Below are 72089 nucleotides of genomic sequence, written 5' to 3'. Positions count from 1 at the left end.
ATAGGTGTCCGTCCATTTGAATTTCTCTCCCTTTTTAAGAGTGCTAAAGAAATCCTTGCATTTGTCGGACGACCGAGATATGAATCGCCCCAATGCTGCTATACTTCCGTTCAGCTTTTGTACCTCTTTTATTGTGGCTGGTGACGGCATCTCGAGGATGGCTCTGACTTTCTCGGGATCTGGTTTTATCCCCTTTGGAGTGATGATATATCCCAAAAATTTGCCCGATGTGACCCAAAAATCGCATTTGGTCGGGTTAACTTTCATTGTATATTCTCTCATCGTTCGAAAAATTTACCGCAGGTCTCGGATGTGATTCTTGGCTAGGAGAATTTTTACTAGCATATCGTCGACATAGACCTCAATGGTGTTGTGTATCTGGTCCTCAAACATATCGCCCACCAACCTCTGATATGTGGCGCATGCATTCTTCAGCCCAAACGGCATCTTGGTGTAGCAGTATAGGCCTCTTGGTGTGAAGAAGGAGGTGTGTTCTTGATCCTCGGGAGCCAGCGAGATCTGGTTATACCCCGCTTATCCGTCCATCAACGTTAGTGCCTCGTACTCCACTATAGATTCCACCAGTTGATCGATACTTGGGAGAGGGAAACTGTCCTTCGAACAAGCTTTGTTCAGGTCGCTGAAGTCGATACAGATTCTGACTCCTCCGTTTCTCTTTGGTACCACGACCATGTTAGATATCCACTGTGGGTAGTGCGATTTTCTAATTATTCCCGATTCTTGTAACTTCTTTAGCTCATTCTCGACGGCCGCCTATAATTCTGGTGCGATTCGCCTCATCTTTTGTCGGACTGGCTTGAAGCTTGGGTCGATCCTTAGATGGTGACAGCATACCTATGGATCTATACCCTCTATATCGTGCATGTTCCATACGAATGCGTCCATGTTTTCCTTTAGCACCGCCACGAGCTGGTTTACCTGTTCATCCGATAGTAAGGACCCGATCCTTACCACCCTTGCTTCCTCTTCAGTTCCCAAATTAATCTCTCGAGTAGATTCCACGGCCGAGAAGTTTGATCTTGATTCCTTCACCGGCGTCGTCTCTTTTAATTGCTATGAAGGATTGCTTCCTTGTTCTTCGTAAGCCATGACCGCTTGCGAAATAAGCTTTTCCAGTTCTTCTGCGACTTTGGATTCTTTAGCCTTTTTCTTCTCTCCCCTTTGTCGTGCTCGCCACTCCTCATTTATCTGGGCGTCGGCCTGCATGCACTGTCGGGATGCTTGTGGATCTCCTACGACTTCTGCTATCCCCTTGTACGTTGGGAACCGTAATATTTGATGATAGGCCTATGCCACTCCTTTGATTCCTGCGATCCATGGTCTTCCGATAATAGCTTCATAGGGCGAGGCGACATCAATCACACATAATATGGTTAAAGTATCCAGGTAGACACCTTCATCTGATACCCTTAGAGTTACTTCTCCCTTCGGGATGGTTATCGTCCCATTAAAACCGTATATACGATATGTTGACGGGACGAGTATATCATCCGACAACTCCATTCTTTTGAACGTATCGTAGAAGAGTACTTCGACGGAGCTCCCACTATCTACTAGTATCCTTCTTACCCCCCATTCCTCAATTAGCAGGGTAATAACCAAAGGATCACTGTGAGCTTGGTCGTTCATCTGGACATCCTGGGCCGAGAAAAAGATAGGTCGCACCATCCATGGTTCCATAGGCAAAGCTTTTGCTACACTGAAAATTTCCTTCCCACTATGATCTCTCTTTTGGATTCTAGACACTATTCCGGGATTCAGATTGTACGCTTGACTGGCGGAATGCGAAATCGTGTTGACAAACTGCGTGGATCTGTCAATCCGAACCTGATGGACTGATGCATTGGGCGGTGCGGTCGTCTAGGATGGATGTCGGACGAACTGTCTCAGATAACCATCTCTGATAAGGTGTTGCACTATGTCTTTCACTTCTCTACAGTTGTTTGTAGAGTGGCCTCGATAATGATGATAATGGCAATATTCCGGGTGATCCTTGGTCTCTTCGAACTGTATCCCTCTTGAAGCTGGGTATATGATGTCACTCCTTTTTTCAACTTATTTGAAGATTTCTTCCAGTGGAGCATTCAAAGGGGTGTATGTTCTCGCCTCGTGCCTTGGCCTCTTCCCTTTATCTATCCATTCCTTCTTCCCATTTCCTCGCACGGGCGGACTCGGTCTCTTCTCGGGCCGTCTTTGAGTATCATCCGACGTTGACTCGGGCGATGTACTAGCTTCTTGAACTCCTCTATCTCTTGACTCTTCTTGGATTTCTTCTAGGGCGATGAAATGCTCTTGCATTTTCCTCATTTCTTTCAACGTTTGTGGTTTCTTAGTGAACATGGATACCAGATAGGATCCGATCTCCCAAGTGCGTTTTCAAACCCGAATATCTGCTGGTATACGGGTACTTTCCCAATCTCTGTACACAAATTTCTCCATCTATTGGTCAATGATATGAGAGGTTCTCTGAACCGTCGGGCCAAGGTGAATAACTTGTTGACCCTGGGTCGAGGTCTGCTGTTGTGCATGTATGTCTCAAGGAAGGCTTCGACTAGAGTCTCATAACTGTTGATTGTTCCTGGTGCGAGGTTGTAGAACCATTTCCTTGCCTCGCCTTCCAAGCTTGTAGCGAAGAATTTGCACATTACCACCTCATGGTTTTTCCATTGTGTACATCTTCAAATGCTCAATTGCGTCTCCCATGCCGTCGAACATCGATGGGAAGGTGGGGAGCGTGCACTTAGGTGGGAAGGCCCTTAGTTCTATCTCTTGGGTGAAAGGGGTCCTCTCGGCCTCGCTTATAACCTCGGCGAGCTTGTCTTCTTAGACGGTTCCTGGCAGCTTCCTTATCTTCTCCTCCAACTCCCTCAGCTTGGCTTCAGTCGCATTATCGGACCTTGTGTTTCTCTGCTGATTGTTCCTCTCTCGCCTTTCGTCGTCTGTTGATGAATCCTCGGGTGGTCCGTATCCCCTGACAGGTGGTGTCGGGGGTGGTCCCGATCGACCGGAATTGCTTGGTCCCACTGCAGGTGGCGCTTGCCCGATTCGGCCTTGGTGACCCGATTTTCCTCGACTTGAGGATCCTCTCGACCTCGGCCTTAAGTTCCATAATTGATAGTTCTCGAACTCTAGAGCCAGATTCCTCTGCTGAAGATCTCTTATATCCGCCTCTTGCCTTCTTTGGCTTTCTAGAATCGCGAGCAGTGTTGGATCTGTGCTCCCATGGCTGGAATGACCATTTGGATGGCCTAGATAAGCAGGGGGTGGTGCCATCATCACAGGTTGTGGAGGTGGTATATTGGGAGGTATCCGAGTCGATGTCGCCGGATCGACCCCGATAACCGCTTCTCGTCCCAGTTGTACTCGCCTTAAACGTTCTTGCTCTCGTCCGAGGGCTTCTTGATACTCAGATTGTCGTCTGATGTTTCGTCTTTGAGCATGCAGGATCAATGCTTCCTCGTCATCTTCTGTGTCTGACGCGGTAAGTCCATCTATTTGACCATCCCTTCTTGCGGGCGAGGCGATTCGCTCCAGAGGCGATGGGTCATCATATCTTCCTAGACCAATCTCCTCGTCCACAGTTGGCATACCTCTTGAAGTGGCTCGTGATTCCTATGGTGGTGGATGCTCGTCACTCCCTCTCCTCGTCCCAGTTACTCCCCCTTGCATGCTACTACCGGAAATCGTGCGGTTCCTCAAAGTTCTCCCTATCTCCGACGTGCTAGCCATCAGACGTGGTACACTTTCAGTCCGAGAGTCGTCCCTACCTACGTCAGCAAAAACAGACAACACCTTACTTTGACCTGTTTTGAAAAGTTTCTATTGCGCGTACAATTTTTGGAAGAAAAAGGTGACTGACACTAAGACTGAGTTTTAAAAGTACGATTCCCCTTGGCCTACCAAGCTGACCATGCCAGTTTGCCACGTTCCGACACTAAGTGTTTCTTTTAGACGGGTATCCTGCTACGTCGCTTTCAAGGGCATGACGTCACTCTCAGTACCATGACTTTGCATTAACTACAATTTGTCCTACATTCCCTTGACTCCAAATCATTAGCACCTAGTTCTTTGCGAGTAAAAAAAGGTTTAAATTCGTACTTTTATGAGGTCAGCATGCCATGGAAAAAGCTAAACTAAGACTTATGCGCTTCCTTGGAACTTCAAAGGGATGTCTTCCCCTGATTCCTTGGATTCTTTCACCAGCGATGTATGATTCTTCGTGCTGTTGTTTCGGCACTTTCCCAAGCCAACATGGAACCTCAAATAACTTCCACCATACATCAAAGATGTTACTTGGGAGTTTATGAGTTTTCCGCTGTCGGACTCACAAGACAATAACTAAGATCAAAATATGAAGAGAAGTACGAAAGATGCTACGAAAACGAAAATTGAGACCTGAAAACAGACTCGGCTAGAGACAAGACTAGTCGACTGTTCAGATTCAACCCAGCTGAAAATGTTTGCTAACAACTCAATTTTCTCAACAAAAACTTAACTATACCAGCAGAACTTAAACCAAACGAATATAAACAGACTTTTTCCGTGCAGAGTTTATCCCCTAGCATCAACTAACACGCAAAGTGTTTTAGGAGCTTTTGGATCATCTCTGCCGGTACATGCAGTCAAGGTATCCGGAGAACTTAGATGTCCCTTTAGTCGGCGCCAGAATGTAGTGGCATGAAACTACACACTACATCCGATGGAGTATAGGGTGATTCCACACAACATGAAGAAACATAAGCAAGTATAAACACAAGGATTTACGTGGTTCGGTATGATTACCTACGTCCACGGGGTGAAAGGATGTGTATTATTATTCTTCTTCCTTGGTTACAACTTGTACTCTCTCTCTCTAGTGGTGATGTTCTCTCAACTCAAGTAGGATGCCTTGTTTTCTCTCCCTCTTCGACCTCCCTTTCTCTCTCGACTAGCCCTTATATTTATAGGCCAAAGTCGACATACAACAGAATTACAATGTTGGTCACATTACATCATTTTAGTTGTTCTCTATCGGACCTTCACTGATCGCCCGGCTTCTTGGTTTGACCGATAGTTCTTCACCCGAGGTCGAGTCTGTATCGCCTGGTTAGCACGATGTCGCCCTTCTTTCTTCTCGTTCCTTTGTTTGACCATCTTCCTTCGTCTGACCGAGTGCTTTCTGATTGTTCGCCCGACCTGTCAGAGGATAAGGGTCACATCACATCCGACACCTATTGGGGCATCACGTCCGACCCACGTGATACCTCGCTCTTTGCGCCGTTTGATTCTATCCTGTGCTTCGGCGCTCTTTTTTCTTTGATGTATCATAGTTTAGGATCTTGCCACCTATCCCTGTGGATTATCTACACCTACACATCTCAAATCTGAGTGATTTCCATGATTAATGAATACCCAAAACTGGATAGAACCCATCAGCTGCTCAACATAAGAAATGAAATTCTGCTGAAATGAGAACTTCTTTCGGATTTAACCCTTGGTGGAGAGTTGTCCATGTCATTTACCTAAGTCACTAGTGGAGCTCACTGAAATGTCATGCACCATGCTAGTTATTTTTGTTTATGCCATTTTGGAAGATTTCCACCACCAGACTTGCACATCCAGGATGTATTCCAAATATTGAGGTGGCTTTCAATTTGAAAGATGGAATTCTTCCACCATAAGACTTGCTTTTAACAGCACCCTCTGAAATTATTAGTCTTCTTAGCCATTAGTGGACATCGTGTGAATGAGTCAACAACATTTAAAAGAATTGATATAACAACCACATTTAATTCATGATTTATAAGGGCTGATATCAGCTCTACTAAGGTTTGATACCAGTCCATATTGGAAAAAACGATCCTGGCGATCTTGATCATTGAATCGATGGACTGGTATCAGCCCCTAGTAGAGTTGGTATCAGTCCTTATAAATCATGATTTAATTAAGCTCTCTCTCCCTGATGGCATGAGTCATTTTGATCATGCTTTTCGCCATAAACGCCATTTAGTTTCTTATCGGGTTGTTTATCCTTCAGAAGTTTTTAGAAACAATACTATTTACACTAAAACAATGCCTATTTAATGAGAAAATGATATATGGTGCCCATATTTCTGCACCCAATGCACCCAGTATTACGTGGCATCCCAACTGTTCATACTCCCTTTTTTTTGCGCGGATAAATCTTGTTTATGAGTTGTTTTTTCCTCGCTTTTCTCATATCTCCTTGTTTACATTTTTTGGCTCAGTTATTAGTCGACCAAAGGCAGACATACTATATGGTGACTCCTATGGATTTTGTCTGTCACACTTTGATTTTCCAATGATTTTTTTCAAAATTGATCGAATCTAGATCGTTTTTCTTCAAATTTTGGCTCAGTTATTAGTAGTCGACCAAAGGGAGACCTATTATATGGTGACTCCTATGGATTTTGTCCGTCACACTTTGATTTTTCAAACTTGATCGTTTTTCTTCAAACTTTTTGCGTTGGAGAGCCATTAATCACTATATATATCGTAAGTCGAAAGAACTTTAGAAAAATATTATCCGTGATTAACGAATTTCAAGATTGAAATTTCAATTAAAACAAAAAAGTTTCTTTAAAATTTTGATTTCTCGATTTTCATCCATTTTATGTCATTTTTCTTCGAATTTCTTCCGTAATATAGTTCGTGATCGTTGTATATACTATGGGTTCAGAGTAATTTTTTAAAAAAAATGATCATGATCGAATATTTGAGAGTTTCAAAATACCCAGAAAATACGGGTCTGCGTTGGTCATAAACGGGCGAAGAAGTAATGCTCCATGGGTTCTTTTGCAACTCATATAAGCGTTGCGCATTAGTATCTTTTGTGACAGTGGCTGTTATCAGGAACGACTATAAATGTTACAGAATTGCTTTTAACCCTGGTCGAATACTTAGGAACAAAAATACGTGTTTTTGGTCTTCTTGGTCGACCTCACTGCTGCAGTAGATAAAACAGTCTGATCTAATAGTGACCCAGTAACATGTTAAAAAAATTAGTTACCCGGATGAACCGGCCGGTTAGACCAGCGACCCATAAGACCCAGACCAGTTTAAAACTGGTTTGCCCCAGACAGTGTTAACTAAACAAAAAAAGAACGAAGAACAGTTTTGCAAGATTATATTATGATCATCGAGTTTGAACTCATTAATATTCTCTGTTTCAATAAAATCATTCAAGCAGGATCCATCAACGACACAATAAAATCATTCAAGCAGGATCAATCAACGACATACCAGATTAACTAAACAAATATATATAAAATCTTTAACCAATATCGACAATTGATCTTAAGTATATATACAATTCATGAACCCTAATAGATCATTTTTTATTGAAATACATAAATTGTTAGGGTTCTAGACCAAAACACTAGGTTGTACGTGATAAAAATAGGTATAAAACCCGGATAGTTGAAGAATTAAGAGGTTTATAAGAAGATTAAGAAGAGAATAAGAAGATTAGAGAGATTGAAAAGAGTTCTTGTATTAATTCTTATGTCTTTTACAAAACTCATGAGTTGTATTTATAATTACGTATACTTGTGAAACAAGTAATGCCAAGTATAGAGTTTAAACTAAACAAGGGAACTAATATAGAGAAACTAAATAAGTAAACTAATCTGAATAGGTGTTGGTACCGCAACATCCCACCCTTATCGAAAAATGGCTTGTCCTCAAGCCTGAAATTCTGGAAATACATCACGAAACAATGAATGCGGCGTATCTTGTATTCTCCATATAATTTTCTTAAAAACTTACCACGATCAAACACAAAAGTCACTTCATTAGTGGTGGTCATGAAAACCATGCTAACAAGTACCACAATGAGTACAGCATGGGTATCTCCCAACCTCGGAACTATACCATGGAATGCACAACCAATTGACTCTTTCCTCTGCTGGTCCAAGAAATGGAATAACTTCTTCGATTCATTCACTACATTTCTGTCTTGAGATAAAATCGACCAACCAAGTCTTCTAATTTCGACGTAGCGTCTAACGTCAATTGTATCATCTAGAAGTGTCTCAACCGACGGTGCAGCAGTAGGTGATGAAAAGAATATGATGTCATCTAACCATCTCCAATCGGTATAAACTGATTCAAGAACACTTATATTTTGTCCGTCAAAAGGAACAGTGTCAGTACACATGTCAAAGTAATTGATCCAAGCTACCCTGACTCTCAGGGCTCTAATCATTAAAAAGATCAGATACTCCACTCCAAATAAATTAATTGTTATAGCTAGGAAAAGTGGCACACAGTACCAATCATTACCAGATTTACGTATTTGCATCCACTTAGAGATTTTCTCGGCCAACGCATTAACAAAATTAATTTCTCCAAGAATTTCTTCTATTTGTAAAATTTTATACCCATTATCTGAGTTTAAAAATTCTATAAATACTTTTTCGTCTTTTGCGTCACTGTCACTAACAATTCCCATGCTCTTAAAAATTTCCATAGTGGCTATGACGGAAGATAACAAAACTTGGTGTTCGCCGTCATCCGTAATACTAGATGGTTGGAAGAAACCAAACATCACTTTTTCCCTCTCGTAATAGTTGTCAAATTTAGCCAGAATTGCGAAATTGAATTGAGCTGCTTGATTACTTCCAAACTTCGAAAACAGAGAACTACTAAACTGTGACTTCTCCTTACAGTTCTCAAGTTCAATTTTATGAACTATCGTATAAGAGAAATCATAGTTACTCTGATCTTCATATATCAAAGCATCATTGTAGTGTGCAGTTCTCTTAACTAGAGTCTTTAACTCCAATGAGACACGTATACTGGTCAAAAGACTTTGCAATAGATCGAATTCGTCACTAGGATACATGTCTAGTTGCTGAAATTGGCTGACCCAAGTATAGAATTCTAGTGTTGGACCCAGACATGTACCAACCTCTTCCTTGTATTCAGGTGTTACTTGTGCAGCAGAGCTTAGGATGTCAGAGCAAAGAATTCGAAACCTTTTTGGAGGAAAGTTATCCACATATAAGCGCCCATCCGTTCTAGGACTTGTGTTATTACTGGATGATGTTAAGTTGTTAACGACGAAGGAGAATGAACTAGTCGAGAACAAAATGTTGTCCATAAGAAGTACTTGTTCCTTGCTCCAAAATTAAATAGGAAGGGATACTGAGCCATTAGTAGACTGCACCATGATGGCATTGCACTGGCAGATATTGCCAAAGGGTACACCATTTTCTGCTCCAATATTTCAGTATTACTGCTCACAAACTCACTCTGTGAAACTGGATAAATAATGACTGTCAAACTGTTCAAGTCGTCACCTTTCCTTTCTGGTAAATTGTCGCTGATTTTCGCACCCATTATAAGCTCACTGTACTCACCTTTCAGAACATATGTGAAATCCCCATGATTGGGCCGATCTGGCCCAGCTAATGTGACATAAAACCGAGCATTGTGAATCTGGTTTTCATATAATACTACCATACCTTTCAATTTAATAACATTAGTGGATTTAATGCAGTTCCAGCACCAAAAATAATTGAAATCATTGAAGTTGCCGGACACCCTGAGAAATCTTTCTTGAGCACAAAGACTTGACCATGTTTCTCCACTCCAACCCTCTACAACTTCCTCGTGATTATAATCACAGAATTTGGACCAGTTTGCAATATTGAAATAGGCTGTATTTCCTTGGTTAGCAGCAAACAAAAATGTCCATTTGTGCATAACAGGCCATTGGGGATGTTGATCGGCTGTATTCACTTTTACGATGGAAAAATAGTACTCACAAATGAAGGTCCAACGAACATACACAGCAGCACCACAAGAGTGAGATCCAATGCTTTGTAAACCTCTTCGTGCAGCATAATATAATGTCATTGTAACAGTAGAAACAATGTTAACAGAAAACAAGGAATCTCTACAAGATGGATTTATTATTGTTAAATAACAATCATATCCCTTACTTGGTGTCAAAATTTTTGTCTTTGTCAGAGACGAGAGTATGACCCGTGCCGTAATGGTCCGGGTTGTTTTTAGTTGTCAAAATGAATGGCGATTGAGCATAATGATGGTGCACTACATTATTATTATTTATTTATTTTTATTTTATTTTTGATGCCAGGTACACTACATTTTGTATGCAGGACTGGTAAAGTCTTGATAATATAACTCCTGAAAAGAGCTCACCTAAATCCGCAAGTATTCAGCGTAGTAAAAATTTAAAATTGCATCAACGGCATCCTAGATACAAATGAAGAATGAATCCCCTCCATTAACAAATCTATAAGAAGTGTGCTTTTAAACTTATAAACTATCCGTTGAGCATGAGCTTACATATTTGGAGGTATGTAATAAGTATGCTCTAAAGAGTATGCAAATACTACCAATGATGAGAATCAACACTTCCATGTTGTGAACTGTTTCCGCCAGCTCACAAACTTCTTGCTCCATAAAAATATCGGTCAAGAATAGAGGGTCCAGGGGATGTAATATACACCCTAAATTAAAATGACATTGATCATACACGTTCATTCCATTTTGAAGTATTACAGTTGCCATTTTATTTCATTGTATAATGAAAAACAAATTAAAAATTATTTTTGTTCACAACGCAAAGAAAAATAGAGTTCAAAATCAAAATATTAAAAAAGGAACCATAAAAGTATAGCATGACCATGTTCATAAAGCGTGTTTAAAGGTCTCAACAAACACGGGATATATGATATATAGTCCAGAGTGTTAATCTTGTTATGGGAACTCCCATGTTCAATTAGCATTCTTGTCCACCACATGCCTCATTATCATCCCCAAAAAGAAGTTGTATGACACTCAAGGCATGGTCGATAGTACATACCATTTTTAATGAGTAAATTGGTTGTGGCCGCGTTGAAACGGCGATGTTAGCAACCTCATACATAGGCGGAACATTAAAAGCCAAACTATATGGAATTGACTGCAAAAGCTCCCAAGTAGGTGGGATCCCACTATGAAGAAATGTTGTGAGGTGTTTTCCCTTTCCTCATAAGCAGTGTATATGATGCGGCAGTCTTGTATTCAAGCACCTGAAAATGAAATATAGACATCAAGTGATGCGCAAATAACTGTGCATCACACCCTAAACTACTTTTAGGGAGGTTATAAAATACTACGTACATTGTTCAAGCTATAAAAATATGAAGAAGCAGCTTGAACATATACGATCAGATAGTAAACTGATCAATAATGAGTGATCACAAAATTATCAAAATACTTCTATCATATAGTATGAGTGAGGGAAATTTTAAAGAAATAATTACAGCAAGACGTAATGCAATATAAACCAAAAAGTTTTGCACATATTTATGCCAAAACAAACAAAGTAAATAACAACATGGTAAAAGAAATCATACAAATTAAATGAACAACTATGTTTTAGATAAAGTGGACACCTGCACAATTTTCAGTTTGTATATTTCTCACTAAGCCTAATAATAATGATGCGTGCATTTCATAGAAATTTGAGCAATTCATTCATACTGAACACTATGCACTTTAGTTCCCGGGTGAAAAAATGGGGCTTTTGGAATGACATTGCCTCTTAATTTATGACTTAACAATAACACCAGTTACCTCTTTTCTCACTATGTCCTTAACCAACAAAAATTCTAGAAAAAAATCGTTAAGAACAACTAAATCAAATACAAATTAAAGAAATATTAAATGTAAAAAATCGTACATAGTCAAACTTACAGAGGAGCAATCGAGTAATCTTGAGGTTTATATAGTTGAAAATCTCCAACAATTGATTAGCGAAAATAATGGAGGAGTTAGAAATGAATTTTGTTTTAATTCTTACCGGCATGTCAGAATAACAAATATGGAAGCGCTCAAGAATGGTTGGACGTTATCTTACCTGAAGTGGAATTCTTCTATGGCTTTTGGAACCGTACCAACTAAAGCAAATTTTACACTATCGACAATATTCCGAACTCACATTTCAGGAGCTAGACAGTATGAGAAGAGACGTTTGATCCATCTATTACACAATTGCTTAAATATGGAAAAATTAATACCTGCCTTCACAATCTCTCCCCAAACTCAAAATCCTGTGTGAAGAAATACATCAAATAAAATAAACAAAATTGTCATAAATTAATAGAAATTTTTACACCACCTGTGGTCGTAGATACTCAACAAAGGAAGGAGGGTGGGACGTAGTTTTTTCTCATTGAACTACTCGTTAAATTCATATACCATCAATGGCTTCTATAGGAACAATATATTTTGCTTTTTCAGTGTCCATGAGGGACAAAACAGAATTACTCATCAACTTTAATAGCAACTCACTGGACTGTAGTTCTTGATTGATGACTGCAGCAAACGCAAAACCAACAGCAAAAAATTCAAGCATAATTCCAATCGAAAGTAGCAGCGATATCGACCAATTTCAATACCGATGTACAGGAAAAATTAGAACTCATTAGAGTTTTGTCATTAGTTAAAGATACATTAAATATATACACAATACTAATTCTAAATGTTAAACTTTCGATTACTACCCATCAAAGAGTTCAAAACATATAACTGCATTAACACCAAATCAAGGATGAACAAATATTTAATTTTTACAGAATATCCAATGTTGTCCTAAGTTGTCTTCACCAAAAGACTCTACCGGGCCACTTCATATAAACATGACGAAAACCACAACTTTATAAAGTTGGGTTGGATCGTCTCTAAAATTGTTTGACTGAAACTTTTCTGGTTTAGTGGTCTTATAGCATCAGATAATTGATGTAATACAACAGAAATAACAGAATAGACCTATAATAAACATGTAGAGATACATAACATGCACTTAACGAAAATACTCCTTACCTATTCAGTACAATTGTTCTCGGCATGATTCCAAAACTTGCCTAGGGAAACTGATAATTATCTTACATTTGCCAGTAGAGATAAAGATGGGGGTTATGAACAATCACATAAGCTTTAAGAATTTATTCTGGAAGTTGTAATTTCCCAGCTCTTCATGATCTAAAAACTTCATAGCTAGAACCCTCAACGTATCTAATACAAAGATGTTACAGAGAGATTTTCTGGTAACCCATTGAGATAAAGAAGTTCGAAGGTGAAAAACATTCTTAATATATGTGAGACCACACCAATCAGATCAAATTCATATTGTAGTGCCTGTAGGTACAAACATAATATTTTACAACAGGCCTAACTGAAATGAAAAAGACAAAAACTATATACTCTGAGCATAATATTTCGAACTACAGAAGATTATAAATCTATATAGTATACAATTATCACAGCTGATGCATATTACTTTGAGTTGTCTACCTAATCTGAGAAAATTAATAAAATCAAGTTTATAAGAAAACCCGTCCGTTGTAAAGAAGGAAAACACGCAAGGATAAAAATATGGATTTACAAATCAATAAAAATCTGAAATAAAGATGTGAGGCAATACCTGAAGTCAGATCAAAGGATTGTCTTTAATTTTGAGCAAAGAAACTAAGAAGCCAAGCTGCTGGAAATATGGCCAACAAAAGCAATGGAATTCGATGTTAAGTTTTTACGAACATAAAACATCCATTATTTTCTGCTTGGGTACATCCCTAAGGTTTTTTCCTGCTTGACATAACCCATGATGCAGGGCAGATCAATCTAATATGCATAAGAAACGAGATGTTGATTTAGTACCTAAATCACAGATTTCCTAACCTGTCCAGAAACCAAAAAAAAAAAAAAATCAATTGCATGCTTGGGTACAGCCCTAAGGTTTTTTCCTGCTTGACATAACCCAAGATGCAGGGCAGATCAATCTAATATGCATAAGAAATGAGATGTTGATTTAGTACCTAAATCACAAATTTCCTAACCTGTCCAGAAACCCAAAAAAAAAATTCAATTGAATACAATAAATCGGAATTTAAAAATACAATTGAATTACCTAAGACAATTGAATTACCTGAGATGTTTGGAACTCTAATGATTTTATGAATACAACAATCGAAACCTACAATAGAACAATAATAATCTTATTAAAACTCAAAGCAAATCAAACTATCACCAAAGAATCGAATAAAAAATATTCGGCCATTACCTAGTAGTGCTGAGAGAGAATGCGACTGAAACTGGGAAAGATGATCACCTCATCTAGGGTTTATGTAGTGGAACATTTGAAACGGATTCTGTTGCATGTAACATCTGAAGTTATCAGTGGGACTTTAAAGAAAATCGTTTTTGTATTCGTAACTGAAGAGGATAATGGGAGAGGGAGAACATTACTGGAAACAATAATGGGATTGATAACGGACATAGAGATTATAATGGACGCGTGAATCTGGATGGTTGGATAGAGGCGTTAAACATGGGTTGATTCTTAGCCGCGATTTGTCTCTCAACTTTCTGAACTTTAAGAGCAAATAGTGACCGTGGATCGAACTAAAAAAACGCGTCCACAACCATGGGATTTTACAAAAACCAAGTAGCACCCAGGATATAGGCAAATGAGAATCGCCTCAATCGGTTGTGCAGTTCTTGGATTAGTAACTCTTCTTCTCTTTCAACTTCATCCATGTTATATACTTCCAGAAGCTATAATTTCCATTGAATGATCAATTGCATGTTTTATTCGTAACACCACAAAAGATTTTAGATATAGAGAGAATGTAGATATGTGGTAATTAGGGGATTGTATTACCTGAAACACGGAGAGTTTGAGGATGATGAATTTTTTTGTGTTAACACAGAGTCAACACAAAACTGTGTTAAGCTTTCACAATTAAAAAAATTCCTCCAGAATCAACTTAAAAAACACCTGACATGATTATACCTGGATTTGCATCTTTGAAGAAGAAAAACGACTTTATTCTGGGGTTTATATGGACGCTAACTGAGCTTCAAATTTACACGGACGTTTCATTTCATTAGTCGTAAGAAGAGAAACAGCTTGCAACAATGAATGAAAATTTATTAGTATTGAATTACTGGCAGACGTTAAATTACTCACAGACGTTGGATTTAGGCGTAGAATGGGGGTATACTCTGAGCCACGATTTATCCTTTGCACTTTCCAACGTTTTTTAAGAAATATGATCCATCGATGTACCTAAAACGCCAATCTGTGACCGTTTGATTGGGTAAAACACATTTGTTTGCTCACATTTCAAAGAAATATGATCCATAGCCCATATTGGTCTACTCCCTTGAATTTCCACGTGTTACGCCCAAAGATAAGCTGCCATTCAATCCCATTTATATGAATTTCCAAAAATGGAGTGCTGATCTTATCGTCCTACTGCGCCTTCTCCTCCCATTTTCATACGTAATGCACATAAAAGGTTGAATTTTCCAAAAATAATATCTGACATTCAATCACGCCCATTCCATTTACCAAATAGGAAGTTCTCCTTCAACCTAATTTCCATCAATTGTTCATACGTTCCAAGTAAATAAATAATCTCATTAAAAGCTCGATTAATCTGCTAATCAAATTTTGAAATGTTCTACTACATAAATCTCAAAAGAGGTTGTATCCCAAAGGTTCTCAATTTCTTTCTTCACCACACTGGCACACTCTCTAAGTTTGATTATGCGACTTTTTGATATGTAAATGTTTCTGAGATGTTTCTTTTGATTTAGTTGTTTTGCTAAATTTTGGATGTATCATTGCAGATCTTTGTTTATAGAGGACATATTGAGAAAAGAGATAACATCCATACTCAGGTAAATCATTTACCTGGAATACCCATCTTACATTGTTGTGTTTGTCAGATTTAAATGGATTGTTTATTCATGAAAATGTTGCGGTAGAAATCCTATGGATTGTTTTGTAACACTAACCACACATGTTGTACGATAGAGCTAAAAGAATATCCCATCATATCTAGACGATCTCCGCAAAGACTGTGTGGTCTGTTGTGAAGGTATCAATATAATCTCAATTTTGTTTATATGTCCACTGAATTCCCTTATATACAGACGTTATTGTTAGCATATGTCGACACAGTATTGGTTTCTTTCTATTTTGATTAGGGTTTCTAGATTAGGGTGCGCTTGAATAAACTAAGAAGCCAAGCTGCTGGAAATATGGCCGACAAAAGCAATGGAATTCGATGTTAAGTTTTTACGAACATAAAACATCCATTATTTCCTGCTTGGGTACATCCTTAAGGTTTTTTCCTGCTTGACATAACCCAAGATGCAGGGCAGATCAATCTAATATGCACAAGAAATGAGATGTTGATTTAGTACATAAATCACATATTTCCTAACCTGTCCAGAAACCCAAAAAAAAATCAATTGGATGATTGGGTACAGCCCTAAGTTTTTTTCCTGCTTGACATAACCCAAGATGCAGGGCAGATCAATCTAATATGCATAAGAAATGGGATGTTGATTTAATACCTAAATCACAAATTTCCTAACCTGTCCAGAAACCCAAAAAAAAAAAATCAATTGGATACAACAATCGAAATTTAAAAATACAATTGAATTACCTAAGACAATTAAATTACCTTAGATGTTTGGAACTCTAATGATTTTATGAATACAACAATCGAAACCTACAATAGAACAATAATAATCTTATTAAAACTCAAAGCAAATCAAACTATCACCAAAGAATCGAATAAAAAATAACCGTCCATTACCTAGTAGTGCTGAGAGAGAATGTGACTGAAACTGGGAAAGATGATCACCTCATCTAGGATTTATGTAGTGTAACATTTAAAACGGATTCTGTTGCATTAACATTTGAAGTTACCACTGAGACTTTAAAAAAATCGTTTTTGTATTCGTAACTGAAAAGGATAATGGGAGAGGGAGAATATTACTGGAAACAATAATGGGATTGACAACGGACAGAGAGATAATAATGGATGCGTGATCTAGATGGTTGGATAGAGGCGTTAAACATGGGTTGATTCTTAGCCGCGATTTGTTTCTCAACTTTCTGAACTTTAAGAGCAAATAGTGACCGTGGATCGAACTAAAAAACGCATCCACAACCATAGGATTTTACAAAAACCATTTTTTTTTGTAAGATAGATAATAGAATCTTATATCTGAGGCTTATTTTCACTGGCAACAATAATCCTATTCCATTGCCTGCAAGTTTTTCTTTGATGAAAGCATTAAGAACATGACCATCTAATTTAACATGAAGAGCAAGATGACCATCACCTTGAAGAAACTGTTTGGTATCTTTGATTTCAGTATCTAACGGATACCGCAGAAAATCACGAACATTAGATGTCGTACCTATCTGCTCAACTAGACCTTGTTTTGAGAAAGCATCAGCCTTTGATAAATTTACAGGACCAACAAACCAACTCCAATCTTCCTGAGACTCTCCTTTCCCAGTTAGTTTTGATTTTTCTAAACAGCCTCCATCCAATAAACCGTATTCTTCACTCGGTATCAATAGCTTTAGCTTAGTCACATATGTTAGGACGTCATATGCAACAGCAGGTGCAAGATGTGTAGATTTCCATCGTATACTTGGACATTGTACTAAAGTGTATTTCTCATAAGTGTCAATATCTGGACATGTCCTCATGTTATCTCTAAACTTAACTACAAAATATTTTGCCAACGATACTCTTTTGGAGTTTGAGAATATGCGACCGCGAATTCTTCCGGTGTAATTCTCAACACTTATATCTTCTTGAGATAAGTAATCAAGCTTATAGTCAGAATTATAAAACAATGATATATAATTTATTCCTCTAGTTAGATATACCACGAAAGAAATCTCAGGAGTTAACTCAACAAGAGGATCCTTGTTAGGGTTTACATGAGAGACGATTGTACGTGGTTCCCCATGAGTAAGAACTTGATCATTCTCAACAGTAGACGAAGAAGATAAATCTATATCATGAACTACTAAATCATTAGGTTTGTCGAAATTTGAAGACTCACCATTAACTTCTAGCGGAACATGTGAAACCTTGTCGTCTTGATTTTCTTCTTCTTCTATAGAGACAACGTTCTCTTCATCACCAGCTGATGTAGTCGAAACAGCGACAGTATCATTAGAAAACAATGATTCTTCTTCAGTTGACAACGAAACATGTTTAAACTGACTGTCATCTTTCTTTCCAAAAGTAGCTTGTAAATTCACATAAACTGATGTATTAAACTCTTGCGAAACATATGGAACCTCATCGACCTGTTGTTTAACTTCTTCCTTTTGAGAAGTAGTTTTTGTTTCTGCTTCACTAACTTTTGTTGCGGAAATCATATCAATGTTGTTTTTAGTTGAATATGAATTTGTTTGTTTAGCAACAACAAATCTCTCACGACCAAAACGAGCACGAACTAAAGAGCAAAACTCTACCCATGTAGTAACAGTAATCGTGGTCTTCTTCAAACGATACCAAGCATATGCATCACCTTTAAGATGCGCGGAAGCGATGGTGATTATTTTGATTGGCAGCCACCGTGTGTAAACTAACATATTGATCGGTACTAAAAAATTCAATCATCAAGGTCATCTCTATCAAAAGTAGGAAACTTCAAACCAATAGCTCCAGCACGAATAGGGGTTTCAAGAATTCCATCACCAATATTAGGGTTAGTAGTACACTAATGGGTTCGCTGCTGAGGAAAAAATTCAAGAAACACAACACGTAAAGATTTTGTGAGTTCCGTGCACGTGCACATAGTGTTTTTCAGATTTTTTGTATTCTCAACTAAATCCAACTTTTGATTTGTTGTATCCTCAAGGCGCAGCTTCTTGGCTTCCAAACGATTTTGTGTTTGTTCTTCTGTGTAAGTCATCGTAAAAAAAAATTGGTAGAATTTAGAGACTGATCTTAACCTGCTCTGAACCAGATGTTAGGATTTTATACCAAAACACTAGGTTGTACGTGAAAAATAGGTATAAAACCCGGATAGTTGAAGAATTAAGAGGTTTAGAAGAAGATTAAGAAGAGAATAATAAGATTAGAGAGATTGAAAAGAGTTCTTGTATTAATTCTTATGTTTTTTACAAAACTCATGAGTTGTATTTATAGTTGCGTATACTTGTGAAACAAGTAATGCTAACTATAAAGTTTAAACTAAACAAGAGAACTAATAAGAGAAACTAAATAAGTAAACTAATATGAATAGGTGTTGGTACTGCAACATAAATTAACGTAGAGCAAAGAAGAGTGTTTCCTCTTCTTTGCTCCTCCCTTTTTCAATCAATCGGGTAAGAATAAGTATGGGTATGATTTGATAAATTATTAAGGATTGTGTGTTAGAGTTTGACGGTTTGGATGATATCGGGGGTGTGAGGAAGAAAGCAGGAGAAGAAAGAAGATGAAGGACCAGAAAAAGATTTTCTTAAAATGGAATCTTGTAAAAATAATTAAGAAACTTAAGCAAAGCCACGTAGCGTAGGGGTCGTAAGGAAAACTTGGAACGTTGACTGACACACATATATTAAAATTAAAAATAGCCACGCAAAGCCAGGTAGGTGTAGGGGACACTTGTGACGTTGATAGGCATAACACGGAAGTTGATACTTCTGGAAATCTATATGGACCATGTACAGTACTACAGTTAGCCAAATAGTCCCTTATATCTATATTTATTGACCCAGTAAACCGGTGGTTCGACCACTGGTTAAACCAATTAATTCTGACCCAGTGATTTGACTGGTTTGACATCCGGTCCATTCTTAAAACATTGGTTTTAGTGTCTCTATTGTGATCTTTGGTGCGATGAAGATGATGCGAAAATTGATGTTAATAACGATATGACCTATTTAGACAAAAAAGATTAACTAAGAGCTATTTAATTTTTGGTAACTAACAAATGACCAACACCTAAATTTGTTATCCAACATTTCAGAAATTAATAGTTGGTATTTAGACCCGTCATTGACCATCAAGTCAAGCCGTGGACCAAATAAGGTTATAATTTGGGTAACAAAAGTCATATTATTATTACCTTGTTGGTCTTATCAATTAGTATAATAATTCCTAGAGTTATCATAACGGCAGTTGGAGACATGACAGTGTCAGTGACTCGGTGATGAATCATGATTCAAATTTAGACGAATGGAATACAAGGAAGGACTTATTCAACTTGGTTGGTTCTTCACTTCACTTATGCCCGTAGTTTCGTCCAAATTTGATTAATTGTTTGCATTTTCTCGCAGTAAGCATCTGTGTTATTATGATTCAGGCATCTGTGATTTTGAGTTAATGTTGCTGCCGGAAATCAGTTCCAAAACTGATATTGCTGCCGTTTGGTGAGAATGACTATGATTATTGAATTTTTGAAGTCCTGATATGAGTAAGAAAGTTGGGTTTGCAATAATCTCGAATTCTAAACGAGATTTGGGTGAGGTTTCTACCGAGAAAACAGTGAAGACTCATGGTGTTTATCATTAGTTTTAGTAACAGAAAATGGGTCATTTGTCCAAATATTTTTAAATCACTGTTCAAATGGACGAGTAAAAAATAGTTTAGGTGAAATGGCCAAAAAAAATAAATAGTAAGGATGAAACTGGCTTAAATTTAAGCCGAGAGAGAATTGATCATAGCTCTTTGAATTGGTTTCATCCAGTTTCATCCTAGCTTAAATTTAAAAAATAGCAAGGATGAAAATGGATACATCCTGTGTAAATTAAAAATAAGAAAAAATATTTGAAAATGGGCACGATGAAACTGGTTACATCCTGCCTATTTTATATTTTTGTCCATTTAAACAGTATCAAAATCTAACTGACCATTTCACCCAAGAATTGTTGATTTTGGTCTTCTTAACCAATTTTGTGTTTTAGTAAATGAACGAATGAATGAGATTCAGAAGTGTTTTAGTGTTTGTATAGGAGCGTGATAGATCGGTCGTATTTGAATTCGAAATTGCTGGAAAATTAGCTATAAAAAGAGCCAATTATACCAGCTGAAAATACAATCTCCGTCAACAATTTTCGCCTACAATCTGTTTGCTAAAATTTCCTACTGAACTTCTTCCACAACCAATTCTCTCTCGGCATAAACAGCTGCTCACACCAGTCCATTCATAACCTGAAATTTGTCGTTTGAGTCCTAGACATTCAACAATCATTTTCTAACCAATTAAGGGTCGTCGTCTTGTTGATGTCTTCATAGACAATACTTGTATACTTCGGAATTTTTTTTGCTCGACCAGTTCAAATTGTATGACTCTTAGGGTGATGATCACTTCAATATCTTTGCTTCTAACTTAAATTTTTTTTACCATATATCAACCGTAAGTCATTGTTATGCCTGGGAGCTTAAAATACAAAAAAAAAAAGTAGGTGATTATGGACGGGGATATAGACAATAATCACTGGAAACTAAAGTGAATTTTGAATGGGTTGATTGAAAAGATTACTATACGACCCACTATTTATGTTCTCTTGTTTGGTAATTAAAACAAAAAGTGGAGGGAAAATTTTAAATCAGAAGAAGAAGACAACAATGTTGGAGAGGAGTGGGGCTGCATTTTTTGTCTGAATTAATTTTAGCCGTTAGATTAGCTTTTCTGTAATCGTTAGGTGGAGTTAAAAATGGTCACACATTTTGTTTAAATGCACGTTGCAACAATTATTTATATACGTAACACACTGTTTGGTCCGCAGCTTGACCTGACGGTCAACGACGGATCAAGGTACCAACAATTAATTTTTGAAATGTTGTGTACCAAACCTAGGTATTGGTCATTTGTTGGGTGCCAACGGTTAAATAACCCATTAACTAACAGAATTGAAAAAGCTATGATCAAAACTCGAAGGATAAAAAGGAAATCAGAACTAAGAGCTGAATTTTAATTATCAGGTTGTTCGATGACTCTCTCTTTCTCTGAAAAGTTTGAACTCCATCTCCCCATCCTTTCTCGAACCAAAACTAAAAAAAAAAATACCAATCATTATCACTAACTTATTAAATATTCGGTTGGGTACGTTATTCATCAATTATCAATTAAGAAATAAAGAGTCCTCGCTTTTGCAAACCTTTAATGTGAATTGATGGTGATAAATATCGACACAGGCAGTACTTTGTATAGCTCTTGTTTTTAAGATTTAACATACGAAAATAATACCATCTGTAAAATACAAAATAAAAATAAATCAAAATTCAACCAATTTTGTAGGGTTTTCAAAGAATTAACACGAAGAGGTTAGAAATTAACGGGAAGGACATTCCCTTCTGATTTGAAAAGAAAATTATCCAAATGAACGCTACGTAATACTGGGTGCATTGAGTGCACTGAAATTGGGTGTCATATATCATTTTCGTAATTAATGTGGTTATGAGTGTAAATATGTCGCACCTTTAACTGAATTCATGAGTACATGAAAACAAAGAAAGTAGGAAAGAAAATTAGAATACACTTACATACCAGTATAAAAAATTTAGTTAAGAGAAGAAATCTCCTGATTAAGAGAAAAAAGTCTGCATTTCTTTTACGCGCGGTCTCTGTTACTACAATGATTCTTCGTTTTAGGATTTGGATTTTTCTTAAGATCATAGAAAAACCATTCTATTCGTTAAATCTTTTCCTAACTCTTTTCCTGATTAATTCTCTCAATATAAATAAGATTTTTATTTCAAAATCTCTATTTAAATTTAAGGATTTTAGGTTTCTTTCGTCTTCAATTATTCGAGGAGAAGAAGAAGAAAATGAAATTCAAGTTCGAAGAAGGAGAAGAATAGTGTTGTGATACTTCCATATCATCTGAATCACTATTAATCAGGAAAAAGAGGTGGCGGTAGGGATGTTGTAACAAAACTATGAAAATGAGAAGAATATGTACGAGATCTTGAAAAAAGGGTAGTTTAGTCTTTTAGAAAAATAATAAACTAAATTTCAAATATTATGGGTCCGTGAAAATTTTCACCAACGAAATGGGTGCGCGCCTGAGTTTTTTGGACGGTGGGTTTGTGAGTGAAAAAATGTGAAAAAAAGGTTGTGACAGTAGTTTTCAGTAGGGGTGAGCATGGGCCGGTATGGAGCGGTTTTCGCCTCATCCGCATCCAATCCATTGTACTACGGATTTCAAATTTGGCATCCGCATCCCATCCAACATCCAACGGATTTTCATCCAATGGATGCACGGATGAACGGATTGGGTACGGATAATCCGATGAATTTGTGTTAGTTAAAATTTATAATGAAAAAATAAAGCCTATATAGATGACTTCTTATAAAACCTACACACTTTATATATGTATATAAATATAGAAGTATCATGGACAATACTCCAAGCAAACACCTTAAAAATTCCAAAGTTATCTAAATATTTTCTAGAAACTATATAAATGTCCTTAATCAAACAGTTATGGATGTCCAACGGATTTTCAAGGTTGCATCCGGGCCCAATCCGCAATCCGTTGGATTTAAAAAATCTCATCCACGTCCAACCCATTAGCGAACGGTCTGGGCATCCATCCGCAAAAATACGGTTGGTCCCGGTTAAATCCGCGGATTACGGATAAAATGCCCACCCCTAATTTTTAGTTACAGATAAGCCCAACTTATAAGCGGATGATTCGGAACTGAACAAAACGACTGTATTGCTCCAACAGGTAGGGGTGAGCATTTGGCCCGTCATCCTCGGATTTAACCGGGACCAACCGTTCATTTGCGAATGGATGACCTGACTGTTCGTTAATGGGTTGGATGCAGATGGAATTTTTGAAATTCAACGGACAACGGATCGGGCCCAGATGCAACCTTGAAAATCCGTTGGACATCCATATCCGTTAAATTAAGGTGTTCTAGAAAATACTATGGATCATTACGAATTTTTAAGATGTTTACTTAGGGTGTTGTACATGACATATTTATATTTGTATACATATATAGTATATGTAGGTTTTATAAGGAGTCATTTGTGTCAGCTTATTTTCTTTCCTATAAATTTTAACTAAAACAAATCCACTGGATTATCCGCATCAAATCTGTTCATCCGTGCATCCATTAGATGCAAATCCGTTGGATATGGATTGGATGCGGATGCCAAATTTAAAATCCGTAGTACAATGGATTGGATGCGGATGAGACGAAAACCGGTCCATACCGGCCCATGCTCACCCCTACCAACAGGTGGCTTTATTGGGCTCATTTATTACGCGCCATTTTGGCCCACTTATAAGCCCAACGCTCATATCTACTGAGTGTTTTTCTTATAAATTTTTACAAAAATAATTGTAAAGAAATCGATACGTATATACCGTTACTAATTCATTTTCTGGACTACGAATCTGCGAACTACATATTTTTTGATGTCCGATATGATATATGTCCGTAAAGTCATAATGTCCTCCATCACAATACTGCAATAAGGCTGGTGCCGCCATGTAAACAAGAGGAACGGCCAAGTGTTATTATGGAAGAGGAAACTTTCATATAAGAAGGATTTCATATCCCACTTTAGAGCAAAAATTAAAAAATAAAATAAAAAAATGTACTATGCTTCATTTTTTGGATTTAGTTATTTTAAATACATAATGGGTCTACATATTAATTTTATACACTCTCTGTTTCTGAAAGACCGTCCTCTATTCCTTTTTCGCCAGTTTCAAAATTGTGTCCAGCTTTTGTTTATAGTCATATTTTTTCAATGAACTATCTAATATACCTTTGAATTCTTTATAATCATAAATCCATTTTTAACGTGACCCAATCTAAAATATTAAAGAAATTAGTATAATTGAGGAAACAAATATATCATTCATCCCTTTTAAGAAAATATACATTTAACTCTAAAAAATAAATTACTTATAAAGTTTATACTTCATAAATTTTATATCTTTTAAATTTTCCTTTTATATTTCGTATTTATAACTCTCACACCAATTTGGATAGTCTTTATTACTAGCATTTTTATTAAAATAAAATAGGTAAGTAACTAAGGGTAGTCAAGTAAAATAGTATGGTCTCCTTAATATTTTGAGAAAGTCAAAGCGGACTATCTTTGTGAAACGGAAGGAGCATTAAACAGGGAAAAACACGAAAGTGAGACATGATATCTTCTTATTTATTACTTTTCTGAGCGAAACCGATGTGTCGCCTAAGTTTAAATTTCCACTAATAATTCTTCTTGCATTCGAGGAGAGAGAACGAGAACTGCGGCTTTCGTAGCGGTTTTAAGTCACATCATTCCCACTTCTCTTCTTCTTATTATAACCAATACCGAATTCATATCTCTAGAAAAATCCATACACGTACATATGCATTCTAAATTACTGCCGAATCACAAACCAGATTATTGACTGAATTTGATTTTTATGAATCGAAATAGTACTCTACGTTTGTCGTTCCGTACATTTACCAAAATTCGAAGTGCTAACTAGGCCCTCAACCCAACATTATACTACCTATGGGCCATGGTCTACTATAGAGTGTTATGCTATAAGAAAACGAAAGATAACAATGAAGCGCAAACAAATTACTTGTTCGCTGAGCATTATGACTAGCTTGAATGTATCTTGGTGTTTTATGTACTATGCCAAATTACGTTCCGAAATACTAGTTTAGTGACATTAATTGATTTTCTCGAACTGTTAGAAGATTTAAAATATTAGCATATATATGACTGTGGCTATGCATTTTTATCTCAACTTTACGTAACCTTTGTAAGGACCCTCAAGCTCGTCAACGCTATTAGACAAGTCAAGAGACGATTTAACTGCTAATGACTCGACTAATTAGACATGAACGTTAATTAATATAAATTAATCTAACAACGATCTAGATACGAAATTAGTATCATTGGATAGATCTTGAAAAGTTATGCGAAACGGGCTACTTGAACGTATCGTTCGGACACCGGACGAAGAAGGAATAATCAGATTTTTATGAAGGACAACTTTCCTTAAACCGCCTGGCTGCTCTTATCCTTTTCTTGGGTGCCTTAATCATTTTTGGTCGGCCTTATCCCCAAAACCATTCGAGAAGAAATTCATTTCTTCTTTTCTCTTCTTCTTCTTCTTCTTCTTCTCTGTTTTTCCTCTTCTCCTCTCTGTTGATCCCGATTTCGAAGATCTCAGCGTGATTTTAGTATGAGTGACCCATCTGAACCTTGTCAGCTTGATGATTGAGGAAGGAAGTGATGATACTAAAGATGATTGAGTTCTGGAAAAGCATAGAATTGGTAAGTTAATTTAGGGTTCCATATTTGTTTGAAATTTGTATATGAATTTGATGTGATTGGATAGATTATAGATGGGTTTTTGTTTGATTGAAGTCTAGATGGTTCTATAAGGTTTAATTTTAGTTTCTTTAGAAAATTAGTTTCACAGGTTAGGGTTTTCAGTGAATTGAGGATGAAGATTAGGGTTCCTAGATTGGGTATTTTGGATGAGGATGATGAACTGAGAAGTGGTGATTGAAGTTATTTGATTTAAGGTTCTACAATGAAGAAATATAAATTAGGGTTTGTGTTCATAATTAGGAAATAATATTGGAAGGAAGATGAATTGGGTAATTAGGGTTGTTGTTAGTGATTCAGAGTTAGAGTTCTGTGACCAGAGGATGATAAGGATAGTGTTGTTGTTGGTCAGTTGTTTGTGAACGAAAAGAAGATGAAGGTCAGTGCAGCTGATTAAAGGAGATGTAACTGTGTTTGAGAACATGGAGGAAGCTATAATGAGGAAATTGTAGTGGGTTTTAGATGAATGAATTGTTGCAGCTGAAGTTGAGGTTACAAAAGGAGCTAAGGTTGTGCAGTGTTCAAGTGATGCAGGTGGTATGAATGAATAAGAGCTGTAATTGGTGGAGGTTTGTAACTGTGGACTGCAGATACAGGATCACGTAAGGATATGAGTGCATTGCAGGTGAAATTATGATTGGTGTTTGTAAGATTGTGTTAAGAGTGTTGTCAGGGAATGTATATGGATGTTGTTGATGTAAAAGGGTTATGACTGGGTTGTAGTCTGAAGATTGAATTTGGGATACGTATGAAGATGGAATTGAGTTTATGTTGTTGTTTTGGTTTGAGCTACAGAACTTTGGAGATGGTGATTATTGTGCAGAGATGGAGCTGAAGTTGCAGCTGTTGTTAATATTGTGAAGTGTTAACTGGATTGAATAGTTCGATGTATATTAGGATGTTGAAGAAATGTTTGAATTGAGATTCAAACTGGGGGATTGTTGTATTAGTTTGATGTTGCAGAAGTGTGTTTAGAAATGAAGAGCTGAAGTTAGTTACTAAGAAGGTGTTTGTCTGTGTTGTGTGTGTTTTGATGCATTAGTTCGGCCAAGTGTAGTCAATATCGGCCGTATCGGCCGATATATCGGGGATATTTCGGATATCGGCCCAGAACGATACGATAAGAAGGATATCGGGGATACGATATTCGCCCGATAATATCGGCCGTATCGGTCGAATATCGGCCGTTTCGGTCAAATATCGGTCGTATCGGTCGATACGAAATTTTCCTACATTTCCTGATATGAGACGGTATTGGTCGTTTTCTATAAAGTTTAAGGGTAATTTTTGCGAAGAAAGTCTTCCAGGTGGTAGTAGAGGTGCATGTAGCTCTCGAAGCAAATCTACTAAAGTTACTCTTTGTTTTTTTGATAAAATTGATGTTATCTATTATATCTTATCCGAAAATGTGTGGAGAAATGTTTAATATAAAATTATAGTCTCTAAATCTAGAACCGACATTTCAACGATAATATCCCCGATATAAAATCGTACCAGTGTATCGGTCCCGGCCGAGATGAACCGATATCCGATATTAACTACATTGGTTCGGCTATGCAAAGGCTTGGCCTTAAACCTTTCAATTCAGTTAGATGTCTGACTCATTTACCCTGTCTGACTCAGTTTGTCTGACTGAGTTGAATCGTGTTGACCCAGTGAGTTCCCTATCTTGGCCTGAGTTGGACTGTTGACCGATTCCAGTTTGACTCATTGACCACTGGACCTTTGACCCTGGACTTTGGCTTGACGTGGACCGTTAATTGACTCCATTGACTGTTAATGACCGTTAGTTGACTCAGATGGACCGAACCTTAAGTTAATGGACTTGTTTACTGGACTTGGGCTTAGGCATAGTTTTCCTATCTTGATGATTTGGACCCTTGTGGTCTGAATTAGCTTTTGGTTCCTTCTACAAAGTTGTAGATATTCATAAGACATATCTGATGGACTATACAGCCACCCTAATTGAATTAGTAAACCTTGGATATGATAAAGATAGAGCTTGAAAGGAGTGTACCACCATGAATGGGCTTAGGACCATTAGATAGTTCACTTAGCTTATAACTTGAGAATTGTATCAGACTATGATATGAGCCTTGTATGAGCCTTTTGGCCAACTTCTTAGAGTACCTGTGTGATTAATAGTTAGTCGTTATTAACAACGAACGATTCAGAGGATGAACCACAGGATTGTGGATTTCAAGGTAGGCATGGTTTGCCTTCCATATCAGGTGGGAACTCTGTAACCTTCTTGTAATCATTGAGCATTCTTTTTAATGCGAGCACGATGTGCCATTACTTCTTATGAGCATATTTGTGTGTAAATGATTTGGTATGTTGTGTAATATGCATTGTGTGGATTCTCTAAATGTTATATCTATTTTTATGCTTAATATAGCCAGATGAGGCAATATCGTTATATAGGGGAATATTACCTTTTACAATTTCTTGTGAGAATCCATTCGTTTGCATATTATGCTTGATTGCAAAAACTATGGGACTTATGATGGTAGTTCTTGAATCATGGTTTGTATGGTCACTCTGTGTGGATGGCGTTATCATTCGAGTCTGGAGTTATTCTGCTTTCGCTTTCTCCAATGAGTTTGGCGAGGTCTAAGTGACATATTTTTGGTTTGTTCTAGTTTTACTTTTCTAGATCATCCGGTGGTGGTCTTTCACTGATATTGTTATTATGGTACGCAATACCTGAGGAGGTAGAATTAGAATGACCTTTCTTTCATGTATGTTATATTATGATGCTTGCTGATTGCTGAGTGAATAATTTGATGTGTGTTTGTGTGAGTTCCCCGCGAGGAGTGACTGTGATTTCCCCACATCTCCTTGCTAAGTCTTATAGCCCAGATGAGGCAATACATAGCACGGGAAGTGCATATAATAGCTATCTAGCGCGTAAAGCGAAATACTATTACGTTTTATTTTATAACCTAATTTATGTCGTTAATGACCTAGATGAGGAAATACTATATCGAGGTATTTGGGGAAATTACTCTTACACATGTTATGCACGATGACATGTTTTAAATTACTTTTTCTTTAGCACTGGGCAGCATATTAGTGATTACTTGAAAGTTATTTGTTTCCATTGGGCACCCCTTTGGGATGATGTGCTCACTCGTTCCCGCTTCAGTTTTCAGTAATCAGAAGAAAAGGTGCGCTCGAAAAACTCAAGAATCATTCTAAACAAGGGATGACCTTCTTAGTTCAAGGGAACATAAGAGAATTGTTGAAAATTAAGGCAATCAACAAGAAATTATTCTCAAGAGAAAACGATCAAAAAACATTACATCATGTAAAGTACTGGAGCAAGGCTCAACAGTTTTTGTAACACCCCGAGTTCCGGACCAGGGTCAAACCCATATGGAGATCCGAACTCGAAGCATTACGGGCCGGAATATATATTTCTCTTAGTTAATTTTTTTTATTACAACAAATATAATTTAGCCTTTCTAATATGAATTTAAACATATGAATTTGCTAATCATTTGTAACAACATTTTCAGCAAACTTATTATTTCAAATTACATTTTAATCAATACAATGTAAAGATTCAAATCACTAAGCTACTCAATCCTAGCTTCTGCTGCGCGACTCTAATAAATATGCAAGGATGTCAATTGGGGTGAGATGACAGCTCAGTATAATGCATTACCAATTCTCTAAAGATGCGCAAAACATAATCGTTTTTAGCAAAGAAAAAGATATGACAAGAACATGGTACAACTTCAACGAATCCATGATACATTCAAGCATCACAATACCAACAATATTTTCGATAAATTTTCCAATCTAGAATTCAGTCTATGAGTTCATAACATTAATATTATTATCAACAAATCATCCATTTAAGTTTCAACACATCATTCAAATATTAACATTGCCATCAACCAAACATGAGCTCATAATACCATTAACTAATCATCCATTTTGGATTTAATACATCAATTCACAATTCATCCATTTAAGTTCACACTTGAGTTCAACAATTCATTGAAAAAAAATTCGCACGTGAGTTCACAACACTATTAATGTTTCCTACAAATACTTCAATTCGCATTTCAATGCTTGAGTTCATAAAACCAATAAGGTTTCCACTAATCATTCAATAGAGATTCCAACACACGATTCACAAATTAATATTGTCACCAACAAGGCATGAGTTCACAACATTTATATTATTATCAACAAACCATTTATCAAATCATCCATTTAGGATTCAACTCATCAATTCACAACAACAATATTGTTTTCAATAATTCATCCATTTGAATTTCACAAATGAGTTCATAACATCGATTATGTTTCCAATAACTCATTTAATTTAGATTTCAAACACATATTCAACGGTGAATTTGTGGTGTATTGTTCTCAAAATTTCACCATAGTTACCTAATCATGTTATCTAACAATTTCAAAAGCCTGATCATCATTAGGAGATATATATTTGTGTGATTAAATACTAAAACCCAACAATACAAAATCATACAAAATAAACAATCAAAGAAAACACCAAAAGAGAAAGTGGTTTTACATTCTACCTCTCAATTGCTACAAACTCCTCTTGATTTTTCTTTATCCTTCTTCTCTAAAAATCTCTAACTCCATCTCTTTCTTCTTCTCCTAGCATTATGTTTTCTAACTTATAAAATTTCTTTTCAAACTATTTTATTTATCTTTTTATTTTCCCTTAATTTTATTTATTATTGATTATTCTATTATCACCCGAACTTGTAGCCTTTCTAGTTCAATCCACCCACCTAGGCTAAGGATAAAGAACAACAACCTAAGCCACGAGATTAACTAATCCGAGTATAACCCGACCTGAAACAGTAGCTAAAAATACAGGGTATTACAGTTTTAATGATCATCGTTTCGTAAACAAAATGAATAACAACAACTACTTTCTCAAGACACACAGGTTTCTTGAGAATTATAAGCATCCTTCCATAGTACAAGAAGGATGCTATATTGAGTAGTCATGTTGTATTTTGATGAGCTTTTTGCTCATCAAGAACATTGACTTCTTCTCTCTTTCCTTCTTGAAGATTTTCAGAAAAATCATTTGGATTAGTAGAACGAGATTTAACCACAAGAGAACAAGGAATACCTGAACCTGCTACTTTCCTTGCCTTTTTGATGCTCCCGTTTGAGTCTGTTTACACTGATTTTGAGCTCCGAGACTCGATTATTGATGTGGATGAAATCTGGAGTAGACACTTCGGGTTCACTATCTTCTATAGAAGGAGATAAGGAATTTTGCTTTTCTTTCCTTATCATATGCCTTTTTCTCTTCTCAGAGTAACTTAAAGAGTCAGTTGTCCACCTGACATTCTTCCTTCTACAACTGTAGGCATTTTGTGTCTTAAAGTCATAATCTAGAAATGACCCCTCAAAATATTTTTCTCGATTGCAAACACTGCCTTTTGCTCCAGCAATATGAGAGATAGGTTTAATTACTTCTTTAGACATCCATGCAAGAATGTTATGAAGTTTCTCATTCCTGGGTCGAAAACGACATCTTCGTTCAAGATGTCCTTTATTTCCGCAATAATAGCAGTTAAAGGATTTGTTCTTGACTGTTCTCATGCGAGTTAATTTTGAAGAAGTATAATCCTTGTTCCTAAGACTGTCGGCTGCTTGAAAATATTTTTCACATGAAGAGTTTTCATTAGCATGAATAAATTTAATCTTACCAGTACTTGGAGCGTCTATTCTATTATAGCCCATACCACGTGTATCACGATGTTTTTTACATGCTCCAAGCATAGAAGATAATTTTGTAGAACTATTAAATCTTTTCAAATTTTCTTCCAGTGATTTTACCTTATTAAGAGCACCAACGAACTCTCCAACGATTTTTCTCTGGCGAGGAGACTGAGTTCTCTGTCATTAAAACATTTTTGTTGAGAATCATATCTTGCTTCAGATTCCGCAAGTCTTTCTTTCAACACAAAGATATTTTGAAGAAGTTTGTCACACTCAAACCTTTTTGAGCGTAAGTCTTCGTTTCGATCTTTAACGGTAGATTGTAACAGTTTATATCCACAATCGTAACCTTTAAAGAGTTCTCTCATCTTTTTGTTTTCTTGACAAAGAGGTGCCAAATATTTTCTCAAGCAAGTTGTTGACTTCTTTTCTTTCAAATCATGGACAAACAACATGATATATTGAGAGACTTCCTTGACAAAGAGGGGGTCTAACAACCACACCCAATATTTCGATTAGAAATCTATATGGACTAACTCCAATATACTTTCTAGAGAATCAACTAAAACAGTCAGACTCAATCTAGAGAAATATATCGAGGAGTTAATATCTCTCTCACTTGATTTGATCTTTACTCAAGCAAATAAGAATTTGCGAGTCTTTATCAAATACAAGGATAATAAATTTGGATGGTACCAAAGACCAATATCCAAGGATCAATCAATTTCCAATCAACAACCAAAGGTTGGATTTCACAATTGATCGATACAAACGTACAACCTTTGATATTTAAATTATATAACAAAATATAATATGGAATATAAATAACACATACACCAGAAATTTTGTTAACGAGGAAAACGCAAATGCAGAAAAACCCCGGGACCTAGTCCAGATTGAACACCACACTGTATTAAGACGCTACAGACACTAGCCTACTACAAACTAACTTCGGTATGGACTGTAGTTGAACCCTAATCAATATCACACTGATTCAAGGTACATTTGCGCTCCTTACGTCTCTAATCCCAGCAGGATACTACGAACTTGATTCCCTTAGCTGATCTCACCCACAACCAAGAGTTGCTACGACCCAAAGTCGAAGACTTTAATAAATAAATCTATATCACATAGAAATGTCTACGATAATACATAAATCTGTCTCCCACAGATAAAACTACAAGTTTTGTTCCGTCTTTTGATACAATCAAGGTGAACAGGAACCAATCGATAACCCGGACTTATATTCCCGAAGAACAACCTAAAATTATCAATCACCACACAATAATCTAAATCGTATGGTAACGAAACTAGATATTTCGGAATCACAAACGATGAGACGAAGATGTTTGTGAGTTCTTTTTATCTTGCCCTATCGGAGATATAATCTCAAGTCAATCTTACAATTGAACTCGTACGATAGAAAATGGCAAGATCAGATCGCTCAACTACAAGAGAAGTAGTTTCTTCTGGCTTCACAATCCCAATGAAGTCTTCAAGTCGTTAACCGAAAGGGTCTCGAGAAGAAACCTACGGTTAAAGAATCGACTCTAGCAAACCAACTTGTATCACACAGGAGGTGTGGGGATTAGTTTTTCCAGTTGCTAGACGTCACCCTTATATAGTCTTCAATTCTGGGTTTGCAATCCAAGTTACCTTGGTAACAAAGCATTCAATATTCACTGTTAGATGAAAAACCTGATTTATCCAAGCGAATATTTTTCAACCGTTATATCGAAACTTAGGTTGTCACACACAAATGACATGTATTCATTTAGGTTTGAGTAACCGTACCTAAACGTGTACACTTAGTTGGTTCACAAATAGTTAACCAATGGTTAGCCATATGAGCACTTTCATATTAATCGTATTCATCTTTCTCATAACTAGTTCAAATGACTCATAAGAACTAGTTCAAGAGTTGTTCAATTGCTTAGATCTTTATACATAGACACAATTGAAACAAAATCGGTTTGATTCACTTGAATCAATTCATGAACAATATAGTCACGGTTTGCAAAGATTGCATTCCTTATTGATTTATTGTTTAAGTTCATGAAACTACCGATTTGAGAAATATAACCAGCTTGGGTACGCGTACGGGTACTGTACCATAGCAACCGGACTTGACTTTGAAAACTCAGCAGAAATTTTCGGTTTGAAAACTTTTGTGGGTACGCATACGGGTACGCATACCTAGGTGATTGATTTTTCAGTTTGCAAACTTCACAAACTACAACAGAAATTTTCGGTATGAAAACTTCTGCCAGTTCATTCACCAATACCACATGCACACATATGCACGCACTTGGTTGCCGGCACATGGATTTATACACTAATGTGCGAACACACTATATATGCTTATGTCCATAGTTGGTTACGTAATCTCAACTCTACATTTCAATCATTGAAACATTCTTCTATAATGTTATAATAGTCATTAGACATAAAGAATCGATTATCGTCATCAAAGCTATTTTCAAGATTGAAACGTCATCATGACTTTCGTCACGGGTAAAGATGAAAATGGTTAAAGCAAAAGCTTACCAACACATATTTCGAGAAAAATATAGGCGAGTAAACTCGGCTCGAAATAGCAAATGTGTATGTATGAAAACTATCATACATATACGACTTTTGTCTCAAGAGTAGGAGATAGAGTAGATAGACTTTTGAGTGACAGATGAGTTCAAGTCTCCACATACCTTTTGGTCGGATGAAGTTCCACTGGTTCCTTGAGTAGTTCTTCGTCTTCAAAATATAATCGCCATGGAGTCTGGAGCTCAACTATTCCTAACTATCCTAGACCGAGACTTAGTCATAAGTAAACTAGAAATCAAGACATATTTTTTAATAATTAACATTGACAAACACGCTTGAGATAGCAACGGATGCGAGTCCGACCAAGAAGTGCTCTAACATTCCTCCTCAATAGTCTGTCCTTCTTCTGAATCACTCTCATCTGACAGATCATCCAACTGTTCATCAAGACACTTTTCCCAGTTGAAGTCAGATTCAGACACAGAAGTAGAAACATGAGATTTCTTAGATGTCTCTGGATTTTGAAACATCCCAGGGGAACTCTGATCTGGTGTTGCGTCATTAGAGAGATTATTGTCCATATAGTCAGATCCCTACAAACACAGACTTATAAGGTCTTTAAACGTGTTTGCCAGCTCTGATACCAATTGAAAAAGCGGGGGTCTAACAACCACACCCAATATTTCACTTAGCAATCTGTACGGACTAACTCCAATATACTTTTAAGAGAATCAACTAGTCAGTCAGACTTAATCTTAATAAAAGTATATCAAAGAGTTATATCTCACTTTCTCGATTCAATACTTACTCAAGCAAATAGAAATCTGCGAGTATAGTTGAATACAAGAGAAAATACTTGAACGGTACCAAAGACCAATGTTCAAGGATCAATCAATTTCAATCAACAACCAAAGGTTGGATTTCCCAATTGATCGATTCAACGCACAACCTGTGATATTTAAATTATATAATAAAATATAATGCGGAAAAGAAATAACACAGACACCAGAAGTTTTGTTAACGAGGAAACCGCAAATACAAAAAAACCCCGGGACCTAGTCCAGATTGAAAACATACTTTATTAAGCCGCTACAGACACTAGCCTACTACAAACTAACTTCGGTCTGGACTGTAGTTGAACCCCAATCAATCTCACACTGATCCAAGGTACAATTGCGCTCCTTACGTCTCTGATCCCAGCAGGATACTACGCACTTGATTCCCTTAGTTGATCTCACCCACAACTAAGAGTTGCTACGACCCAAAGTCGAAGACTTTAATAAACAAATATGTATCACACAGAAAAGTCAACGGTAATAGATAAATCTGTCTCCCACAAAATTACCTACGAGTTTTTGTTCCGTCTTTTGATAAATCAAGGTGAACAGGAACCAATTGATAACCCGGACTTATATTCCCGAAGAACAGCCTAGAATTATCAATCACCTCACAACAATCTTAATCGACTAGCGAAAGAAGATATTGCGGAATCACAAACGATGAGACGAAGGTGTTTGTGACTTCTTTTATATCTTTCCTATCAGAGAAATCAATATCAAGACAATCTTACAATGTAATCAAATACGATAGAAACATCAAGATCAGATCAAGCAACTACAAAGAAAATAGTTGGATATGGCTTCATAATCCCAATGAAGTCTTCAAGTCTTTAACCTACAGGGTCTCGAGAAGAAACCTAAGGTTAAAGGAGAATCGACTCTAGCTAATACAACTAGTATCACACAGGAGGTGTGGGGATTAGGTTTCCCAGTTGCTACAGTTCTCCTTTATACAGACTTTCAAATCAGGGTTTGCAATCAATGTTAGCTTCCCAACAAAGCATTCAATATTCACCGTTAGATGAAAACCTGATTAGATTCAAGCTAATATCTTTCAACCGTTAGATCGAACTTAGCTTGTTACACACAAATAACCAACTTAAGTACGCATACTGGTACGCGGACTTATGTACCCGGAATAAGTTTGTTTTCAGTTCACGAACTCCAGCAGAAATTCTCGGCACGTGAACTTCCGACAATGTGCGTACTGGAACGCGGACTTTAGTTCCGGTTTTCCTGAGAAGCAAAGTACGCCTACTTTGGTTCAAGGAATAAGGACTTACACACGTATGTGTTACCACACAATGTTTATATCCTTCCAAGGCTATATATTCTAAACTCTCATTTCAACCATTGCGAAATTCTTAGAGGACGTTATATAGTTGTTGTTCACAAGCTATTTTTTGTCAAAGCGATTTTCAAATAATTGAAACTAATATGACTTCCGTCACTAGTAAAGATGATCTTGGCCAAAGCGAAAGCTTACCAACACATATTTCGAGAAATAGATAAGCAAGATAAACTCGGCTCGAAATAGCAAATGTGCATTTATCAAAGTCTATATAGAAATACGACTTTTGTCTCAAGATAGGAGATAGGGTAGATAGACTTTTGAGTGATAGATAAGTTCAAGTCTCCACATACCTTTTAGTCGATGAAGTTCCACCAGTTCCTTGAGTAGTTTTTCGTCTTTGTATGATGATCACCATGGAGTCTTGAGCTCAACTACACTTTCTATCCTAGTTCGAGACTTAGCTATAAGTAAACTAGAAATCAAGACTTATATAGTTTTGATCATTAACATTGACAAACATGCTTGAGATAGCAACGCATGCGAGTTCGACCGAGCAGTGGTCTAACAGAACCTTAAGTTAATGGACTTGTTTAGTGGACTTGGGCTTAGGCATAGTTTTCCTATCTTGATGATTAAGACCCTTGTGGTCTGAATTAGCTTTTGGTTCCTTATACAAAGTTGTAGATATTCATAAGACATATATGATGGACTATAGAGCTACCCCAATTGAATTAGTAAACCTTGGATATGATAAAGGTAGAGATTTTAAGGAGTGTAGAACCATGAATGCGATTAGAACCATTAGATAGTTCAGTTAGCTTATAACTTGAGAGTTGTACGAGATTATGATATGATATTCTTATATGAGCCTTTTGGCTAACTTCTTAGAGTGCTTGTGTGATTAATAGTTAGTCGGTATCAACAACGAATGATTCAGAGGATGAACCAGAGGATTGTGGATTTCAAGGTAGGCGTGGTTTGCCTTCCATATCAGGTGGGAACTCTGTAACCTTCTTGTAATCATTGAGCATTCTTTTTAATGCGAGCATGATGTGCCATTACTTCTTATGAGCATATTGGTGTGTAAATGATTAGGTATGTTGTGTAATATGCATTGTGTGGATTCTCCAAATGTTATATCTATTTTTATGCTTATTATCTCCCAGATGAGGCAATATCGTTATATAGAGGAACATTACCTTTTACAATTGCTTGTGAAAATCCATTCGTTTGCATATTATGCTTGATTGCAAAACCTTCGGGACTTGTGATGGTAGTTATTAAATCATGGTCTGTATGGGAACTCTGTGTGGATGGTGCTATTATTCGAGTCTGGAGTTATTCTGCTTTCGCTTTCTCCAATGAGTTTGGCGAGGTATGAGTGACATATTTTTGGTTTGTTCTAGTTTCACTTTTGTAAATCATCCGGTGGTGGTCTTTCATGGATATTGTTATTATGGTACGCAATATCTGAGGAGGTAGAATTAGAATGACCTTTCTTTCATGTATGTTATATTACGATGCTTGTTGATTGCTGAGTGAATAATTTGATGTGTGTTTGTGTGAGTTCCCCGCAAGGAGTGACTGTGATTTCCCCACAGCTCCTTGCTAAGTCTTATAGCCCAGATGAGGCAATACATAGCACGAAAAGTGCATATAATAACTATCTAGCGCGTAAAGCGAAATATTATTACTTTTTATTTTATAACCTAATTTATGTCGTTAATGACCCAGATGAGGAAATAGTATATCGAGGTATTTGGGGAAATTACTCTTACACATGTTATGCACGATGACATGTTTTAAATTACTTCTTCTTTAGCACTGTGAAGCATATTAGTGATTACTTGAAAGTTATTTGTTTCCATTGAGCACCCCTTTGGGATGATGTGCTCACTCGTTCCCGCTTCAGTTTTCAGTAATCAGAAGAAAAGGTGCGCTCGAAGATAACCGTTTCGTAGCTTAAAGCTTTTATCGTATTAGAGATGTTGCGTAGCTCTTGTATATGTATATTTTGGTTAATCTGTAAAACAACACATTACTATATTCATATCACTCGAGAGATCTTCATTTATATAATATCAGAGTGTACGGGTTTGCCTTTGTGATTAGCTTATGTAATTGAGATTCTTAAGATCATTAATCTAGATTTGATGCTTCAATTAGGTTGTAGTCTTTATAGCTAAGCAGGTGATTAGGTTGGGGCGTCACAACCTTCGGAGAATTTTCGTTTTCGAAAGAAATTCTGAATGTATTTTTTCACGATTAGTAGAAACGGGTACCGTCATTGCTACGCCGGGTACCAATCCAGAAATCAAACATCTAGGATTATTTTATATAGATTGGTACCCGCCTTTAACAATCATGTTTAAGGGATTGTTGGAGGTAAAAACCAAAATTTATTTCTGTTGTTCAATTTATTAATTATGAATCTAATTTTTGAAGTGGTAAATGTACTATGTTATTATCTTCAGTATTGGTGATATGCTTATTTCGGTGTTTGAATTGGTCTTTACAATAAAACCGTTATTTTTCTAATCATGTATAAGTACCAGGTCGATAATTGGAAGGCTAGTCAGGTTGATGATGCTCAAAATAATCATGTGGTTTAGATGATGCAACAACTGTGTAGAACAATTAATTGAAACTTGTTTGTCATACCATATCAATAAATTGACGAGTACAGAAGTACCGTAACCCATAATATGTTACACTTTGGATGTAAGCGGACTACGCTATACTGTCCTTTTTTTGGACATGGTGTTTGCTACTAGAATAATGATACTTTTTTCGGGTAAGAAAGAAAAAGGTTAAAGCCATCAATTCTTTTCCAACCAGGATAATATCTCATGATGATTGGTTAGATTTGATAAGGAACGGTTGGGAAGAGATTGGTTTGATCCATGTGCCTGATTAGCTTCATTGGATTACAATGATTTGCAGGCCAAATATTGTTATGCAACCGCAAAAATTGGGTACGTAATGTGGATTTTCCAATACTAGGTAAGATGCCACTTAATGATAGTTATTTTCCTTCCCAACCTCCACTACCGGCGTGTAGGATCAAAATCTCGCAAAGATAATGTTTCAACGAAATTACCAATGACATAGCACAACAGCGTCGCAGAACAATTTCGGAAATGATAAAATAAATGACGTCAGCTGAGATCACGAGAAAGATATGATAGTCCTGCGAAAATTGGAGAGTTTGCGAAATTGACATTTGTAAGGTTGCGAGAATGTCGCAGACCATACCCGAAAATAAAGGATAGATTAGCTGTCATCCACCATGTATTTCCCTATAAATAGTCGTTCGAGTTGTAAAGAGAGGGGGAGATCTTTTTTGAGTAAGAAACAAGTAAATAGGAGAGAGAAAGTCTAGAGCAGAGATCATTCTTGATTTCTTTATCTTTTCTTGTAAAAACATTCAGATATTGATAAATAAAATTAAGAGTGTAAACCTAAAAATGAGTTGACTAATAGTGAGATCATACGAGGGGTGTAGTGTAGGATTTCCTACAACTACATAATGGCGCTAGAAACAGGGAGGTGTTGAAGATTATTCTAGAAAAAGCTGAAGATTGATATTGAGATTTGTGAAAAATTAGAGTGATTGATTAAGAATTTTTCATAATTTCTTGCAATATTATTAACATTGAAGAAATGGCTAGAAGAAGAAATACATCCGAACAACCGACTACTAGTAGAAGAACCAAAAGAATTGCTGGAAGAAAAAGAAGTGAAATGGGAGAATCTACTAGAATGAGAAGTAATAGAGAAAATCAAATTCAACTACCAATTCAACAAATTCTAGTTCAAGAAAGGAATACAGATTATGATAGGGTGAGCATACACACTTGGCAATCAAATTCGGCAGAAGAAGTAGAAGAAGAGCAACAAAACAGAAATTATAGACAGGAAGAGAGAAATCAAGAGAAATCAAGAAGCAGATGAAGGAATAATTCATGCAGATGAGGAAATTGGAGCATTAGAAACGATGAGACGAAGAATACATGAAGAAAGAAGAGCTGAAGCAGAAGAACGTGCAAATTTAACAAGGCAAAATCACGAGTTAAGGATGGAGAATATAAGACTACAGAATAGAAGATCGAGAAGTATTACAAAATCATATTCAAGATCAACTAGAAGAGAAATGAGGCGAAATTCACCCATAATCAATGCTGGAAACAATATTCAAGAAGAAATATTAAATCCTAATGAAGAATATCGCGAAAATAGAGAAAGAGCTGATGATCGTTACGTTCCATAAAATGAAACTTTTGATGATGGGGAAAATGGTGGAAATCAAGAGAACGGAAAACATCAGGGACGAAATGACCAAGATGGTGAAGGAAATCGAGAGGAAGGAAGAAGAATTTTACATTTGAGAGAAACTCAAAGAAATCAACAGACGATTGAAGAAGAAATTGAAAGACATTATGATGAACAAGCACGTTTAATCTGCGAACGTGAAAGATTGAGAGCGGAAATGGAAGAACAAGAGCTTCAGGAGACAATTCGCCAGAACAATCATGACAATCAATAAACAAGACGTACACAAAACCGGAATAACGGTAATCTCAATGAGGAGTATGATAGAGTTAAGAGGATGGCTGAAAGACAGCGAATTGAATTGATACGAAATGAACAAAATCATGGAGGGGAAAATGAAAGGCATCATCATCTGCGAATTCAAGATAGAGATTTGGAAGAGAATCGCATAAGAAGACGAGATGAGGATAATGAAGAAGAAATGCAAAATTTCGCGAGAGAAGATAGACATGAACGTAGAAGAAGAGAGGCGAAATTAAAGAGACCAATGGATCAAGATTCAGGTGTAAATAAACAAATATTGAAAGAATTAGAAGAAATGAGAGGAATGCCAAATAATAGAGGAGAAGTAGGTAGAAGACAATTGGATGAAGCAATAGAAGAAGCTGCGAAAACTCCATTTACAAGGGAAGTACAATTAGGAGGAATACCACCGAAATGCAATTTGCCCGCATTAACCAGCATTTTTGATGGAACAACTTGTGCAATTCAACACATTAAAGCCTATGTAAGGTGCATGTTACAGTGGGAAAATCATGATGCCATGTTGTGCAAATATTTCGCATCCAGCTTAACAGGAGAGGCGTTAAAATGGTTTGAAGGTCTACCAAAGAACACAATAACCTCCTTCAATCATTTGCAGACTACATTCTTGGGGGAATATATAAGTAATAATTCCTCACGACCTGGCATAGAAGATGTGTTTGGATTAAAACAAAGGATTGGCGAAAGTTTGAAACACCTGACTAAAAGATGGAGAACTATGTGTAGCGAAATGGCTGGCCGTGTAGATGAGAGATATCTTTTTATATTATCATTTATCAATGCTAAGTATGCAACAAACCTATTGTATGTCCAAATTTTCAGAGTCAAGAATACGATCACAATGACTGAATTGCGAGAACTTCAAGAAGAATACATTTCTTTAGAGGAAAGGCAAAATGAAATGGAATCATATCCAGTTGCGAACACCAGCTCACAAACAGCGAATGCAAGATTATTACCCAAGCTAATAAATTCAGTGGCGAATACTTCGCAAGTACAACAAGAGAAGGTGACAAATAACAATCAACGGAAACTGGTGGCTATGGGAAGCCGAGATCAAGAAGAGTATGAAAGAGAAAGAAATTTCTACAATCGTGGTGGAAATAATAAGATTCAAAGACTCGATCAACCGCAAGAAACTTACGGAGGTCAAAGACAAAACTATAATAGAGGACAAGGAGGTCACAAGGTAGTATGGGAAGAAATCAAGATGCCACCTCTAAATGCAAGTGTGGAGAATATATGGGAAGATATAATCTTGATGGAGAATATACCAACACCATGGAACATTGGAACGGAACCACCTCCAAACCACAGAAGTCATGAGTTTTATTCTTATCATCATTTTCATGGACATACCACAAATGATTGCAGAAATGTAAAAAGAATTATTTTGAGAATGATAGATCAAGGAAAACTAAACGATTTTTTGGTAGGGCATCCACAATCTCAACCACTACCACCACCACCAGAACATCACAAAGTGAATACGATGAAAAAGAAAGAAACATTCTTCATAGAAGTTGGTGCAAAAGCAAAAAATCTATTCTGTCACTCTATCGTACATTCATATAAGACAATTGAAGATTTTCATGATAATGTTTTGAGTAGAGTGTTCGCAAGAGATAATGATGGAAGAGAAATTATGAATATTGCGAAAATATCGCCACTAAAGGAATGGCAGAAACAGATCATTTCTTTTATCGCAGAAGAAGTTCCCGAAGGAGAAGAGGTGCATGACAATCCATTGGTAGTAAAATTAGAAATTAATCCAAAACCGAAAGAAGATGAGGATGATGAAGCTGAAAATTCATGGGCAATCAATAGAATTCTAATCGATACTGGAAGCTCTGTGAACATCTTATTTTATCATACTTATAAAACCATGGGTGGGAGAGATGATGATCTTATACCATCAACATATAAGATATATGGTTTTAATGGTACTGCTAACAAGCCTAAAGGGGAGGTTACTATGCGACTTCCATTAAAGGGAATATCTTCTAAAATCTTATTTTGTGTCGTAGATGTAGAATCACCCTACAATGCGTTAATTGGTCGACCTTGGCTACATGGGATTCTAGGTGTAGCTTCAACTTTCCACCAGTGCATCAAATTCCCTCACCCCAGCGGTGTAGGAATTATAAAGGGAGATTGGGTTGAAGGAAAGAGGTGTTACGAAACTGAGATAAAATCTTGTGAAGGAATATCAAACAAGAAGGAAAACTGGCGACACAAAATCAAAGATACACAAAGAAGTGAGAGGTTGATGGTGGACGCAATCGAAAGGAAAGAAGAAGAGATGTTGCGAAACTAATGCAAGCCCAGTATAAAAATAATGAACATACCACTACTAAGGAAGCAATAGCAGAAAATAATAAAGAAGCAGAGGATGACAAAGATAATAAAAACAAGAAATGTATGAATGATTAAGTTGCTGCGATACTCTCGCAATAAGCAAAATTCTCAAAAATACATCTGATTGAATGACAAAATTGAGATTGCGAAATTCAGATACAATATGATGATTTGCGAGACTGTCGCAGAGATAATGAATTTTACAGAAAGAAATCAGAGAAAAATAACAAAAGAGAAAGAGGCGAACCTTTATGGCGTACACCCTAGTTCACGAATACAATTTCGCAAGAGGCAAATGTAAGACCTAAAGTAAGTCATATAAGGGGGTACCTATTGCATGACTCAGGGAAAGGCTACACCGCCACCGGAACCTGAGTCATGGAGATTTTGGGGTCAATGAAGCCCATCCGGGAGAGGCACCTTGGATTCTCAGCTTAAGCATATGACTTAGGTTGGGCGACTAAGGTAATAAGGACTCTCCCAAGGAGTGCAGATCTGATCAAGGCGTTTAGGTACACGGTTGAGTCAAGAGTTCCAGAGACGTTTGAAGCGCAATTTTCCATTCTTGACAAGTCTTGGCTTATACTGCACTCGGCCTGAAGAAAACTCCACTTAGGGTGCAGTCTCGTAACCATAAGACTTATAGGTAAAAGGGATAAGAGGATGCGTAAACAACTGGTTGTTGTTAAGACTGGATGGGAGGAGCTAACCTTGTATGGTAGAGTACGCCTCCTTGAAGTGGCAACCATTGGGGAGATAAGGGCGGCACCCTCCATTAGGGAGCTGATAAGTGTCTTAAGACGCAAATGTCATGAGGCTTTTTATTCGCAAGGATATTAAGGCTTGTCATATTTTTGCAACAATCCTGAAGATGAAATAATAAAAAAGAAAAGGATAAGACGAGATCAATGGGTTTTCGCATGAAAGTGCGAAGACGTCCTGCGATTTCATCGCAAGACGGCAATGTCATGGGGCTTCATTTTCGCAAGAATATTTAGGCCTATCATATTCTCGCAACATTCCTGAAGAGGCCATAATACAAAAGAAAAATTTAATGCAAGATCAATGGATTTTTTCATGAAAGTGCAAGGACGTCCTGCGATTTTGTCGCAATGACAAGAGGTGGCGTAATAAGACCTTTAATTAGGGAGGAAAAATAAGACCACACAGGAATGAGATTTTGTAAAGAAACAAAATTTACTTCGCATAAGATTGCGAAGTTATACAATAAGAAATTTTTTATAAAATATCTCATTTGGATTCAAATAACAGAGGCAAGTATGGGAATGTATGAAATTAGAAAATGTTATTTGTCTCCATATGATAGATTTACTCAAAGCTTCAAGAATTAATGATTATATTGATTAACTGTATTGCAAAGAAGAATTGTTTTAATTAATGCAGGTCAAAATGAAAGAAACACAAATATACAGAAAGAAGAAATAAATGTACAAGTATTACAAAGAATCAAAGAAAGAAATAAAGACTACTTCTTAGTTAATCCTTCATTATCTTAACCAGATTTGTTTCCTTCTTCGTCTGCGTCAGAATCTTCATCACCATCAGAACCTCCATCACTATCAGATTCTTCATCGTCAGCTTCGCTATCAGAGATAATCAAACTGGGAGTATTCTGTGGGATTTCTTCCAAGAGACAAGGATAATCAGAATGTGGGATATTATGATCGTCACAAACCGTTTGGATAGTTTGATTGCAAAAATGCATAGCATCATTCTTAAAATTCGCAACAGTGATCTTGATTTGATTCTTTAATCTAGAATATTTGTCGTTGCAAGAAGAAAGATTCTTTGCGAGTTCCTCCTTTTCAGCTTCGAGTTCTTCAATCTTTTCACGATATCTATTTTCAGAATATGTGAGCAAAAGACAATTAATTATTAACTTGATGAGAATTCATAAGAATCAAAAGATTAGTAAAGAAGAGCAGTTAGTAACCTTCTCTGTCAGAAATCATATCTCTAATCAAGGCTGTATGCTCAACTTGGAGACTAACATTTACACCTAAATCTTTTCTAGCATCATCTAAGATTTTCTCAGCCCAAACAAGTTCATCCTCACTACTTATAAGAAGACGAGAACGAATTTGATTTTCCCTTTCGCAGAGTTCGATGTTCTTGCGGTTAGCTTCATCTCGTTCAAGTTGAATTTCAAGAAGAGCCTCTTGGAATTTCGCCAAAGCCTTGGCACCTTGATCAGAGATGCGATCCTTATCATCTATGAGACCGCTAATTTTGGTTCTTAACTCATTGATTTTCTCTTTAGAATCAAGAAAGAGACGCTTAAATCGGTTGGCTAAGCCTAAACTAGATCTATGGTCAATTTCTAAGAGGTGAAATTTAGATCTAAGTTCATTTAGAGAAAGAGATGAAATTCTATCATTTGAGAAGCTATTTAAGGAATTGTTAAGACGCTCAAGAAGGGTATCATTATCCAAGGCATTAGGAAATGAACGAAGAAGGGTAGCTTCATCAGTAAGACCATAAATGTCTGCAAAAAGGATCACTTAAATAAGATAAACCAACGGGATGAATGAATAAAGGGAAAAGAGAAAAGTAACATACCGAACAACAGATTATTAGCTTGCTGAAGACTAGAGATTTTGTTCTTATACGAGAAAGAATCAATTTCTAATTGTCTATTTTTCTCGCGAAGACCTTTAACTTCAGCTTCTAATTCTTCATTCTTATTGCGAAATTGAAAATTCTTCTTTTCAAGATTTTCGCGTCTTCTCTCTAGATCTGAGGTAACAACAAAATGAGCTTTCCCAGCCTGCGAAAAAAATATAAAAAATATAAATATAGAAAAAAAATTTGAGTTATAACAATGAAGAAATAAAAGGATAAAAGTATACCAGACTATTAAGAGAATGCAAGAAGTCGGGAGTCACTGATCTAGAAACTCCACGAAGAGAGCTATCACCATCCAGTAAAGGGACATCGCAAAGGGTAGCGAGAGCTTTACAAGTATTTACGAATTTGCTATCTCCCATTCCTTGTAGAGAATCAGAAAAGAGGTCAGAGAGCTTAGCCATAGAAGATTCAGGTGGAGAATCTTCACTTGCAACAAGATCATCGTTGTCTTCATCACCCTTGTCACTTTCAGAATTTTCGTGAGGAGGATTGCTTAGATCTTTATACATAGACACAATTGAAACAAAATCGGTTTGATTCACTTGAATCAATTCATGAACAATATAGTCACGGTTTGCAAATATTGCATTCCTTATTGATTTATTGTTTAAGTTCATGAAACTACCGATTTGAGAAATATAACCAGCTTAGGTACGCGTACGGGTATTGTACCATAGCAACCGGACTTGACTTTGAAAACTCAGCAGAAATTTTCGGTTTGCAAACTTCCGTGGGTACGCGTACGGGTACGCATACCTAGGTGACTGGTTTTTCAGTTTGCAAACTTCACAAACTACAGCAGAAAATTTCGGTATGAAAACTTCTGCCAGTACGCGTACGGGTACCCTTACCTAACCTGTCTCCTTCACCAATACCACATGCACACATATGCACACACTTGGTTTCCGGCACATGGATTTATACACTAATGTGCGAACACACTATATATGCTTATGTCCATAGTTGGTTACGTAATCTCAACTCTACATTTCAATCATTGAAACATTCTTCTATAATGTTATAATAGTCATTAGACATAAAGAATCGACTATCGTCATCAAAGCTATTTTCAAGATTAAAACGTCATCATGACTTTCGTCACGGGTAAAGATGAAAATGGTTAAAGCAAAAGCTTACCAACACATATTTCGAGAAAAATATAGGCGAGTAAACTCGGCTCGAAATAGCAAATGTGTATGTATGAAAACTATCATACATATACGACTTTTGTCTCAAGAGTAGGAGATAGAGTAGATAGACTTTTGAGTGACAGATGAGTTCAAGTCTCCACATACCTTTTGGTCGGATGAAGTTCCACTGGTTCCTTGAGTAGTTCTTCGTCTTCAAAAGATAATCGCCATTGAGTCTGGAGCTCAACTATTCCTAACTATCCTAGACCGAGACTTAGTCATAGGTAAACTAGAAATCAAGACATATAGTTTTGATCATTAACATTGACAAACATGCTTGAGATAGCAACGAATGCGAGTTCAACCAAGAAGTGCTCTAACATTCCTCATCAATAGTCTGTCCTTCTTCTGAATCACTCTCATCTGACAGATCATCCAACTGTTCATCAAGACACTTTTCCCAGTTGAAGTCAGATTCAGACAAAGAAGTAGAAACATGAGATTTCTTGGATGTCTCTGGATTTTGAAACATCTCAGGGGAACTCTGATCTGGTTGCGTCATTAGAGAGATTATTGTCCATGTAGTCAGATCCCTACAAACACAGACATATAAGGTCTTTAAACGTGTTTGCCTTCTCTGATACCAATTGAAAAAGTGGGGGTCTAACAACCACACCCAATATTTCGCTTAGCAATCTGTACGGACTAACTCCAATATACTTTTAAGAGAATCAACTAGTCAGTCAGACTTAATCTTAATAAAAGTATATCAAAGAGTTATATCTCACTTTCTCGATTCAATACTTACTCAAGCAAATAGAAATCTGCGAGTATAGTTGAATACAAGAGAAAATACTTGAACGGTACCAAAGACCAATGTTCAAGGATCAATCAATTTCAATCAACAACCAAAGGTTGGATTTCCCAATTGATCGATTCAACGCACAACCTGTGATATTTCAATTATATAATAAAATATAATTCGGAAAAGAAATAACACAGACACCAGAAGTTTTGTTAACGAGGAAACCGCAAATACAAAAAAACCCCGGGACCTAGTCCAGATTGAACACATACTTTATTAAGCCGCTACTGACACTAGCCTACTACAAACTAACTTCGGTTTGGACTGTAGTTGAACCCCAATCAATCTCACACTGATCCAAGGTACAATTGCGTCCTTACGTCTCTGATCCCAGCAGGATACTACGCACTTGATTCCCTTAGTTGATCTCACCCACAACTAATAGTTGCTACGACCCAAAGTCGAAGACTTTAATAAACAAATATGTATCACACAGAAAAGTCAACGGTAATAGATAAATCTGTCTCCCACAAAATTACCTACGAGTTTTTGTTCCGTCTTTTGATAAACCAAGGTGAACAGGAATCAATTGATAACCCGGACTTATATTCCCGAAGAACAACCTAGAATTATCAATCACCTCACAATAATCTTAATCGACTAGCGAAAGAAGATATTGCGGAATCACAAACGATGAGACGAAGGTGTTTGTGACTTCTTTTATATCTTGCCTATCAGAGAAATCAATCTCAAGACAATCTTACGATGTACTCAAATACGATAGAAACAGCAAGATCAGATCAAGCAACTACAAAGAAAATAGTTGGGTATGGCTTCATAATCCCAATGAAGTCTTCAAGTCGTTAACCTACAGGGTCTCGAGAAGAAACCTAAGGTTAAAGGAGAATCGACTCTAGCTAATACAACTAGTATCACACAGGAGGTGTGGGGATTAGGTTTCCCAGTTGCTACAGTTCTCCTTTATATAGACTTTCAAATCACGGTTTGCAATCAATGTTAGCTTCCCAACAAAGCATTCAATATTCACCGTTAGATGAAAACCTGATTAGATTCAAGCTAATATTTTTCAACCGTTAGATCGAACTTAGCTTGTTACACACAAATGAAATGCACGTTTATTTAGGTTTGTGTAACCGTACCCAAACATGTACACTTAGTTGGTTCAACAGTAGTTAACCAAATGGTTAGCCGTATGAGCACTTCCATATCAACCATATTCTTCTTTACCACAACTAGTTCAAATGACTCAAATGAACTAGTTAGAGAGTTGTTCAATTGCTTAGATCTTATAGAAGTATACAAGACACAATCGAAGCAAAAACGATTTGATTCACTCGAATAAATTCATGAACTTTATAGCCACGGTTTGCAAATATGCATTCCTTAGTTTATATAAGTTTAAGTTCATGAATAACCGTTTTTAGAAAATAACCAACTTAAGTACGCATACTGGTACGCGGACTTAAGTACCCGGAATAAGTTTGTTTTCAGTTCACGAACTCCAGCAGAAATTCTCGGGACGTGAACTTCCGACAATGTGCGTACTGGTACGCGAACTTTAGTTCCGGTTTTCCTGAGCAGCAAAGTACGCCTACTTTGGTTCAAGGAATAAGGACTTACACACGTATGTGTTACCACACAATGTTTATATCCTTCCAAGGCTATATATTCTAAACTCTCATTTCAACCATTGAAACATTCTTAGAGGACGTTATATAGTTGTTGTTCACAAGCTATTTTTTGTCAAAGCGATTTTCAAATAATTGAAACTAATATGACTTTCGTCACTAGTAAAGATGATCTTGGCCAAAGCGAAAGCTTACCAACACATATTTCGAGAAATAGATAAGCGAGATAAACTCGACTCGAAATAGCAAATGTGCATAATAAAAGTCTATATACACTACAAGAAAATGAGGCTTTGGTGACAATAGTTTTTGCAGCAAAGAATATTTCATTGCTAAAGCTTACTTATTGTGGCAAAAAAAATTGTTGTCACTGTTGTTAGCTTTTTTGCGACGGGACTCGGGTTTCGTCACTCAATAGTTTTTAGTAACTACATTTAGAGACAAAATCAAGTTTAGTCACTGATAAGTTTTTTGTAATAATATATTTTCGTCACCATTTAATTTTATTGTGACGATGCTAAAAAGTTGACATAGAATCATTTCGGTGATGATTTATAACAATAGTTACAAAAAAAAAAAGTTGTAGTGACAAAATTAATTCGCCACTAACTAATTTTACAGTAACAAAATTAAAAGTTTGACGCTATATTTAGTTTTAGTGACCATCAACATTTTGGTTGTAGTCATTTCCAGGGACACTATAAATTTACCGCAGTTCTTGATGTCAGTGATTATTAAATTATTGTCACAAAGAATTCTTTATGGTGTCAAAAGAACATGGTTGTTGAAGAGTAACTTTTTGGTAACAATATATTTTATCACCTAAAACATAATATTTAACAATAACTTATAAATTAGCGAAAATCAATTTATTCCTCGAAGTAATTTTTCATAAATATAATACTAAAACTAATCGTTTTTATTAAGGTCCGTCTCAGTTATTATCACCGATAGCATTGTATCATTTTTGTATTTTAGACAGTGTTATGATATTGGTACCTAATATAGTGAACCATGGTTCATAATTCATATATGGTTCATTGATCCTTCCCTAGAGCGATCTCGTTTTAATTCAATATTTATGAAGAATATATTAAAATATGTATTTACAATATGATGCAACGGGCTCAATTTAAAAAACACCATGCATATGTACACAAAATATTATTATCCATAATCAATTTTTTACCGTGACTAAAAATTTTCATCAAATTCAAAATTAATTACAAGCATAAATGTATTACTGCGCCAAAAAATTATCTTGTAACCTAAGAATCTACATCCCAATACATCTTTACTCCAATGTTGCCAGTGTGAAAAAAACTTGTAAAGTCGGTTTGAAATATCCTCGGTATCTTCTCATTCCGTTCAATAATCCTACGATCTCACTATAATTTTCCAAGTTTCCTCTAATATATCCAAATTTCTTTTGATTGAGAAGTTGTGAACCAAAATTTCCTTCATTACCTCTCCAACTACTTGAGATTTACATCGAAACTATAATTATGTACTAGTATGAACCAAAATCTTGCTTCATGATATCTATGAATAGCTGAAATCTATATCAGAATTCTAAATTAACAAGTGCGAGCCAAAGGTACCCATTGGATAGTCAAAATCAACATCAGAACTCTAAACCTATTAAAGTGAACCATACTTCATGACCTTTTTGACTAGTCGAAATACAAACTCTCACTGGAACCTGGTGCATCTCACACGTACACTTTCCCTGGTCCGTATGAAAACTTTAGGACAAATTTCTACCGTTGAAAAGATTTCATAATCCGTATTGACTGTATCTCAGGCTAAGATATGGCCATCCAAAGTTTTCATAAAAAGCCCAATTCTTGTTCTCTCATTTCACTTTATTCTCCATTCCTTTCTCGATGCCTCCGCTCACTCCGACCAAAAAAAAAAAGAAAACCTAACTCTACCACCACCGCAATCCCTTTTCTCTTCCAAATCTTCTTCCATCCAGAAAAATGAATTCCGTCTCTACCAATCGTCCATACTCAATCGTGAACACAAATCATCCCTGGTGATTCCCAGAGAAGGAGGATGGAAAGAAGTTCATCAAACACATCTAGATCCAATGCAATCTGAAATCCTCAAGTACTCATAGTGGAAGAAGTGGGAGGGGATATAGAGCAACACCAATGACCAACGGAAACTCCTACCAGTACATATAAAGATGATTCACCACCTTCATTAGATGTTTAAAGTGTTCAAGTTTCTTAATCAATTGTAAGCTTACTACAAATTTAGTCAGATTTGGTTTCTACTCTGTATTAATTTCTATTTAGGGTTTTGATTTATACTCGTTGTTTACTTTTCTGCCTATTTCTTCCTCAGGGTTAGGTTTTCAGAGTACAGGAAGTGTTGTGCATTTGTTCATCTTTTCAATTTGTTTGTTTTTAGGTTTTTATGTTCATAATTTTTTTTAATACAAAACCCCTATTTTGTAACTTTCTCTTGTTAATTGAATCGATTTGTTGTGTTTTAATTCGCAGCAGCACGAAATTGGGCATAATGGCAGTGAGTTCAACTGGGCTCAAGAAGTCATCACTCTTCTCATTCTTAAAAGGTCACTATTTTTCTGTGCCAATTTAATGTTTATATTAAAAGTCGATGATACCACCAATTCACATAGGATATGATAGGATGGGATAGGATATGATTGCTTCACTGAGTCACAAAGTAGTGATACTTCTTTCATGTTTCACACCTACACCTCTAGATTTGATAGTTGAATGTTTCAAATTAGATCGGGATATTGACAAGCTATGGAAGGCTCCCCAACACAAGGATGTTGTGGCCTGTGTTAACCCGTGCTCTCAATATTCACGTAAGCTGAATGTTTATGTTTCATTCTACAGTGTATAATTTACTCAATATTTGATTGTTTTTCTTTTTGGTTGTTTGATTCAGGTCATACAAAGTTGTGTGCTTACTTGCTTGTACACACAAATGGTGAGCTCAATCAAATGAGAGCTGGGGTCTGTATCATTCTCTACCTCCAGTATTGTGTTGTTTTCATAGATTTTAACGGTTAGCTGAGTAAAAGTATTCAACTGATTATGGATATCGCTAACTGGTATTTTAAGTAAACCCTACTTCAATAGAATTTTTACTTCTTTCTATCCCAGAATTGGGCTTCTGAAATACTCATAATCTGCACACTTACAGTTGGAGACTGGATATACATGACTATTTAGTTCACTTATTTTAACGAAAAGATATAAATTTAAGTCAATTGGTACCTATCACTATCATCTTCTGTTATATTTCTATCCCAAATGTAGTATGTGAATTCACTAGTAATTATATATTAAGTATAAATTGTGATGAGAAAAAGTTATATTGGATAGATCTGCGATTCATAAGTGCATACCCCCCTTTCTGGCAACAAGGGAGGGGAGCCAATTCCTTTGTCATGGCAACAGAAGTTCCTCTGTTTAACCTACAGAGACCTAACTCTTGGGCTGTAGAGGAGACACTTTACATGCTCACAACATTTACAGAACTGCAGAAACATATACCCTTAGGCTGTAGAGGAAAGACCCATAATAATTTTCGCAGGATAGTTTGCGCCTCAGCAGCCTGTGAAGTGATTTTAGCCTTTTACTACTGTACTTGGTTTAGACTTACAAGATATTCATCACCTGCATACAAAAATGATCCACTTTGTATTTATAGATACAACATCCACACCAAAGAACGTGGGATTTACACGGGGGCTTGCACTGGATGTACGGATGAATGCTAAAAAAGGAAAGCTGGTTGTTTTGTTTTCAGAATTAAATGGAGAGCCTCTATGCGGTAATGGCCCCAAACTCGCAAATGAGTTTGTGGTAATAGTTTGTCCTATAGAATCACTCAGGTACAAGTCTTGGAGTGAAACACAAGTCCTCGATATAGATTCCTTGATTGACAGGGTCAAGTTATGCATATTTGTACTATCTGTTTTTTTTCCCGTAGATTAGTGTATTAAAGCTTAAAGTTGAACATTGATTTGATTTCCATTTTCAGAAGGAGTTCATCTAGACAGTACTCTACCAATGTTAAAGAAGTTCTTGGAGGAATTTATAGGTGAGTATACAATACTAATGTGTTATTTCTGTTAGTTGTCATGGGCACGATTAAGCGCAATCTCAATATTCTATATTATCTAATTGAAACACGAATTTGATTGTTATTTTCATTAATGACCACACCCTCATGAATTCTAAGCTCATCGTCTGACTGCATTCCAGTAACTCTCGCGCTTGTTTAAAGACCACTCATTAGTGTTGCACCTTCATGTGATGTTGTGATCATCATTAGTTTCACTCTTGCTTACCATACATGAAAAAGTTTTATTTAGTCCCTTTAGCACATGATGCAATCACTAGTGTCACTCCTTGCTTGTACTAATTTTATTTACATTAATTATAGGATAAAATCAATGAGTTGTTGCAAAGGGAGCTACACCACCCACTAAGACAGAAATATGTGCTGAAGTTTGAAGAGAAAGCGAAGATGCTGACGTACTATAGCCACTGCTGATTCTGACGATGAAGCACTTCATGGTATGATACAAAAACATGTTGACAGAATTCCAGATACAGGCACAGAATGAGATGATCAAGAAATTACAAGAAAATGAAAGATTCACTCTAAGCATGATCCGTGAACAAAAAAATCTGATGCGTAGAAGTGGTCCAAGCGACATTAGCTCTGATAGAACAACAGAAAACCTAATGCAAGAGCAACAGTAAAATTTTCACTTGTCAAATGTTTTAGACTTGGCATCATTTTTTTTTATTGGAAGTGATAATCAGATGTTTTTTAGTTTGGATATTGTTTTAATAAATTTTAAGCTAACTAGTATTGTTCACAGAATCACAATGTTTATTTATTTGAATAATGTGTAATAAATCTCTTGATAATGATGGGATAGTCTAGGCTATCACTAAAGAGAATTTGGTGATCGCCTGGATTAATTTTTTGAGACTGGTAATTTTGTCGGTAAAATGACAATGATATTGGTTGGAAAAGTTGTTTTTGGAGACAATGATATTCGTTATTGAAATCACCATATAGAGATGATTCTAATTGGTCGTTAAGCGTATTTTTAGAGACAACTTGTTTTTGCCATTCATTTCTTATTCTGAGACAAAAATTATTTCGCAGCTAAATTATAAATTTTTCAGAGACAAAATAAAGTTCGCGGCTAAAATTATTTTATGTGACGATTTTGTTTCACTATAAGTATATTTTGAGATGAACAAATTTCGCCGCTAAAACTAGTTTAAGTGATAAAATGTTTTCCTCACCAAAAACACTTAGAGTGACAAAATTCTTCATCACAAAATTAGTGAACAGTGTCAATTTTATTTGCTCATGAAAAGATAGTATTGATGGAAAAAAGACTTATGTCACTAATCAAAAAATTCGGTGACAATTTCTTAAGGACGTCACGGAACACTTTCAATGACTCGCTATAGGTGACGAAATTTTTTGTGCCGCTGAATTCTTTTTGTAACGAAGAAATTGGTTTTCGTGACACAATGTTTTGCCACTAAAAGCGACTTTTCTTGTAGTGATAGAAATACGACTTTTGTCTCAAGATAGGAGATAGGGTAGATAGACTTTTGAGTGATAGATAAGTTCAAGTCTCCACATACCTTTTAGTCGATGAAGTTCCACCATTTCCTTGAGTAGTTCTTCGTCTTTGTATGATGATCTCCATGGAGTCTTGAGCTCAACTACACTTTCTATCCTAGTTCGAGACTTAGCTATAAGTAAACTAGAAATCAAGACTTATGTAGTTTTGATCATTAACATTTACAAACATGCTTGAGATAGCAAAGCATGCGAGTTCGACCGAGCAGTGGTCTAACAGAACCTTAAGTTAATGGACTTGTTTAGTGGACTTGGGCTTAGGCATAGTTTTCCTATCTTGATGATTAAGACCCTTGTGGTCTGAATTAGCTTTTGGTTCCTTTTAAAAAGTTGTAGATATTCATAAGACATATCTGATGGACTATAGAGCCACCCCAATTGAATTAGTAAACCTTGGATATGATAAAGGTAGAGATTGAAAGGAGTGTAGAACCATGAATGTGATTAGAACCATTAGATAGTTCACTTAGCTTATAACTTGAGAGTTGTACGAGATTATGATATGATATTCTTGTATGAGCCTTTTGGCTAACTTCTTAGAGTGCTTATGTGATTAATAGTTAGTCGGTATCAACAACGAATGATTCAGAGGATGAACCAGAGGATTGTGGATTTCAAGGTAGGCGTGGTTTGCCTTCCATATCAGGTGGGAACTCTGTAACCTTCTTGTAATCATTGAGCATTCTTTTTAATGCGAGCATGATGTGCCATTACTTCTTATGAGCATATTTGTGTGTAAATGATTGGGTATGTTGTGTAATATGCATTGTGTGGATTCTCCAAATGTTATATCTATTTTTATGCTTATTATCGCCCAGATGAGGCAATATCGTTATATAGGGGAACATTACCTTTTACAATTGCTTGTGAGAATCCATTCGTTTGCATATTATGCTTGATTGCAAAACCTTCAGGACTTGTGATGGTAGTTATTAAATCATGGTCTGTATAGGAACTCTGTGTGGATGGCGCTATTATTCGAGTCTGGAGTTATTCTGCTTTCGCTTTCTCCAATGAGTTTGGCGAGGTATGAGTGACATATTTTTGGTTTGTTCTAGTTTCACTTTTGTAAATCATCCGGTGGTGGTCTTTCATGGATATTGTTATTATGGTACGCAATATCTGAGGAGGTAGAATTAGAATGACCTTTATTTCATGTATGTTATATTACGATACTTGTTGATTGCTGAGTGAATAATTTGATGTGTGTTTGTGTGAGTTCCCCGCAAGGAGTGACTGTGATTTCCCCACAGCTCCTTGCTAAGTCTTATAGCCCAGATGAGGCAATACATAGCACGGAAAGTGCATATAATAACTATCTAGCGCGTAAAGCGAAATATTATTACTTTTTATTTTATAACCTAATTTATGTCGTTAATGACCCAGATGAGGAAATAGTATATCGAGGTATTTGGGGAAATTACTCTTACACATGTTATGCATGATGACATGTTTTAAATTACTTCTTCTTTAGCAATGTGAAGCATATTAGTGATTACTTGAAAGTTATTTGTTTCCATTGGGCACCCCTTTGGGATGATGTGCTCACTCGTTCCCGCTTCAGTTTTCAGTAATCAGAAGAAAAGGTGCGCTCGAAGATAACCGTTTCGTAGCTTAAAGCTTTTATCGTATTAGAGATGTTGCGTAGCTTTTGTATATGTATATTTTTGTTAATCTGTAAAACAACACATTACTATATTCATATCACTCGAGAGATCTTCATTTATATAATATCAGAGTGTATGGGTTTTCCTTTGTGATTAGCTTATGTAATTGAGATTCTTAAGATCATTAATCTAGATTTGATGCTTCAATTAGGTTGTAGTCTTTATAGCTAAGCAGGTGATTAGGTTGGGGCGTCACAACCTTCGGAGAATTTTCGTTTTCGAAAGAAATTCTGAATGTATTTTTTCACGATTACTAGAAACGGGTACCGTCATTGCTACGCCGGGTACCAATCCAGAAATCAAACATCTAGGATTATTTTATATAGATTGGTACCCGCCTTTAACAATCATGTTTAAGGGATTGTTGGAGGTAAAAACCAAAATTTATTTCTGTTGTTCAATTTATTAATTATGAATCTAATTTTTGAAGTGGTAAATGTACTATGTTATTATCTTCAGTATTGGTGATATGCTTATTTCGGTGTTTGAATTGGTCTTTACAATAAAACCGTTATTTTTCTAATCATGTATAAGTACCAGGTCGATAATTGGAAGGCTAGTCAGGTTGATGATGCTCAAAATAATCATGTGGTTTAGATGATGCAACAACTGTGTATAACAATTAATTGAAAACTTGTTTGTCATACCATATCAATAAATTGACGAGTACAGAAGTACCGTAACCCATAATATGTTACACTTTGGATGTAAGCGGACTACGCTATACTGTCCTTTTTTTGGACATGGTGTTTGCTACTAGAATAATGATACCTTTTTCGGGTAAGAAAGAAAAAGGTTAAAGCCATTAATTCTTTTCCAACCGGGATAATATCTCATGATGATTGGTTAGATTTGATAAGGAACGGTTGGGAAGAGATTGGTTTGATCCATGTGCCTCACGATGACTTTGATTAGCTTCATTGGATTACAATGATTTGCAGGCCAAATATTGTTATGCAACCGCAAAAATTGGGTACGTAATGTGGATTTTCCAATACTAGGTAAGATGCCACTTAATGATAGTTATTTTCCTTCCCAACCTCCACTACCGGCGTGTAGGATCAAAATCTCGCAAAGATAATGTTTCAACGAAATTACCAATGACATAGCACAACAGCGTCGCAGAACAATTTCGGAAATGATAAAATAAATGACGTCAGCTGAGATCACGAGAAAGATATGATAGTGCTGCGAAAATTGGAGAGTTTGCGAAATTGACATTTGTAAGGTCGCGAGAATGTCGCAGACCATACCCGAAAATAAAGGACAGATTAGCTGTCATCCACCATGTACTTCCCTATAAATAGTCGTTCGAGTTGTAAAGAGAGGGGGAGATCTTTTTTGAGTAAGAAACAAGTAAATAGGAGAGAGAAAGTCTAGAGCAGAGATCATTCTTGATTTCTTTATCTTTTCTTGTAAAAACATTCAGATATTGATAAATAAAATTAAGAGTGTAAACCTAAAAATGAGTTGACTAATAGTGAGATCATATGAGGGGTGTAGTGTAGGATTTCCTGCAACTACATAATGGCGCTAGAAACAGGGAGGTGTTGAAGATTATTCTAGAAAAAGCTGAAGATTGATATTGAGATTTGTGAAAAATTAGAGTGATTGAATAAGAATTTTTCATAATTTCTTGCAATATTGTTAACATTGAAGAAATGGATAGAAGAAGAAATACATCCGAACAACCGACGTACACAAAACCGTAATAAGGTAATCTCAATGAGTATGATAGAGTAAATAGGATGGCTGAAAGACAGCGAATTGAATTGATAAGAAATGAACAAAATCATGGAGGGGAAAATGAATGGCATCATCATCTGTGAATTCAAGATAGATATGAGGAAGAGAATCGCAGAAGAAGACGAGATGAGGATAATGAAGAAGAAATGCAAAATTTCGCGAGAGAAGATAGACATGAACGCAGAAGAAGAGAGGCGAAATTAAAGAGACCAATGGATCAAGATTCAGGTGTAAATAAACAAATCTTGAAAGAATTAGAAGAAATGAGAGGAATGCTAAATAATAGAGGAGAAGTAGGTAGAAGACAATTGGATGAAGCAATAGAAGAAGCTGTGGAAACTCCATTTACAAGGGAAGTACAATTAGGAGGAATACCACCAAAATGCAATTTGCCCGCATTAACCAGCATTTTTGATGGAACAACTTGTGCAATTCAACACATTAAAGCCTATGTGAGGTGCATGTTACAGTGGGAAAATCATGATGTCGTGTTGTGCAAATATTTCGCATCCAGCTTAACAGGAGAGGCGTTAAAATGGTTTGAAGGTCTACCAAAGAACACAATAACCTCCTTCAATCATTTGCAGACTACATTCTTGTGGGCATATATAAGTAATAATTCCTCGCGACCTGGCATAGAAGATGTGTTTGGATTAAAACAAAGGATTGGAGAAAGTTTGAAACACCTGACTAAAAGATGGAAAACTATGTGTAGCGAAATGGCTGTCCGTGTAGATGAGAGATATCTTTTTATATTATCATTTATCAATGCTATGTTTGCAACAAACCTATTGTATGTCCAAATTTTCAGAGTCAAGAATACGATCACAATGACTGAATTGCGAGAACTTCAAGAAGAATACATTGCTTTAGAGGAAAGGCAAAATGAAATGGAATCATATCCAGTTGCGAACACTAGATCACAAACAGCGAATGCAAGCTTATTACCCAATCTAATAAATACGGTGGCGAATACTTCGCAAGCACAACAAGAGAAGGTGACAAATAACAATCAACAGAAACTGGTGGCTATGGGAAGCCGAGATCAAGAAGAGTATGAAAGAAAGAAATTTCTACAATCGTGGTGGAAATAAGATTCAAAGACTCGATCAACCGCAAGAAACTTATGGAGGTCAAAGACAAAACTATAATAGAGGACAAGGAGGTCACAAGGTAGTATGGGAAGAAATCAAGATGCCACCTCTAAATGCAAGTGTGGAGAAGATATGGGAAGCTATAATCTTGATGGAGAATATACCAACACCATGGAACATGGGAACGGAACCACCTCCAAACCACAGAAGTCATGAGTTTTGTTCTTATCATCATTTTCATGGACATACCACAAATGATTGCAGAAATGTAAAAAGAATTATTTTGAGAATGATAGATCAAGGAAAACTAAACGACTTTTCTGGTAGGGCATCCACAATCTCAACCATACCACTACCACCACCACCAGAACATCACAAAGTGAATACGATGAAAAAGAAAGAAACATTCTTCATAGAAGTTGGTGCAAAAGCAAAAAATCTATTTGTCACTCTATCGTACATTCATATAAGACAATTGAAGATTTTCATGATAATGTTTTGAGTAGAGTGTTCGCAAGAGATAATGATGGAAGAGAAATTATGAATATTGCGAAATCTCGCCACTAGAGGAATGGCAGAAACAGATCATTTCTTTTACCGCAGAAGAAATTCCCGAAGGAGAAGAGGTGCATGACAATCCATTGGTAGTAAAATTAGAAATTAATCCAAAACCGAAAGAAGATGAGGATGATGAAGCTGAAGATTCATGGGCAATCAATAGAATTCTAATCGATACTGGAAGCTCTGTGAACATCTTATTTTATCATACTTATAAAACCATGGGTGGAAGAGATGATGATCTTATACCATCAACATATAAGATATATGGTTTTAATGGTACTGCTAACAAGCCTAAAGGGGAGGTTACTATGCGAATTCCATTATTGAAGGGAATATCTTCTGAAATCTTATTCTGTGTCGTTGATGTAGAATCACCCTACAATGCGTTAATTGGTCGACCTTGGCTACATGGGATTCTAGGTGTAGCTTCAACTTTCCACCAGTGCATCAAATTCCCTCACCCCAGTGGTGTAGGAATCATAAAGGGAGATTGGGTTGAAGGAAAGAGGTGTTACGAAACTGAGATAGAATCTTGCGAAGGAAGAGCAAACAAGAAGGAAAACTGGCGACACAAAATCAAAGATACACAAAGAAGTGAGAGGTTGATGGTGGATACAATCGAAAGGAAAAGAAGAGATGTTGCGAAACTAATGCTAGCTCAGAATAAAAAATGAACATACCACTACTAAGGAAGCAGTAGCAGAAATAATAAAGAAGCAGAGGATGACAAAGGTAATAAAAACAAGAAATGTATGAATGATTAAGTTGTTGCGATACTCTCGCAATAAGTAAAATTCTCAAAAATACATTGATTGAATGACAAAATTGAGATTGCGAAATTCAGATACAATATGATGATTTGCGAGACTCTCGCAGAGATAATGAATTTTACAGAAAAAATCAGAGAAAAATGACAAAAGAGAAAGAGGCGAACCTTTATGGTACACCCTAGTTCGCGAATACAATTTCGCAAGAGGCAAATGTAAGACCTAAAGTACGTCATATAAGGGGGTACCTATTGCATGACTCAGGGAAAGGCTACACCGCCACCGGAACCTGAGTCATGGAGATTTGGGGTCAATGAAGCCCATCCGGGAGAGGCACCTTGGATTCTCAGCTTAAGCATATGACTTAGGTTGGCGACTAAGGTAATAAGGACTCTCCCAAGGAGTGCAGATCTGATCAAGGCGCCGAGGTACACGGTTGAGTCAAGAGTGCCAGAGACGTTTGAAGCGTACTTTGCCATTCTTGACAAGTCTTGGCTTATACTGCACTCGCCTGAAGAAAACCCCACTTAGGGTGCAGTCTCGTAACCATAAGCCCTATAGGTAAAAGGGATAAGAGGCTGCGAAAAAACTGGTTGTTGTTAAGACTGGATGGGAGGATCTAACCTTGTATGGTAGAAGTACGCCTCCTTGAAGGGGCAACCAGGGGGAGATAAGGGCGGCACCCTCCATTAGGGAGCTGATAAGTGTCTTAAGACGCAAATGTCATGAGGCTTTTTATTCGCAAGGATATTAAGGCTTGTCATATTTGTGCAACAATCCTGAAAGGCAATAATACAAAAAAAAGGATAAGACGAGATCAATGGGTTTTCGCATGAAAGTGCGAAGACGTCCTGCGATTTCGTCGCAAGACGGCAATGTCATGGGGCTTCATTTTCGCAAGAATATTTAGGCCTGTCATATTGTCGCAAACATTCCTGAAGAGGCCATAATACAAAAGAAAAAGTTAAGGCAAGATCAATGGGTTTTTGCATGAAAGTGCAAGGACGTCCTGCGATTTTGTCGCAATGACAAGAGGTGGCATAATAAGACCTTTAATTAGGAAGGAAAATAAGACCACACAGGAATGAGATTTTGAAAAGAAACAAAATTCACTTCGCATAAGATTGCGAAGTTATACAATAAGAAATTTTTTATGAAATCTCTCATTTGGATTCAAATAACAGAGGCAAGTATGGGAATGTATGAAATTAGAAAATGTTATTTGTCTCCATATGATAGATTTACTCAAAGATTCAAGAATTAATGATTATATTGATTAACTGTATTGCAAAGAAGAATTGTTTTAATTAATGCAGGTCAAAATGAAAGAAACACAAATATACAGAAAGAAGAAATAAATGTACAAGTATTACAAAGAATCAAAGAAAGAAATAAAGACTACTTCTTATTAATCCTTCATTATCTTCATCAGACTTGTTCCCTTCTTCGTATGCGTCAGAATCTCATCACATCACCATCAGAACTTCCATCACTATCAGATTCTTCATCGTCAGCTTCGCTATCAGAGATAATCAAACTGGGAGTATTCTGTGGGATTTCTTCCAAGAGACAAGGATAATCAGAATGTGGGATATTATGATCGTCACAAACCATTTGGATAGTTTGATTGCGAAAATGCATAGCATCATTCTTAAAATTCGCAACAGTGATCTTGATTTGATTCTTTAATCTAGAATTTGTCGTTGCGAGAAGAAAGATTCTTTGCGAGTTCCTCCTTTTCAGCTTCGAGTTCTTCAATCTTTTCACGATATCTATTTTCAGAATCTGCGAGCAAAACAATCAATTATTAACTTGATGAGAATTCATAAGAAGCAAAAGATTAGTAAAGAAGAGAGTTAGTAACCTTCTCTGTCAGAAATCATCTCTAATCAAGGTGTATGCTCAACTTGGAGACTAACATTTACACCTAAATCTTTTCTAGCATCATCTAAGATTTTCGCAGCCCAAACAAATTCATCCTCACTACTTATAAGAACGAGAACGAATTTGATTTTCCCTTTCGCAGAGTTCGATATTCTTGCGGTTAGCTTCATCTCGTTCAAGTTGAACTTCAAGAAGAGCCTCTTGGAATTTCGCCAAAGCCTTGGCACCTTGATCAGAGATGCGATCCTTATCATCTATGAGACCGCTAATTTTGGTTCTTAACTCATTGGTTTTCTTTAGAATCAGAAGAGACGCTTAAATCGGTTGGCTAAGCCTAAACTAGATCTATGATCAATTTCTAAGAGGGAAATTTAGATCTAAGTCATTTAGAGAAAGAGATGAAATTCTATCATTTGAGAAGCTATTTAAGGAATTGTTAAGACGCTCAAGAAGGGTATCATTATCCAAGGCATTAGGAACGAAGAAGGGTAGCTTCATCAGTAAGACCATAAATGTCTGCAAAAAGGATCATTTAAATAAGATAAAACAACGGGATGAATGAATAAAGGGAAAAGAGAAAAGTAACATACCGAAAAACAGATTATTATCTTGCTGAAGACTAGAGATTTTGTTCTTATACGAGAAAGAATCAATTTCTAATTGTCTATTTTTCTCGCGAAGACCTTTAACTTCAGCTTCTAATTCTTCATTCTTATTACGAAATTGAAAATTCTTCTTTTCAAGATTTTCGCGTCTTCTCTCTAGATCTGAGGAAACAATAAAATAAGCTTTTCCATCCTGCGAAAAAATATAAAAAATATTAATATAGAAAGAAATTTTGAGTTATAACAGTGAAGAAATAAAAGGATAAAAGTATACCAGACTATTGAGAGAATGCAAGAAGTCGGGAGTCACTGATCTAGAAACTCCACGAAGAGAGCTATCACCATCCAGTAAAGGGACATCGCAAAGGGTAGCGAGAGCTTTACAAGTATTTACGAATTGGCTATCTCCCATTCCTTGTAGAGAATCAGAAAAGAGGCCATAGAGCTTAGCCATAGAAGATTAAGGTGGAGAATCTTCACTTGCAACAAGATCATCGTTGTCTTCATCACCCTTGTCACTTTCAGAATTTTCGTGAGGAGGATTGCTTAGATCTTTATACATAGACACAATTGAAACAAAATCGGTTTGATTCACTTGAATCAATTCATGAACAATATAGTCACGGTTTGCAAAGATTGCATTCCTTATTGATTTATTGTTTAAGTTCATGAAATTACCGATTTGAGAAATATAACCAGCTTAGGTACGCGTACGGGTACTGTACCATAGCAACCAGACTTGACTTTGAAAACTCAGCAGAAATTTTTGGTTTGAAAACTTCCGTGGGTACGCGTACGGGTATGCATACCTAGGTGACTGGTTTTTCAGTTTGCAAACTTCACAAACTACAACAAAAAATTTCGGTATGAAAACTTCTGCCAGTACGCGTACGGGTACGCTTACCTAACCTGTCTCCTTCACCAATACCACATGCACACATATGCACACACTTGGTTTCCGGCACATGGATTTATACACTAATGTGCGAACACACTATATATGCTTATGTCCATAGTTGGTTACGTAATCTCAACTCTACATTTCAATCATTCAAACATTCTTCTATAATGTTATAATAGTTATTAGACATAAAGAATCGACTATCATCATCAAAGCTATTTTCAAGATTGAAACGTCATCATGACTTTAGTCACGGGTAAAGATGAAAATGGTTAAAGCAAAAGCTTACCAACACATATTTCGAGAAAAATATAGGCGAGTAAACTCGGCTCGAAATAGCAAATGTGTATGTATGAAAACTATCATACATATACGACTTTTGTCTCAAGAGTAGGAGATAGAGTAGATAGACTTTTGAGTGACAGATGAGTTCAAGTCTCCACATACCTTTTGGTCGGATGAAGTTCCACTGGTTCCTTGAGTAGTTTTTCGTCTTCAAAAGATAATCGCCATGGAGTCTGGAGCTCAACTATTCCTAACTATCCTAGACCGAGACTTAGTCATAGGTAAACTAGAAATCAAGACATATAGTTTTGATCAATAACATTGACAAACATGCTTGAGATAACAACAGATGCGAGTTCAACCAAGAAGTGCTCTAACATTCCTCATCAATAGTCTGTCCTTCTTCTGAATCACTCTCATCTGACAGATCATCCAACTGTTCATAAGGACACTTTTCCCAGTTGACGTCAGATTCAGACACAGAAGTAGAAACATGAGATTTCTTAGATGTCTCTAGATTTTGAAACATCTCAGGGGAACTCTGATCTGGTGTTGCGTCATTAGAGAGATTATTGTCCATATAGTCAGATCCCTACAAACACAGACTTATAAGGTCTTTAAACGTGTTTGCCTGCTCTGATACCAATTGAAAAAGCGGGGGTCTAACAACCACACCCAATATTTCGCTTAGCAATCTGTACGGACTAACTTCAATATACTTTTAAGAGAATCAACTAGTCAGTCAGACTCAATCTTAATAAAAGTATATTAAAGAGTTATATTTCACTTTCTCGATTCAATACTTACTCAAGCAAATAGAAATCTGCGAGTATAGTTGAATACAAGAGAAAATACTTGAACGGTACTAAAGACCAATCTTCAAGGATCAATCAATTTCAATCAACAACCAAAGGTTGGATTTCACAATTGATCGATTCAACGCACAACCAGTGATATTTCAATTATATAATAAAATATAACGCGGAAAAGAAATAACACAGACACCAGAAGTTTTGTTAACGAGAAAATTGCAAATGCAGAAAAACCCCGGGACCTAGTCCAGATTGAATACATACTTTATTAAGCCGCTACAGACACTAGCCTACTACAAACTAACTTCGGTCTGGACTGTAGTTGAACCCCAATCAATCTCACACTGATCCAAGGTACAATTGCGCTCCTTACGTCTCTGATCCCAGCAGGATACTACGCACTTGATTCCCTTAGTTGATCTCACCCACAACTAAGAGTTGCTACGATCCAAAGTCGAAGACTTTAATAAACAAATATGTATCACACAGAAAAGTCAACGGTAATAGATAAATCTGTCTCCCACAAAATTACCTACGAGTTTTTGTTCCGTATTTTGATAAATCAAGGTGAACAGGAACCAATTGATAACCCGGACTTATATTCCCGAAGAACAGCCTAGAATTATCAATCACCTCACAATAATCTTAATCGACTAGCGAAAGAAGATATTGCGGAATCACAAACGATGAGACGAAGGTGTTTGTGACTTCTTTTATATCTTTCCTATCAGAGAAATCAATCTCAAGACAATCTTACGATGTACTCAAATACGATAGAAACAGCAAGATCAGATCAATCAACTACAAAGAAAATAGTTTGGTCTGGCTTCATAATCCCAATGAAGTCTTCAAGTCGTTAACCTACAGGGTCTCGAGAAGAAACCTAAGGTTAAAGGAGAATCGACTCTAGCTAATACAACTAGTATCACACAGGAGGTGTGGGGATTAGGTTTCCCAGTTGCTACAGTTCTCCTTTATATAGACTTTCAAATCAGGGTTTGCAATCAATGTTAGCTTCCCAACAAAGCATTCAATATTCACCGTTAGATGAAAACCTGATTAGATTCAAGCTAATATCTTTCAACCGTTAGATCGAACTTAGCTTGTTACACACAAATGAAATGCACGTTTATTTAGCTTTGTGTAACCGTACCCAAATATGTACACTTAGTTGGTTCAACAGTAGTTAACCAAATGGTTAGACATATGAGCACTTCCATATCAACCATATTTTTCTTTACCACAACTAGTTCAAATGACTCAAATGAACTAGTTAGAGAGTTGTTCAATTGCTTAGATCTTATAGAAGTATACAAGACACAATCGAAGCAAAAACGATTTGATTCACTCGAATCAATTCATGAACTTTATAGCCACGGTTTGCAAATATGCATTCCTTAGTTTATATAAGTTTAAGTTCATGAATAACCGTTTTTAGAAAATAACCAACTTAAGTACGCATACTGGTACGCGGACTTATGTACCCGGAATAAGTTTGTTTTCAGTTCACGAACTCCAGCAGAAATTCTCGGGAAATGAACTTCCGACAATGTGCGTACTGGAACGCGGACTTTAGTTCCGGTTTTCCTGAGCAGCAAAGTACGCCTACTTTGGTTCAAGGAATAAGGACTTACACACATATGTGTTACCACACAATGTTTATATCCTTCCAAGGCTATATATTCTAAACTCTCATTTCAACCATTGAAACATTCTTAGAGGACGTTATATAGTTGTTGTTCACAAGCTATTTTTTGTCAAAGCGATTTTCAAATAATTGAAACTAATATGACTTCACTAGTAAAGATGATCTTGGCCAAAGCCAAAGCTTACCAACACATATTTCGAGAAATAGATAAGCGAGATAAACTCAGCTCGAAATAGCAAATGTGCATAATCAAAGTCTATATAGAAATACGACTTTTGTCTCAAGATAGGAGATAGGGTAGATAGACTTTTGAGTGATAGATAAATTCAAGTCTCCACATACCTTTTAGTCGATGAAGTTCCACCAGTTCCTTGAGTAGTTCTTCGACTTTGTATGATGATCATCATGGAGTCTTGAGCTCAACTACACTTTCTATCCTAGTTCGAGACTTAGCTATAAGTAGACTAGAAATCAAGACTTATATAGTTTTGATCATTAACATTGACAAACATGCTTGAGATAGCAACGCATGCGAGTTCGACCGAGCAGTGGTCTAACAGAACCTTAAGTTAATTGACTTGTTTAGTGGACTTGGGCTTAGGCATAGTTTTCCTATCTTGATGATTAAGACCCTTGTGGTCTGAATTAGCTTTTGGTTCCTTCTACAAAGTTGTAGATATTCATAAGACATATCTGATGGACTATAGAGCCACCCCAATTGAATTAGTAAACCTTGGATATGATAAAGGTAGAGATTGAAAGGAGTGTAGAACCATGAATGGGATTAGAACCATTAGATAGTTCACTTAGCTTATAACTTGAGAGTTGTACGAGATTATGATATGATATTCTTGTATGAGCCTTTTGTCTAACTTCTTAGAGTGCTTGTGTGATTAATAGTTAGTCGGTATCAACAACGAATGATTCAGAGGATGAACCAGAGGATTGTGGATTTCAAGGTAGGCGTGGTTTGCCTTCCATATCAGGTGGGAACTCTGTAACCTTCTTGTAATCATTGAGCATTCTTTTTAATGCGAGCATGATGTGCCATTACTTCTTATGAGCATATTGGTGTGTAAATGATTAGGTATGTTGTGTAATATGCATTGTGTGGATTCTCCAAATGTTATATCTATTTTTATGCTTATTATCTCCCAGATGAGGCAATATCGTTATATAGAGGAACATTACCTTTTACAATTGCTTGTGAGAATCCATTCGTTTGCATATTATGCTTGATTGCAAAACCTTCGGGACTTGTGATGGTAGTTATTGAATCATGGTCTGTATGGGAACTCTGTGTGGATGGCGTTATTATTCGAGTCTGGAGTTATTCTGCTTTCGCTTTCTCCAATGAGTTTGGCGAGGTCTGAGTGACATATTTTTGGTTTGTTCTAGTTTCACTTTTGTAAATCATCCGGTGGTGGTCTTTCATGGATATTGTTATTATGGTACACAATATCTGAGGAGGTAGAATTAGAATGACCTTTCTTTCATGTATGTTATATTACGATGCTTGTTGATTGCTGAGTGAATAATTTGATGTGTGTTTGTGTGAGTTCCCCGCAAGGAGTGACTGTGATTTCCCCACAGCTCCTTGCTAAGTCTTATAGCCCAGATGAGGCAATACATAGCACGAAAATTGCATATAATAACTATCTAGCGCGTAAAGCGAAATATTATTACTTTTTATTTTATAACCTAATTTATGTCGTTAATGACCCAGATGAGGAAATAGTATATCGAGGTATTTGGGGAAATTACTCTTACACATGTTATGCACGATGACATGTTTTAAATTACTTCTTCTTTAGCAATGTGAAGCATATTAGTGATTACTTGAAAGTTATTTGTTTCCATTGGGCACCCCTTTGGGATGATGTGCTCACTCGTTCCCGCTTCAGTTTTCAGTAATCAGAAGAAAAGGTGCGCTCGAAGATAACCGTTTCGTAGCTTAAAGCTTTTATCGTATTAGAGATGTTGCGTAGCTTTTGTATATGTATATTTTTGTTAATCTGTAAAACAACACATTACTATATTCATATCACTCGAGAGATCTTCATTTATATAATATCAGAGTGTATGGGTTTTCCTTTGTGATTAGCTTATGTAATTGAGATTCTTAAGATCATTAATCTAGATTTGATGCTTCAATTAGGTTGTAGTCTTTATAGCTAAGCAGGTGATTAGGTTGGGGCGTCACAACCTTCGGAGAATTTTCGTTTTCGAAAGAAATTCTGAATGTATTTTTTCACGATTACTAGAAACGAGTACCGTCATTGCTACGCCGGGTACCAATCCAGAAATCAAACATCTAGGATTATTTTATATAGATTGGTACCCGCCTTTAACAATCATGTTTAAGGGATTGTTGGAGGTAAGAACCAAAATTTATTTCTGTTGTTCAATTTATTAATTATGAATCTAATTTTTGAAGTGGTAAATGTACTATGTTATTATCTTCGGTATTGGTGATATGCTTATTTCGGTGTTTGAATTGGTTTTTACAATAAAACCGTTATTTTTCTAATCATGTATAAGTACCAGGTCGATAATTGGAAGGCTAGTCAGGTTGATGATGCTCAAAATAATCATGTGGTTTAGATGATGCAACAACTGTGTAGAACAATTAATTGAAAACTTGTTTGTCATACCATATCAATAAATTGACGAGTACAGAAGTACCGTAACCCATAATATGTTACACTTTGGATGTAAGCGGACTACGCTATATTGTCCTTTTTTTGGACATGGTGTTTGCTACTAGAATAATGATACCTTTTTCGGGTAAGAAAGAAAAAGGTTAAAGCCATCAATTCTTTTCCAACCGGGATAATATCTCATGATGATTGGTTAGATTTGATAAGGAACGGTTGGGAAGAGATTGGTTTGATCCAGGTGCCTCACGATGACTTTGATTAGCTTCATTGGATTACAATGATTTGCAGACCAAATATTGTTATGCAACCGCAAAAATTGGGTACGTAATGTGGATTTTCCAATACTAGGTAAGATGCCACTTAATGATAGTTATTTTCCTTCCCAACCTCCACTACCGGCGTGTAGGATCAGAATCTCGCAACGATAATGTTTCAACGAAATTACCAATGAGATAGCACAACAGCGTCGCAGAACAATTTCGAAAATGATAAAATAAATGACGTCAGCTGAGATCACGAGAAAGATATGATAGTCCTGCGAAAATTAGAGAGTTTGCGAAATTGACATTTGTAAGGTTGCGAGAATGTCGCAGACCATACCCGAAAATAAAGGACAGATTAGATGTCATCCACCATGTATTTCCCTATAAATAGTCGTTCGAGTTGTAAAGAGAGGGGGAGATCTTTTTTGAGTAAGAAACAAGTAAATAGGAGAGAGAAAGTCTAGAGCAGAGATCATTCTTGATTTCTTTATCTTTTCTTGTAAAAACATTCAGATATTGATAAATAAAATTAAGAATGTAAACCTAAAAATGAGTTGACTAATAGTGAGATCATATGAGGGGTGTAGTGTAGGATTTCCTGCAACTACATAATGGCGCTAGAAACAGGGAGGTGTTGAAGATTATTCTAGAAAAAGCTGAAGATTGATATTGAGATTTGTGAAAAATTAGAGTGATTGATTAAGAATTTTTCATAATTTCTTGCAATATTGTTAACATTGAAGAAATGGCTAGAAGAAGAAATACATCCGAACAACCGACTACTGTTAAAAGAAGCAAAAGAATTGCTGGAAGAAAAAGAAGTGAAATGGGAGAATCTACTAGAATGAGAAGTAATAGAGAAAATCAAATTCAACCACCAATTCAACAAATGCTAGTTCAAGAAAGGAATACAGATTATGATAGGGTGAGCATACACACTTGGCAATCAAATTCGGCAGAAGAAATAGAAGAAGAGCAACAAAACAGAAATTATAGACAGGAAAAGAGAAATCAAGAAGCAGATGAAGGAATAATTCATGCAGATGAGGAAATTGGAGCATTAGAAACGATGAGACGAAGAATACATGAAGAAAGAAGAGCTGAAGCAGAAGAACGTGCAAATTTAACAAGGCAAAATCACGAGTTAAGGATGGAGAATATAAGACTACAGAATAGAAGATCGAGAAGTATTACAAAATCATATTCAAGATCAACTAGAAGAGAAATGAGGCGAAATTCACCCATAATCAATGCTGGAAACAATATTCAAGAAGAAATATTAAATCCTAATGAAGAATATCGCGAAAGTAGAGAAAGAGCTGATGATCGTTACATTCCATAAAATGAAACTTTTGATGATGGGCAAAATGGTGGAAATCAAGAGAACGGAAAACATCAGGGACGAAATGACCAAGATGGCGAAGGAAATCGAGAGGAAGGAAGAAGAATTTTACATATGAGAGAAACTCAAAGAAATCAACAGACGATTGAAGAAGAAATTGAAAGACATTATGATGGACAAGCACGTTTAATCTGCGAACGCGAAAGATTGAGAGCGGAAATGGAAGAACAAGAGCTTCAGGAGACAATTCGCCAGAACAATCATGACAATCAAGAAAGAAGACGTACACAAAACCGGAATAACGTTAATCTCAATGAGGAGTATGATAGAGTACAGAGGATGGCTGAAAGACAGCGAATTGAATTGATAAGAAATGAACAAAATCATGGAGGGGAAAATGAAAGGCATCATCATCTGCGAATTCAAGAT

This window comes from Papaver somniferum, unplaced genomic scaffold (assembly GCF_003573695.1).
Source record: "Papaver somniferum cultivar HN1 unplaced genomic scaffold, ASM357369v1 unplaced-scaffold_47, whole genome shotgun sequence".
In the NCBI taxonomy this organism is placed as follows: Eukaryota; Viridiplantae; Streptophyta; class Magnoliopsida; order Ranunculales; family Papaveraceae; genus Papaver; species Papaver somniferum.
This window is presented reverse-complemented; position numbering follows the sequence as displayed.